This window comes from Saimiri boliviensis, chromosome 16 (assembly GCF_048565385.1).
Source record: "Saimiri boliviensis isolate mSaiBol1 chromosome 16, mSaiBol1.pri, whole genome shotgun sequence".
In the NCBI taxonomy this organism is placed as follows: Eukaryota; Metazoa; Chordata; class Mammalia; order Primates; family Cebidae; genus Saimiri; species Saimiri boliviensis.
The window spans coordinates 28,836,875-28,908,963 of record NC_133464.1 but is presented as its reverse complement, the minus strand read 5'-3'; the positions used below and the strand labels follow the sequence as shown (position 1 = coordinate 28,908,963).

The 72,089-nt window shown below is 34.8% G+C and overlaps 1 protein-coding gene across 2 annotated transcripts; it reads right to left on the bottom strand.

The window, feature by feature from the left end:
• Nucleotides 1–24,143: 24,143 nt before the first annotated feature.
• SLITRK1 (SLIT and NTRK like family member 1) lies at nt 24,144–44,189 on the bottom strand. Of its 2 annotated transcripts, none has more exons than XR_012514318.1 (2): nt 43,673–44,189; nt 24,144–38,724 (listed from the first exon to the last, which is right to left on the bottom strand). XR_012514318.1 is itself a non-coding variant. In XM_074387549.1 (2 exons), the coding sequence occupies exon 2, from the start codon at nt 43,171–43,173 to the stop codon at nt 41,083–41,085; it is 2,091 nt and encodes a 696-aa protein (XP_074243650.1). In that variant the 5' UTR covers nt 43,174–43,226; nt 43,673–44,189; the 3' UTR covers nt 38,867–41,082. The 2 variants fall into 2 exon arrangements, 1 of the variants encoding a protein (XP_074243650.1); XM_074387549.1 differs by lacking the exon at nt 24,144–38,724 and adding an exon at nt 38,867–43,226.
• Nucleotides 44,190–72,089: the final 27,900 nt, after the last annotated feature.

The window sequence follows — 72,089 nt, the reverse complement described above, 5'->3', positions numbered from 1 at the left end:
AACTTAAATCTGTAAAGACTTGGGGAAATTATAGGCTTATATAAATACACACATACAAATTAGTATAGCCATTATGAACAAAAGTATGGAGGTTCCTACAAAATGAAAAATAGAATTCCCATATGATTCAATGATCCCACTACTGGGCAAATATCCAAAGGAAAGGAAATCAGTATGTTGAAGAGCTATCTGCATTCCAATGTTTATTACAGCACTATTCAAAACAGCCAGGAAGGAAGTCAACCTAAGTATCTGTCAAAAAAAGAATAGCTAAAGAAAACGTGGTATAATATACACTTTGGAATACTATTCAGCCACAAAAAAAATGAAATGTTATCATTTGTGGCAACATGGGTGAGCTTGGAGGACACTGTGAAGTGAAATCAGCCTGGGAACAGACAAATACTGCATGACCTCATTTAGAGGTGGAAGCTAAAACAGTTGATCTTTTAGAAGCAGAGAGTAGAAGACTGGTTACTGGAGACCAGGAAAAGTAGGAGGGAAGGGGGCTAGCTAGAGGTTCGTTATCATTTACAGAAGTACAGCCACATAAAAGGAATAAATTCTAATGTTTTATGTTAGTATAGGGTAACTATATTTAACAATTGATTGTATATTCTCAGATAGCTAGAAGAACAGATTTCTGAATGCTTCCAAGGCAAAAAAATAAGTGTTTGAAGTGCTGAATATGCTAATTACTCTGATTTGATAACATTGTACACATGTATTGAAATATCACACTGTTCCCCATAACATGTACAATTATTTTGTGCCAATTAAAATAATAACAAAACCAAAAAATAAAAAAGAGAACTTGTATTTTAGTAATGTGATTTAAAACATAAAAATGAGGTCTAAGGTCATAGAGATAATGAGGAGAATTGGTTTTTGTTCTGGCGTTTCTGTTGTTTTTCTTCATTTTTTAACACAATTTTTAGCACAACTTATTTACAAGTTTTTGAACAAATTTAGAGAAATTGTGAAACTGATTTAGGAGAGGCTCACAGGAACCCTCATTCATAGTGAATTGGGGCATAATGTAAATATTTTAAAGCTATGCATCCAAAACTTAGATGTTTATTATTATTATGCTATAAATTCTGTGAGTACAGAGATCTTGTGTTTTTTTTTTTATATTCACCCCTTTCCCTTCCTTGTTGAAAAACAAATAAGATATATAAACATTAAAAGATGCATATATTTAATAATTATTAAATCCGGACTACATGCCCACCACTTTAGATACACCAATGAACAAAGCAGGAAAAAAAATTCCTTCAAAAAGTTTATATTAATCTGGTAGAAATATTTTATTAAAAACAAATACATAAAACATAAAATGTTCAGACGGTGATAAATGCCATGGCTTAAAATTAATTAAGGGAGTGAATGAGCTAGGGTATGTGGGAGTTGGACACTACAATTTTAGATGGAGAAGTCATTGCAGACATCCCTAAAAAGATGTAATTTTTGCAAAGACTTTGAAGACGTGAAAGAGAAAGCCATGTAGGTATATAATGATAGATAATTCTAAGACGGGAATAAAGAAAGTGCAGAAGTCTGATGGCAAAATCAGGTATACATACCTAACACTTCTGAGAAATAGCAGGAAGGCCAGCATCACAGTAACTGAGGGAGATACAGATTTGGAAGTGGGAAATGAAGTTAGAGAGGGTTAGGGTACAGATTATGTAACGTCTTGTGAGCCTTTGTCTTTTTTCAATGTGTGATAGGCAACAATTAACAGTTTCAACCAGAGTTGTGGCATGATCTAAATTGTACCCCAAAAGATGTCCCAGGCTGCTGGATATATGTATGGAGGCTAGAGAAACAGGAGTGGTGAGATAGAGAAGAAGGATAGAAACTTTTGGGAGGGCACAAAACCATTCATGAGGGACCCTCATTCAAGATCCAAACACCTCACATTAGGCCCCACCTCCAAAAGTGGGATCACATTTCAACATGAGATCTGGAGTGGACAATCATCCAAATTATATCATTTGCTAAGGTATTCAACCTGAATTGTGAGAGAAAGAAAGGAATGGGAAATGATATAAATGACTTCAGCTTGAGTAACTCAAATTGTCAATTTCTATGATGCTGAAAGCTGTAAGAAAAGTAGATTTGACAAGTACCAAGAAGTCAGTTTTGTACATGGTACATTGGGATGTCTACTAGCTATCTAAGTGTAAATGTCAAGTCTACAGATAAATGTATGAGTCTCGTGTTCAGGAAAAAGGTCCAGGCTGCATAAATAAATTTTAGTCATCGCTGTATAGATAGCACTTAGTTTCATGAGCCCAGTTGAAAATATCAACATAGCGAGTATAGACAGAAAAGAGAAGAAGGACAAGAAGTAAGCCCTGGGGCTTAGACAGAGAGGGAGTAGTCAGTGGGGCAGGAAGGAAACTAGAAGAAATTGTAGTTTTGGAAGACAAGTCAAACAAATATTTGAAAAAGACAAAAATGATTATTGGTTTCAAATACTAAATTCAAGTAAGATAGGTCTGAGAAATAGCAAGTAAATTTTACAATGTGTTGGATATAGGCAACTTTTAAAAGAGCAGTTTCAGAGGAGCGGTAAAGACAAAAGCCTGATAAAGGAGTTTAGAGAGAAAATGAAGAGAAATAGAAGACAGTAGGTGACAAAACCCACAAAGAGTGTTATTTTCAAGGGAAACAGAGAAAAAGAGTAAAATTAAGGATACGGGGTCAAGAAAGAGATGGGTTTGTACTATTTTTAAAGTAATATGGAGGAAATTGCAAAAACGATTATCTCCTGTTTTTTAGATCTGCATGCATTGTATATGTAAGTTCTTAAATAGAAATAACCCAGTCAAGATATACATTAAAAAATAATATTTTTTTCAGGGTAATGCGAATGTTCTCTTGAGCAAAATTAATCACCTTACTAACAGTGTATAAAACTAGTAAAACTTATATATATTTATCTTAGGAAGTATTTTTAAATATTGTTCGATAAACAATTATTAATCAAAAAATAAACCATAGTCCAGATATCTAGATTGGCAATGAATTTGCTAGAAAATCTAAAATATGATTTTTAGGCTATATGATGATAATTCAATATTAAGCCACCAGGATGTAAAATTGAGTGTGTTATACTGATACATGTCAAAGTGTTACAGTCTCTCACATTCTGATAAAATACTAATTTTAATCACAAAGAAAAGTACTTAAAATTTGCAAAAAATAAATTCTAATAGGAAAATTTATAGTATTTTGTTTATGTTGTAGTTGATCAGTTAACACAAAAAAATCACACTTAAAATAATTTGTAATTGTTTTTAAGTAAATCTTTTAATGCAGAAAATAAAATTATATAGAGTTTATTTCATTATCTGTAAAAGTCAGTCATCATTTTAGTAGTAAAAACTAAGATTTGGGGGAAAATACTTATCTTTTTAAATACTGGTTCTAGAATACTAGATTGGAGGCTTTATGAGTTGATAAGCCTTACTGCACACATCAAACTTATTAATATTCAGTTACTCTGTCACTTGTAAAAATTAAATAGGGTAAAGAAAGAGAAATATTGATACCACCTCTATACATTAAATATAAATCAACCGCTTATTGATAAAGCAAAAAGGAATGACTACATAAGAATGAAACCTTACAATTCTGTATGAGTTCCTCTCACCAATGTGGTCTATCCTCCACCTTAAGTCTTGGAAGAAGTGCTGTTATGAAGATGTTGAGAGAGAAGCTAATGCTATTTTTTCAGATGATCTCATCAAATGGGGCCCTGAAGGAAAAATTCAAGCTAAAAGACTCCATTAGATAGTCCCTTGAAAAATAATATAGTTATTCTTGAAATGCTGCAAAGGAAATAACTATGGTAAATCTGATTTAGAGAGGAAAATTAAGTTAGAATTATTCAGTTCCAAAACGTGGCTAAGAAAATACAGCCTATAAATGTAAAAGCTTGTTACCAACAAATCACTCCTTTATATCACAGCTGTATGACCTAGAAACTTACAGCTTAGTAAACTTAGGAACCTATGTATTTACTGCTATTTCTTACTTAACTCTGTGATTGAGATTGAGCACCAGAGGAATCTGCCAAGAAAAGGATATATGTCAAATTACTATACAGATTAAACTAGTCAACTTACAGGAAGCATAAAATAAGAATTATGCAATTCTATTAACTGAATGAATAATGAAACCTTAGGAAATATTTTAAGTAAATTGCCACATCATATTTATTCTAAGTGCTGGGAGAAATACGCCTTAAACATTTATTGGCTTGTAATAATGTATCACACATATTCTTTATGAAATTAACTGGTTTGCACTTAGATTTCTGTTTGATAACTTCAAACCTTAAACATGCATTTCTTTGCAGTTGTGCAGTAATATATCTAAATTTATTGAGGACATTTCTAATGTCAATAATGATATTATATTGCCATCCTAGTGAGAACTAAACTATATGTTTTGGATTTTTATTTGGAAAACATTTCCACCATATTACTAGATTCCTTCATTATAGACAGTAGAATTGAAGTGGTTATTTTGAGTCTGGTTTTGGTGACTGATGTCTGTATTCCTAACACTTTGGGAGGCCGAGGTGGGAGTATCTCCTGAGCCTAGAGGGTCAAGACTGCAGTGAGCCTTGATTGTGCCACTGCACTCCAGCCTGGGCTACAGAGTAAGACCCTATTTCAATAAATAAATAAAGTAGTTATTTTAGGATAAAGATTCTTAGCTATATATGAAACTAAAAAAAAGAGAAAGAGAGAGTCAGATTAGTCTGTATAGACAGAATATCTAAGAGATTTGATTTTTTAAACAAAAGCCATTAACATTTCAATAAACACAACTGTATACAGTCACCTTTCCATATCAACAGGTTTTGCATCCGTGAATTGCAAAATTCACGGACACAAAACTGCAGAGCAAAAGGATTAAAAAAAAATAGATGGTTGCATCTATACTAAATCAGTATAGAATTTTATCCTTTTTTTTTTTTTCCATTATTCCTTAAACAATCCAGTGTAACAACTATTTACTTGGCATTTATATTGTATTAGATATTATAAGTGATCAAGATGTTTGCATTAAATACTCCACCATTTAATATAAGGGACTTTAGTATCTGTGTGTTTTGTTGTTCCTGGGGGTCCTGAAATCAACCTTCCACAGATACCAAGGGAGGACTGTACTTCTTGGGGATTTGATTCTCCACAATGTTAAGCAAATACAGAATTCATTTATTTCCAAAATCAATTCAAATATTAGTACTCTTTAAAGCATGAGTATATACTTCAGAGACAAATTCACCTCAGTTTCTGCACTGAAAGTCCCAGGTTTCTGGAAACACCTAGGTCAAGGACAAATTGGAGATCTTGGTATGATTGGTGACCTCAAAAGAAAACTTTTCATTTAATTAGTGGTTCCAAAGTAGGATTAAAATTGAGAATCACAAGATTCAAAACAATAAAAACAAGCATGATATATCCATTGACATAATAAATGGTAGATCAAAAACATTGAATCACATGGGTAAAATACAGTAAGGCCACGTTCAGAAATGCTTATTAATTTAATATTCTTTCCTAGATATATTCTTTTATTTTTTGCTAAAGTCCCAGTAGAAATATAGTTCAAAAGTAAGTCACTTTTAGAATTTTTACAACAGCTTTCTTACTTTGCTCCTTTTTCTATTCATTCCATTAGGTATTTTCAAAAATTTTTACTTCATTATGTATTCTACTTATGCAAACAATATAGTGATCATGTGTTACCACCCAACAAAGTTTGTAATACCTTCTAAGACTTTATTGCCTTTTGCCCAATTTGCATCAACTCCAGTTGTGCTACAAAGAGCACTATGACTAGCGATGTCTAGGTAACCACTAGTCAAGCCTACTTTTTCCACTTACCCTCATTAAATTACTCATTATTATTTTTTACCAGCATTATTATAATAATGTTTTTTCTATGGCCTGAAATCAATACCTTCAACATATTATATTATCTGACTCAAACGCTTCAACGTTCAAGACTCGTATTAAGATTCCCTACACTATCCATAACCATCCTCCCATAAGTGTCAGCACATCATTTACCTATCATTTTAAAATAACAAAGGATTTTTTAAAAAAAAGTTATTTTAAAAATTTTCTGAAACTTTGTGATAATTTGGAAGATGTAGATAATGAATAAAACAATGATAATAAGGTGGAAATAATGGTAAAATATGTCAATAAGAAAAGACTAATGGGTATCCTGATGATAAAATTGTCTCTCCAACCTGGAAGTTTTATCTAATACATATTCAAGATATGATTTGCCAAACTGGCTACTCACTGAAATATCTTTACAAGTCTATAGTAAATTACAAAAACTCTGATTTCTAAACAATTGAATTTTTGGATATACGTTGTGCTTAACCCAACATATGTGTATTTTTCTCTTCAGTAGTGACACTGAAACAAAGTCTAATACCTTACTGGAATATGAAAACTCATTTCTTACTTTTCTTTTTATTTGAAATATATAAAATATTCTTATTTCTCTGTTTGGTGTGTTTTAGGTCTAATGCTGAATAATTATTTAGAACCATAATATCATAAAATACTAACAAGTTTCCATAACCATAAAATCTAAACTCATTTTATATACCTGAGTTCTTTTAAAAAAATCACATGCAAAAATAATTTGACTTTAACGAAGTTACGTTTTTAAATGATTAAATATACCCTCACAAACACTAATAAACACTGATATAAAAGTAATATCTTTCTTATTTATGAAACATTTTGGTGACTATACCACAGAAAGAGGGACTTATATATTTGAAAATTTTGAAGAAAATATACATAGAATTATGTAATAGTCAATACCAAATAAAAATTAGCTACAATTGCTGTGACATATACATACTTATGTATGCATGCATATTTCTTGGAAACAAAGGGAATCTTACAAGAAATGCTTGAAAATAGCATCAAAATATTCTATACATAATAATTACATTGGAAAATATATTGTTATTAAGGAAATATGTATGACTGAAGCTTATGTTTTAGAAACTGGTTTCATCTACCATCATAGCTATTATTTATAAGAGACAACTGAATACACTATTTGTTTTCTAGTTAAATGCAGCAAACAATTGTTATATCATGAAGACTGGAAGATACCTGTGAGACTAGAACCTCATATTATGATACATATGTCCTTATTTAGGAAGGTATATTATAAGATATATTGATATTTAGAATATCCACTTTGGTTTCCAGTTTTTCGTTAGCGATCTCAAAATTCACTGTTGTGTACAATAATTTGGGCTGTTCATATGTTAATTTGGAAAATAAGTAACAATGGAATTTTTTAAACATTTGTTTATGTGGGTCTGAGATAAAGGGCAACAATTTCATAAAATGCAGAATCAGCAAAGTAATTTTTTCCAGGTAGGGACAGTTCTGACAATTTCCAATACTAGTGGCAAATTTTCTGAATGCCGTAATTCTTCTATCACTCCTCCACCTAAGATATTCCAGGAAAAGTGAAAGTAGGTCACGTGATTTTACAATATATGAACTCCATTATATCTTCTCTGTGGTAACCTTATCTAGGTATTTGGTCTTTGTGACTATAACAAACTATTACTGTATAGGTCATTTTGGTTTTTAAGTCCAATATAATTATACGACTAGCTGATTTGTATGTAAAATAGGTGCTAATTTAACATGATTAGCAAATAAATTAAACTGAAGTTTTCAAATTTTCCTCTTGACAGATTTAGAGAAAATACAAACGTAGTTTGTAATAGTAAAAATAAATTTTATAATATTCACATTTGCTAACATTTTGCCATCACATAATATGTGTCACTGAGAAGTGTTTAAAAAGTTACTATCTGTAAAATCATGCATAGCACCATTGAAAATATATTTGATTATATTTTGTTACTATAAGGGCAATAATTAATTTAATAAAATAATTGGAGGACAAATGCAAATTAATCTCAGAACACCAGAAATTAACCTAAAACACTATTTTTTAAAAGGGAGCACCACCAAGAAGAAAATCAAGCAGTGTTGACTGTTTAAAAGTAATTTAATTGCTCTATGAAAGAGAACAGAGAAATGTAAGAGGCAGATACTGGTTTTTAAAAAAGGAGACACCTTGCTAACATACGTTATTAGGGAAAAAGTCCTCAAAAAAGAGAGCTAAACCTTCCCACCCATGACACAGATTATCAGTTTAGAATAAATATTTAAGTTTGGTATCTAAAGAAAAAATACAGGGAAAGATATCTGGCTGTCTTTGAAGTAAAAATTTATTAATCAACCATTATCTTGAGTATTTACAAATCTACCATTATTTCTTGCAAATAATATAATTACTACTAAAAATATAAATATTTTTATTTATAAAATTATATTTACTAGAAAATACAAAGGGTGTTTAGAAAGAGTAAATTCCGTCAAGTAGACAAAAATATAACATGCTGGTCTAGAGTAATCCTAGAAGAGAGTGGTGACAGGCAGCTGCTCGTATGTGCTTGTCCAGGTATGGAATGATTTCAGTTCTGAAAACCTGTTATTTTACTTTCTATAGAAAATATCATTTATTTTTCCCCTATTCTGTTAACTTGAAGACAGGAACTATCTGATAATTTCATGTTTTCAAGGAGATAATTCCATATAAACTTACACACAGATATGTCTTAGGCCAATCATACATTAGACTTTCAGTAAATATTTGATGATTTAATGAAACTCCAAAAACACTCCAATTAATATCACTATAAAAACAAAGTCACACCACCATCCCTACTACCCTCTCCAACTTTAACCCAGTTACAGATGAGAAAATTAACTGATTGGCTCGGGAAAATATATTTAGTAATTATACAATTATGCACAATGATTTCTGCATATATACAATTATACGTCATGAACAACGGAGAAAATGCAAATGAGATAATTTACTGATCTGTAAGTGCCTCTACCTTAGGACCACATATTTCCAGTTCCTAGAATAGTCTTTGCTGAATAAATAAATGAATTTTAAAACTCTGACTTGTATATATCATTAAAAAAAAAAAAACCTACTTATAAATCCGTATTGTTCAGTACACAGGGCACATTTTCCCAGAGTCTGAAATGTTTATAAATGATAGGGATTTAGGACCTTTCATAAAATTTCTCAAAAACCCTTTATATAATTTGTCTACAGGTCTGTACAAGTGATTCACTAGTCACTTATCGACATGTATAGTTCTATATAAGTTCCATGTGTCTTTATATTTTATCATTAATGTGTCTTGCCTGTTGTCTAAAGTGGTATGATACCTTAAAATCATTGGCACACTTGAAGTATAACAAATCAATTATTACTGGGAAAATTAAATCAGATTGTAACATTTCAAATGAATGTTAACAAATGTTTTTGCTACTTGAGTAAGATTGGGGTTTCTCTACTCTTGACTTTTTCCACCTGCCACACAATGAACTCACAGATTCTCTGCTTATAAATCACAAATATTGAATCCAAGGTCCTGCAGAATGTGGAACAGAAGGTGAAAATAAAGACTGTAAGCTAGAGGAGCAAAAGGCCATGTAAACCATGGCCATCTGCCAATGCAACACTCTTCTCCCAATAATTGAAACCATAATTTCTGTCACCCACCCTTTTCCTTCCATCTGAGAAAACTGAGAGTAATTGTGCCTACTATATCTTCCATTTTCAATACCAATTAAATATAACTGAATCTTCTCTTTATTCTACTAGTAAGAAAAATGTCACCTCACAACCTTGTTAGCCACACGTGAATTGCACAGAAAGTATTTTTAGCTAAACTGATGAATTAACCGAACTGTAAATAACAACTTGGAAACAGACAGACATTGAACATTCTCCTTTGTTTATTTCTCTACCCCCAAACTTATTATTTTTTTAGTCATATTTCAGAGAGCCAGGCTCTGGCAATAAGAGAATTTCAAACTAGAAGGTATGAAAGAATCAAGTGTTTTGAGAATTTACAACTTCTCAGTTTAACATCTAAAAATTAGAAAGTTGATTTGAACCAATCTCTAAGGTATCTTATAAATCTATAAATATAATCAAAACTTACAAAACAATAGAATGATTATTAGACAAATTTCTGTTTGGTGTAATTTGTGGTCTGCAAGGAAATACAAATACCACAAATATAAATACCACAAAATGCTGAACAACTTGAAGAAAAACCCAAGTTAATTTAGAAATATAATTGTTATTAAAGAGAAAAATGAAAACTAGTTTGATCTTGTTATATTTTTCAGTGTTGAAACACTATCCTTGAAAAATAATCTAAAAGTCTATAAGAGGATATAAATATACATATTATTTTCTTGTTTAGATGTTTATTCTTTATAAAACATTCAGATTTAAAATTATGACCATATTTTTAATATATGATTGGCAGCCAAATCTTCAGGCAATGGTCTACTTGGTATATTTATTGTTTTGGCTTTTTAAGGATTATTAATCCTTTAGGATTAATAATTTACTTCCATTCATATGCTTTGGGAAGATTTCTGGAATCTGCTTTTATGATATGCATTTCTTGTTCAGAATTATAATAAATTAGGCTGTCTTCCTCTTGATATGAATACAGGTGTTTTTTAAATGTGTAAACAATATACTAAATCTTTGGAGAACTATTTTGAGAAATGCTATCAATGTACTTATTATCTTTAGTGTAGAAACAACTTATTTGAAAACAGTTTTTAAAAATCATGTTTTTTCTTTGTTCTGGGGATTTCTCAATTGCTGTTGAGGAACTGTACATAATTTCTCTCAAATTTTTTTCAGATTTTAGTTAACGAGAAACTTCAGATCATTACAACCTCTAAGTAAAACCAGTGTCAAAATCTACAACTACATCTGTGTATCTTAGTGATTTTCACTTGGTCTGCATACCAAGCCATGGAAACAGAATGAAGCCATGAGGAAATCTGTTTTTATTTATCTACAATCGGGCAGGAAAGAACAGCAGTAGATTTCTTTCTTCTCTTGCTGTGTATAACATGCTTTCTAAATAGCCACAGCTTTCTCTAAGAAAATATATTTTTTTCATTAATCATTAAATAAATCTTTAAAAGATAAACTCTGTTATTTTGATTATACCGTTTGGTAATTAAAATTGAGAAACATTAGGTGACCCTTCAGTAATTAACAATCAAATAATTGAAAGAAACAGAGGATACATTTGAACTCTCAGGCCTATCTGTGTGATGTGCATAGTGTTTTCTATAAAGTAATGGAACATCTCCAGAAAACAACTAACAAAGTACATTTGAGGTGCCTGGAGAACATAATACCTAAGTCCTTCACCTTTATTTCAGTTTAAGCAGCCACTTCTATTACCAGTGAATACTTCAGGTCAGTAATCTAAATCACAGTATCCCTCACTTTAACTACAACCTCCTTTTCTGTCAAGTTTTTCAAAAGCTCATTTCTGTCAAATCTATTCTTCAAATTCTTAAAGACCACGTCTGTTTGAAATATCCTTTCTCCCTTTCTTCTCTAGTTTGGACTCAATTATTTATTCAGTGAATAATTCTTTAATAAGATCTTTTCTTTCTTTCCCTCCTGCCTTCTCCTCTCCCTTCCCTTCCCCTCCTCTCCCTGCCCCTCTCCTCCCCTCCCCTTCCGGGACAGAGTCTTACTCTGCAACCCAGGCTGGATGGAGTGTAATGGCACAATCTTGGCTCACTGCAACCTCCACCTCCAGGATTCCAGCGATTCTCCTACCTCAGCTTCCAGAGTAGCTGGGATTACAGATGCCTGCCACTACGCCCAGCTAATTTTTGTATTTTTAGGAGAGACAGGGTTTCATCATGCTGGCCAGGCTGGTCTTGAACTCCCGACCTCAGGCGATCCACCCACCTGGGCCTCCCAACAGTGCTGGGATTACAGTCGTGAGCCACCACACCCGGTCACTAAGATCATGTAAAGTACTCATATCACTATATGCTTCTACCACATAGATTTAGCAAACTCATATCTGGGTCATTAATCATGTGTCTTTTCATCCAACTACCGAAGCACAGCTTAAGATACACACACACTTAGACACATACACAGCCCTCTGCTGTTTGGCATCATTGCAAAATTATTGTCTCCTCTTTCAGCTGGAGCCTCAGATCTGTCTGTGAATTCTTTCCATTTGCACTATCCACTTTTATTCACCGAAAACAAGTTAATTATGAACATTGTATTAGTGAAGAATAACAATTAGTGAAGAAAAATTCCTGTCCCCAAAACTAAAGCTTACACACATTCAAAACAGCCGTAACCTCTCTTTCTTTAAAAAAGCAATCCATTTTCCTATAGCTTTAATTCCCTCTTCTTCAGACCTTGGTCAATTAGTCATCATATCCAACTTAGGTATCTTCAAAGTCTTTCTCCAGTATTTCTTTTTCTAATTCAATAATACGCTCTTATTTCTCCAAAACAATGAATAATTTTTCTTTGACTTCACTTTACTCTCCAGCTATGTTTAATAACTTCTTATCCAATTTTCACAAAACTTATATTTACAGTAATCACATATATCCATTTCCACACCTTCCATTCACTCAACATACAGGCATCTGGCTTCTTCATTAGAACTGCTTTCACTGAGTTGGCATATTGCTAATTAACAAGCACAGTGGACATTTATCTTACAGCACATATGCTCCACTAATAAACTTTCTTCAACTCTCATCTGTTTATCTTAATGATGAGTATTTTACCTTTTTGATAAACTCCTGAATAACTACCTTTGCCAGTGTTCTGTCTTACTGTCACTGCTTTTTGTAATTGACAATTGCTTTTGGGTACTCTGGATAATTTCTTCTATAACAATAGTTTTATTCACAATATTCTATAATTCCTAAATCTATATTTTTAATTCAAGCCTCTCCCCTGCCTTCAGTCTTGATACCAAAATGTCGATATATTCCAAGGAGATTTATCTCTTAGCATGCATAAAAATGAATGCATCTTCACCCACAAACCAGTGATCCATTTGATATTTTGGTCCAAATTGTTGGCATCTCAATCTGTCAAATGAATCAAACTTGAAATCTTGGAGTAAGTCTTTAATTTTCTCTCTCCCTTATTCTAGAATTTAGTTATCAAGTGCAGGCAGTTTGACAACCTCAATAGTTTATGAAGACATCCCTTCTCTATAAACTTAACGGCTGACTCTCTTCCTAAACAATATCAAATAACTTCCAATATCAAAGACTTCCCTAAACAAATTGGTGGCTTAGAGGCTATACACAACTCTTTTGTTTTCAAATAATGGTAATATTAATCATGCATAGTAATAGATAGATGATGTAGATATATAAATAGATAAACACTTAACCCTGCATATATGGTTGATATACAGAATGAATTGATAAATGATAATGCAGAAAGCTTCTGGTGCCCCAATATCTAGTCTGCATTGTATCCATAATAATAAAATGTTTGTTGAGCAATGGAAGCCTGGAATGCAAAATCCATTTTATAGCCTTCCTTGAATCTTGGCATATAGATGTAGAGAAGAATCCTATGGCAATGTCCAGTAACCTTATCTAAATGACAGTACTATATTCCCCATTGTTTTGATCAGCTCCTCTACTGCCTGGACACCTTCAGCTAGGATGATGTGTTACAGCCTAGGGTTGTTGAAGAAGTGAGCTAGACAGAATCTGGCTTCCTACAGTTTTGGTGGAACAGAGCTGACATTCCAGCCTAGGACTGCATTCTTCCATACTAATTTGTGAGCAATAAACAATCTCATTCTTGCTTAAACACTATTATTTTAGAATATACTATTATTTGCAGCTGAACCTAATTCTAATGAATACACCAGATTTTGAGGCATTTTTGAAAGACTGGACAATCTGGCAATTCCATGCCACACTTTCCCATGGCAAGGACTGGCTGGCACAGAGTAGCATCAGTATTAAAAATACTGCATTGTCTTAGTCTCTGGACTTGTTTTTAAATAATTAATGTTATTTGCATTTGGATACGAAACACCAGATACTATCCAATTTCCTTAACATAACATTCAAGGATCTTGATAACTTTATGCCTAATCATCTTCTATATACTCCTTTTTTATATGTTTTTGTTATCTACCTAAACAAATTCCTTGTATTTCTCTATATATACCAGTCTCTTTCATATATATATATATATATATATATATATATATTATTGCACTTTAGGTTCTGGGGTACATGTGCAGATCATGCAGGATTGTTGCATAGGTACATACATAGCAATGTGGTTTGCTGCCTCCATCCCCCCATCACCTATATCCGGCATTTCTCCCCATGTTATCCCTCCCCACATACCAGTCTCTTTCTAACTTCCTTTCTTGTTTTACGTATTTGCTGCTACCTAGTAAACCCCTATAATGTTCTTCATTCCAAACAGCACATGAGCCATTAGGTAGCCTTCTGTCAGTGTCAGCTTTAGATATTTCTTCTTAAAGGAGGCCTTTCACCCCTTCAGGTTGTGTTACAAGTCCTTTCTCCACACTTGTAATTCCCTGAGCATCTCTATTACCACACTATTTTTAGAATAATTACTCAGCAATATTCTGAGTAAACTTTAGAATGCCTAAGGAATATGCAGGGTGGTATTTTTTAAATGCCCACTGCCAGAAATTTGGAAAGTCAATCAGTAAATTTAAGACATTGTCCAAGAATATGTACTTTAATCATCCCTGATGATTCTCTTTCCTTCTTTTCTTTTTTCCTTCCTCCCACCCTCCCTCCCTCTCCTTCCTTTTCTTCCTCCCTCCCTCCCCTTCCTCCCTCCCTCCCTCCCTCTTTCTTCTTTCCTTCTTTCTTTTTTTCTTTCTTTTCTTTTCTTTCTTTTCTCTTTCTCTCTCTTTCTTTTTCTTTCTTTCCCTTCCCTTCCTTCCTCCTTCCCTCCTTCCCTTCCTTCCTTTCTTCCTTCCTTCCTTCTCTTTTGCCCAGCCTGAAGTGCAGCAGTAAAATCATAGCTCAATGCAGGCTCAAACTCCTGGGCTCAAATAATCCGCTTGCCTCACCAGAATAGATGAGACTACAGGCAGGTGTAACTGTGCCTGGCTACCCACTGATTATTTCAATACAGGTGATCCACCAATGGTATTCTGACAGGAAATGTCTTAGAATGTGAGTTTCTTGAGAGACTTGAGAGGGTCTGGATTGTCTTATTTATCATATTCTAACACCTAGCACATTGCCTTTTGCTCAATAAATGCTTGTTAACCGAAGTATCTTTCAGCATAGAGAGAAGCAGAAATCATTTCAAGTCACAAGGTCAATTTAATAAAACATAGCTAAAGTATACAGTGTTGTAAGGCATCATCTCTATAGGTTGGCTCAGTCTGGTAAACTGTCAGTACAGAGGTTAGCTAGGATTGTAAGCAAACGTGAGTGTTTAGTGGTTTATCTATGTTTCTAACTATTCATAAAGCTTATCTAACACAGCAGTACAAATGTGCTTATTCATTCAAAGGTAGTATTTGTGTGCTAATAATTATTTAAAGACCAATATGTACGGTATTTCATTGATATTCACAGATATTCATAGATATCAACATCTATGAATGACAACACTGTCGTCCCATTGCATTGATCAATTCCTCTACTGCCTAGACACCTTGAGCCAGGATGATTTGTTACAGCCCAGGGATGCTGATGAGTGAGATAGAGAGACAGACAGACAGACAGATAGATAGATAGATAGATAGATAGATAGATAGATAGATAGATAGATAGATGATATAGATGTACAGATATATCTATGAATGTCAATAAAAGATTGTACATATTGACCACTAAGAAATTCTATTGACCAACCCTATATATTATTTACAAAATTAATTTTATTTTATGTTGTGATCCAAAATGTAAAACTCTTGTGTTTTCCAGCTTAGTAACAGAACATATTCTGAGTTGACAGCTATTTAAATTGACTGAGAAAATGGTAAATGGCTATTTTAACATCCATATTTTATATTCCCTAATACCCTAGATAATCATCTCATTGGTCTAATTCGGTAACTATCACATGAAAAATGTGTTTAAGTTTACAATCCAAAAGTCTAGGAGTTGATAATTTTTTAAAGTAATTTAAATATATGTAAGTCCATATAATTGTTGTCTATGGAAATGCCTTTAATGAAATAAAATGTAAAAATAAATTGATATGTATTAGTGGTATTTTCTGCTCAGAAGATGCTCAGCTTTTCTATTCTTGACATATAGCTAATTTATAGAAATCTACCAAACATTAATAATTTGTTTCTAATTTATCAGCTTGGGCTAAAAGACACATATGAAAGAGACATATGTCATTCTGAGGAAGAATCGTTCTTTAACCTGAGGTAAAGCTGCTCTTTGGGTCATCCTTGGCTATTTTCTGTCCCTCTTATAGCACTTGACTTTTGTAAGACCTCTTTGTAACTTTTTCTAGTACTTTCGTTCATAACACTTTGTCCGTTCCCTTGCCAAACTCTGCTATACATTCTAAACCACATATGCATATGAATTTTCGTTTTCCTTCTTAATAGACCTTGAAATTCCTGTCTTAATGCCAACAGTTAGTCAAACTGAGGGTTTCCATTAACTGTGCAGGTTCCCTGACTAATGTTTCAAGGTAATAATATATTTTAACCCTGGGTGCAGTTTTAGAGTACTGTAATAAGTGTCTTCAGTTTGACATTGCCTCCCTTTAAGCAATAACTTCTTCATTCTCTCAGCTAGCCTTCAATATAAGCTAGAATATGGACATATTGGGTCTTTTTTTTTTAACCTCTTTACACAAGTTTAAAGAGCACAGTCATAGGGTTCACTTAAAAGAGAAATTGTATTTAATTACGTAATAAGAATCTATATTCTAAAACAATCTTCTAGGTCTCAGGTTTATTGTAAATAAGTATGAGGAACATAAGAGACATTAAATATAAAAATTTGTAACAAAAATTTAAAACAAAACTAAATTGTGGTTAATATAAGTGAAACACAGCTCAAACATACATCTCATTGTTTAAACTAAACCAATGGAAAAAATAATCTTTGCCACAGTTGCACTTTAATTAGTATTAAAAAAATCTAATGATTAAATATTTGCATCATAATGTTAGGCTACTGAAATAATGTGATTCATAATCATCTGTAGTCTCATAGAATCAAATAGTTAAATTTATAAAATATCTTGTATTGAAATAACAGAGATTCATTTCTTCTCTCCATAATCCTTTGTCCATTGGGCCAAAAGAATGATACTCTCATGTTATTTTTGCCCTGCTCTCAGAGAATACATTTGGAATGAAAGAAATGATATCTGCAGTAGCATTTAAGTTGCACAGCCAGGGTCAGAATTACAGTTAAGTGTGTCTCCAAGTGGTGTCAGCCATATTGTAACAGAGTACTGGAAAGATTCAAGCTCTGTTTCCAACACAAAGGCAATGGAGATCCCTATTTATTTTTATAAATTCCTTTAATCCCTACAGCACACATTGGAGAATTCTCCACCTATTCTCCAGAGCCCCAGTGAGTAACTAATGGTAGATTCATCCCTCAAATTTGAGGGCTTTTTTTGTTTTCCCCAAAGCATTCATGAATTAAGTAGGAGCACTCCAGTAGAGAATCTAAATATTTTTGGTGTCTCTAAACACAGATTGATAATCTTAGCAAAATGAATTAAACATTCTTATTGTATGCCTGCTTTAGTTTTTAAGAAAACAGTGAATGAACCATAAAACTTTATTTTTCTCTCAAAGAAGAAAAACCCCCCACACAGTCATCATGAAAACTAAACACAACCTTAATGTTAATGCCACTGTGACTCTATCAAAATGTTTTAATGCAATAAAATAAAATAAAGTAAAACAAGATTTCATGAAGAATTCATAAGAATTTAAGATTTTGGTATAATGTTACTAAATGTTATAATACAGTTACCACTGTTCTAAAATTTACAGACACAATCACTGGTTTTATAATCCCAAATTTTAAAAAATGCAATTCAAAGATACAAGCAAATTGATTTACAAAAATAGGAAAAGTTATATGTCCTTCTCTAAATACTGATTTTTTAAAAAACAACTGTGTGAGAGAATGCTGGGAAGATGGCCGCCTAAGAATAGCTCAGGACTTCAGCTCCCAGTGAAAGTGCAGAGGGTGAGTGGACGCCGCATTTCCAGACGAACTCTTATTGCCCACAGACCAGGAGATACCCAGGCAGAGGGGTCGCCAGCGTCGCAGTCCCAGCCTGTGCGGCTGTTTTGGCCCCCGCAGGGCTGATTCCGCCCGCGCGGCTGCTGTGACCACACCCTGTTGCTGCGGTTCTCCTTACAAAAGCCACTGGTCTGGGAGCCCTCTTAGCTGGCGAGCAGAGCCCTGAGACGGCAGAGTTGCCCATTCATCTGAAATAGCGAGCCAGGCCAGGAGATTCCTAGGCAAAAAATCCACCAGGAGCTGGCGCCGCAGTTCGAGCCGACTCCGTGAGTCGCAGCACGGGAGATCCCGGCGCCTTTTCAACAAGCGACAGGAACGCGGGTCATTCAACTTAAAAGAAAAGACTCTGAGTCAGGGAGCCAGGTGATCAGGCTCGGTTGGTCCCACCCCTCCACCCCCAACAACAAGGAAAACAAAAACAGTAATTGGAAACCCTCTGGGTTGAGCCCTTCAAACCAAGCACAGCTGAACCGGGATGGTCGGGCTCGGCGGGGGAGGGGCTTCCGCCATTACTGAGACTCTCACCGCTACAGAGGCAGGCCCCCATTGCCGAGGCAACCCACTGTTGCCGAGGCAACCTGCCACAACAGAGAGAGTCCGCCATAACAGAGGCGGGGCCACGGTTGCAGAGACAGTTCTAACTATGCCCATATAAACAGGACTGCAGGAAAGAGCTCAGGGCAGCTGGGCGGAGCCCACAGCAGCTCAGCAAAGCCCCTGCGGGCAAGCAGTGGCTAGGCGTGCTGCTAGCTGGGCGGGTCAGACCTGAAAGAAAAATCAAAAAAGGCAGTAGAGCAACGGAAACTCATAAAGCTCCAACTCCCTAGGACAGAGCACCTGGGAACAAACAGTGCTTTATGAGTTCAGCTGCAGCAGACTTAAACATACCTGCCCAGCAGCTCTGAACGAACAATGGAGCTCACAACTCAGGACTTAAGCCCCAGTAAAAGAAAGACTGTCTCCTCAAGTAGCTCCCTGACCCCCAGAGATCCAAAGACGCACCTCATAAAGGAGAGAACGGACTGACAGTAGGCGAGCATCCTTCTGGGACAAAGATAGCAAAAGAGGAAACTGGCAGCAACCCTTACTGTTCTGCAGCTGCTGCAGGTGACTTTCCAGGCAAGCAGGGCCTGGAAAGGACCTCAGCAGTCCTACAGCAGAGGGGCCAGACTGTTAGAAGGAAAGCTTAAAAAAAAAAAAAAGAAGTAACTTCAGCATCCACGAACTAGAAGCTCACTCAGAGACCCAATCTGAAAGACAGTAATTACAAAGACAACAGGTGGATAAACCCACAAAAATGGGAAGAAACCAGCGCATAAAGGATGAAAACTCCCGAAACCAGAACACCTCTCCTCCTAAAAGGGATCACAACTCCTCACCAGCAAGGGAACCAGACTGGATGGAGAAAGAGGGTGATGAAATGACAGAATCAGACTTCAGAAGGTGGGTAGTAAGAAACTACAGTGAGCTCAAAGAACATGTTCTAACCCAACGTAAAGAAAATAGGAACCTTGAAAAAAGATTGGACGAACTGCTAACGAGAATGGACAGCATAGAGAGGAGTATAAGTGAATTGATGGAGCTGAAAAACACAACACGAGAACTTTGTGAAGCATGCACAAGCTTCAACAGCCGAATTGACCAAGCAGAAGAAAGGATATCAGAGGTCGAAGATCAACTCAATGAAATAAAAAGAGAAGGCAAGAACAGAGAAAAAAGTGCAAAAAGGAATGAACAAAATCTTCAAGAAATGTGGGACTATGTGAAAAGACCCAATCTACGTCTGATAGGTGTACCTGAATGTGATGAAGAGAATGAATCCAAGCTGGAAAATACTCTTCAGGATATTATCCAGGAAAACTTCCCCAACCTAGCAAGGCAGACCAATATTCAAATCCAGGAAATACAGAGAACATCACAAAGATATTCCTCAAGAAGAGCAACCCCAAGGCACATAATTGTCAGATTCACCAGGGTTGAAATGAAAGAGAAAATGCTAAGGGCAGCCAGAGAGAAAGGTCGGGTTACCCACAAAGGGAAGCCCATTAGACTCACAGCAGATCTCTCAGCAGAAACCCTACAAGCCAGAAGAGATTGGGGGCCAATATTCAACATCCTAAAAGAAAAGAACTTTCAACCCAGAATCTCCTATCCAGCCAAACTAAGCTTCATTAAGTGATGGAAAAATAAAATCCTTTGTGAACAAGCAAGCACTCAGAGATTTCATCACCACCAAACCTGCTCTAAAAGAACTCCTGAAAGAGGCTCTACACATATAAAGGAACAACCAGTACCAGCCACTCCAAAAACACACCAAATGGTAAAAAAGCAGCAACACAATCAAGAAGCTGCATCAATTAACCAACAAAACAGCCAGGTAGCATCAAAATGACAGTATCAAATTCACACATAACAATACTATCCCTAAATGTCAATGGACTAAATGCCCCAATCAAAAGACACAGACTGGCAAATTGGATAAAAAGCCAAAACCCATCAGTGTGCTGTATCCAGGAAACCCATCTTACATGCAAGGATACACAAAGGTTCAAAATAAAGGGATGGAGGAAGATCTACCAAGCAAATGGAGAGCAAAAAAAAAGCAGGAGTTGCAATTCTCATCTCTGATAAAATAGACTTTAAAGCAACAAAGAGACAAAGAAGGACATTACATAATGGTAAAAGGATCACTGCAACAAGAAGAGCTAACGATCCTAAATATATATGCACCCAATACAGGAGCACCCAGATACATAAGGCAAGTTCTTAATGACTTACAAAGAGACTTAGACTCCCACACAATAATAGTGGGAGACTTTAACACCCCATTGTCAATATTAGACAGATCAACCAGACAGAAAATCAACAAGGATATCCAGGACCTGAACTCAGACCTGGAACAAGCAAACCTAATAGACATTTACAGAACTCTCCACCCTAAATCCACAGAATATACATTCTTCTCAGCACCACATCACACCTACTCTAAAATTGACCACATAATTGGCAATAAATCACTCCTCAGCAAATGCAAAAGAATGGAAATCATAACAAACAGTCTCTCAGACCACAGTGCAATCGAGTTAGAACTCAAAATGCAGAAACTAACTCAGAACCGCACAGCTTCATGGAAACTGAACAACTTGCTCTTGAATGTTGACTGGATAAACAATGAAATGAAGGCAGAAATAAAGATGTTCTTCGAAATCAATGAGAACGAAGACACAACATACCAGAATCTCTGGGACACATTTAAAGCAGTCTCTAGAGGAAAATATATAGCAATGAGTGCCCACATGAGAAGAAAGGAGAGATTTAAAATTGACACCGTATCATCAAAATTGAAAGAGCTAGAGGAACAAGATCAAAAAAACTCAAAACCTAGCAGAAGACAGGAAATAACTAAGATCAGAGCAGAACTGAAGGAAATAGAGACACAAAAAACTCTCCAAAAAAAATCAATAAATCCAGGAGCTGGTTTTTTGAAAAGATCCACAAAATAGACAGACCATTAGCCAGATTAATAAAAAAGAAAAGAGAGAATAACCAAATTGATGCAATAAAAAACGATAAAGGGGATATCACCACAGATTCCACAGAAATCCAAACCATCATCAGAGATTATTACAAACAACTCTATGCACATAAACTAGTAAACCTGGAAGAAATGGATAAATTCCTGGACACCTGCATCCTCCCAAACCTAAACCTGGAAGAAGCCAAAACCCTGAATAGACCAATAACATGGTCTGAAGTCGAGGCAGCAATAAAGAGCCTACCACCCAAAAAAAGCCCAGGTCCAGATGGGTTCACAGTTGAATTCTACCAAACATACAGAGAGGAGCTGATACCATTCCTTCTGAAACTATTCCAGACAATCCAAAAAGAGGGAATCCTTCCCAAATCATTTTATGAGACAAACATCATCCTGATACCAAAACCCGGCAGAGACTCAACAAGAAAAGAAAATTTCAGGCCAATATCCATGATGAACATAGGTGCAAAAATCTTCAATAAAATACTGGCAAACCGATTGCAACAGCATATCAAAAAGCTCATCCACCATGATCAAGTAGGATTCATCCCGGGGATGCAAGGCTGGTTCAACATACGCAAGTCCATAAACGTAATTCACCACATAAACAGAACCAAAGACAAAAACCACATGATTATCTCAATTGATGCAGAGAAGGCTTTTGACAAAATTCAACAACCCTTTATGCTAAAAACCCTCAATAAACTAGGTATTGACAGAACGTACCTGAAAACAATAAAAGCTATTTACGACAAACCAACAGCCAATATCATACTGAATGGGCAAAAACTGGAAGCATTCCCTTTGAAATCTGGCACTAGACAAGGGTGCCCTCTCTCAACACTCCTATTCAATATAGTACTGGGAGTTCTAGCCAAAGCAATCAGGCAAGAAAAAGAAATAAAGGGTATCCAAATTGGAAAGGAGGAAATCAAATTGTCTCTATTTGCAGATGACATGATTGTATATCTGGAAGACCCCATCACCTCAGCCCAAAGTCTCCTGAAACTGATAAACAACTTCAGCAAAGTCTCAGGATACAAAATCAACGTGCAAAAATCACAAGCATTCCTATACACCAGTAATAGACTTCAAGAGAGCCAAATCAAGAACGAACTGCCATTCACAATTGCTACAAAGAGAATAAAATACCCAGGAATACAACTAACAAGGAACGTAAAGGACCTCTTCAAGGAGAACTACAAGCCATTGCTCAACGAAATAAGAGAGGATACAAACAGATGGAGAAACATTCCATGTTCATGGTTAGGAAGAATCAACATCGTGAAAATGGCCATACTGCCCAAAGTAACTTACAGATTCAACACTATTCCCATCAAGCTACCAATGACCTTCTTCACAGAACTGGAAAAAAACACCTTAAACTTCATATGGAACCAAAAGAGAGCCCGCATAGCCAAGTCAATTCTAAGCAAAAAGAACAAAGCGGGAGGCATCACACTACCGGACTTCAAACTATACTACAAGGCTACAGTAATCAAAACAGCATGGAACTGGTACCAAAACAGAGATATAGACCAATGGAACAGAACAGAGGCCTCACAGGAAATACAACATACCCACAACCATCTGATCTTCGACAAACCTGACAAAAACAAGCAATGGGGAAAGGACTCCCTGTTTAATAAATGGTGTTGGGAAAACTGGCTAGCCATGTGCAGAAAGCAGAAACAGGACCCCTTCCTGACACCTTACACCAAAATTAACTCCAGATGGATTAAAGACTTAAACATCAGACCTAATACCATAAAAACCCTAGAAGAAAATCTAGGCAAAACCATTCAGGACATAGGTGTAGGCAAGGACTTCATGACCAAAACGCCAAAAGCAATGGCAACAAAAGCCAAAATAGACAAATGGGACCTAATCAAACTCCACAGCTTCTGCACGGCAAAAGAAACAGTCAGTAGAGTGAATCGGCAACCAACAGAATGGGAAAAAATTTTTGCAGTCTACCCATCTGACAAGGGGCTGATATCCAGAATTTACAAAGAACTAAAGCAGATCTACAAGAAAACAACAGACAAGCCCATTCAAAAATGGGCAAAGGATATGAACAGATACTTTACAAAAGAAGACATACAGGAGGCCAACAAACATATGAAAAAATGCTCATCATCACTGGTCATCAGAGAAATGCAAATCAAAACCACATTGAGATACCATCTCACACCAATTAGAATGGCGATCATTAAAAAATCTGGAAACAACAGATGCTGGAGAGGATGTGGAGAAATAGGAACACTTTTACACTGTTGGTGGGACTGTAAATTAATTCAACCATTATGGAAGACAGTGTGGCGATTCCTCAAGGACCTAAAAATAGAAATCCCATTTGACCCAGCAATCCCATTACTGGGTATATATCCAAAGGATTATAAATCATTCTACTATAAGGACACATGCACACGAATGTTCACTGCAGCACTGTTTACAATAGCAAAGACCTGGAACCAACCCAAATGCCCAACGATGATAGACTGGATAGGGAAAATATGGTACATATACACCATGGAATATTACGCAGCCATCAAAAACGATGAGTTCATGTCCTTTGTAGGGACATGGATGAACCTGGAAACCATCACTCTCAGCAAACTGACACAAGAGCAGAAAATCAAACACCATATATTCTCACTCATAGGCCGGTGTTGAACAATGAGAACACATGGACACAGGGAGGGGAACACTACACACTGGGGTCCGTTGGGGGGAAATGGGGGAGGGACAGGGGGGTGGGGAGGTGGGAAGAGATAGCATGGGGAGAAATGACAGATACAGGTGAGGGGACGGAAGACAGCAAACCACACTTCCATGTGTGTACCTATGCAACAATCTTGCATGTTCTTCACATGTACCCCCAAACCTAAAATGCAATAAAAAAAAAAACTGTGTGATACCTTAAAGATGATAATTAATAATTGCCTATGAATAAGATTTTGGTTATTTTTAAATATAAAAGATGTTACAAAAACTATAACATACTATTAAGAAGAGCCAGTCAATGTTAAATAACTAATATTCCTTGATGTACTGTAATTTGGAAAAAAATCTGATTGCATTTAATAGAGACTAATAATTCCCAGTAACTATTGTTAAGAAAGCTTAAGATTCAAAATTATGTAGGAAACTCAAGCTTTATTTACAAACATATTTGATCCTTATTTCAGCCCTATATGAGGCAAAATTTGGCAATTTTTAAATGGGTAAAACATTTGTACCAGTCCTAAATCTTAACAGGTAGTTTTAATAAATCTATAAAACGGTCTTATTTTCATTTGTTCAACAAACTATGTAAACACACAATTTGTATTCTCATAATTTTATGAGACTTGCAAACTAAAAGACACAGATGGTATTTCCCTATTTTTCAACATAGACCTCTAGTGGTGCTCTGTCCTATTTCATCCTTCATGAGTCTGTATCCCAGAGGTTGTGGTGTACTACTGCCCTTATTCTTAGACTATGGGGTATGTGGGGATATGGCTGGAGAAAAGTTTTCCAGAAACATTTCTGTAGAATATTTTAAAAATCTCTTTGTAGCCACATCTTTGGTGAATTATAGCACTGTGACTCATTTGCTTTTAATGTGTCATTTAGTGTATATCTAACTTTATATAAATCTATTTCTATCTCTACCTATCAAATATATTTGATTAGTTTATCAAAAGATGAAGTTATATGTCCTCTTTGAAATCTAACTGCCTTTATCTTCATAATAGACCTAGTAATGGAAATATTTACTCACAAATATTATACTTTGTGGTCCATAGTAGATTGGATTTGGGAAGAGTGTGGTCTCAATATTCGCTGAAAATAAGGATTTTGCCTTGTCACTCTGCTACCATACTTCAAAGCTTAAAGATAAATATCTTTATATATGTTAATTTAATCCATTAACATTAATTATCTATTATTCTCCAAATATCAGGGAGAATAAAAAATACATAAGACATGAAACCTGTTCAGGGAGAACATAAAACATCAATTGACCCCAAAGCATTTGGATATTCTAATGTTCAAAACACCTATTTATTATTCTGAATACCTATTTATTATTCTGAACATAGGTATAAATTATTTTAAAAGTAGGTAGGAAGTAAATTCTTTAACACATAGCATTTGCTTAGGGATCTAACAAAACAGTGGCAAATAAGAATAAACTGACATTTTGTTTCATTAACTATAGTCCTAAGTGATAAGTTCAGGTGGAAAGTCAGTTAGCTTTTTAACACACTAAATGAGAGGAAATAAACTTGCTTATAAAGCTCAGTAAGAAAGCCAACCAGTTACAGATTTATGAACTTCCATATTTATCAACTATAGGCTATCAGTTTACTATTTATAGTATTTTGTTAGTCTTATGAAATCTATGTATGGAAAAGGCAAATTCATTAAACACAAGGGGAACTTTGAATTGTGCAGTTTTAAAATATACACTATCGTGACCAATTAATCTGATTTCCTTGAAACTGCTAAACTGATCAATCTTCCAGAACTGGATTAGTACAGAAAGTTTGTCGGTGGTATGTCCTCTATTTCTTAGGAGGGGGAAAAAGCTATTTTGAACCACTGGGTCATAAAGTAATGATGTGATTATGTGCTTCAACAGATGGCACAATTGAAGAAAGGCCAAGCTGTTTATGGTAAATGGCACACAACTGGACATAGAAATGCCTGAAAGCCACAGAAAATAAATGCAGTGACTTCCCTTTTTGTTTTGTTGTTATTGTTAACTGGATTATTAGTTTTCTTTCAGAAGTAATCGCCTGCTAGCCTATTGTTTTAGACCACTATGAATACACTTTTCTAAGGTTTGAGTCTGTTTTCTTGTCTTTTTCCCCTCCTAGAGTACTTTTTCTGGGCTACAATTCTAATAAGTGTTCTGGAAAAAAAAAATAGGTGATAAGAATGACAGGAAAGTAATGAGTTGTGAGGCCAATAAGTGTGGGAAATATATCATATGTTTCTCATAGAAACAGAATATTGTATTGGATTTTGTGAATACATACTCTTAGAATCTGAAATCTTCTAAGAACTATTACTTAAGTTATTTAATGCAGTATTTCTCTAAATTTTAAAATCAAAAAATCAATTTTGGAGGTTGCAGATTTTGAAATTACTTGGACCTTTGGAATCATGGACCACAGTTCTATAAATTGCAGAGTCAAAATAGATTACATAGAAGTCATGAGAGGGAAGCATGTTTTTCACCCTAAGCAAGCATATTTTGACATCTTAGCTCACTTCACATTTAGTACTGGAAGGCAAAATGAATTGCTGATAGCATGGACGATTAGTATTATTTTAGAAATAACATAATAGGTACTTCTATTAGTAGATGTTGTGACAAGCGAAACAGACCAAAGACCCTTGAAGACAACTAATACAGAGTTTTCAAAATCAAATACAATAGTTGCTCCAATTCTATAATTGATTTGGTGGGGGAAGAATTTTTTTGAACAACCAAGAGTCAGAATACTATAGGACAACTGAAAAGTGGTAAAAATACAAAATCGTCTAGTCTCATTTGCTGAGGAAATGGAGAATAGTAGATCTTACATGTTCTCATCACATACACAAAAAAGATAAGTATGTGAGGGAATGACTATGTTAATTAGCTTGCTTCAATCTTTCAACAATGTATACATATATCAAAACATCCCATTATATACCATAAATATATATAATACTATTTGTGAGATAGATAAATAAAATATTTTAAAAGATAAAGATTGAAAAGGACAAATTAAAAAATCTGATTTTTTTTTAAAAAAGGTGATTTGGCTCCTTAGCATATTTTATTTATATGTAATATGAAGCACTAGAAAGCATTCTTTCTGCCAAACAATCCCATTGAAACGAGAGCATGAAACATGCACTTGTTTAAGCTACCACACTGCTATTAAATTGTTTAACACATCACACCTCTGGCAAAAAAATTTTTTATTAAACCATTTCATCACATCCTAGTGCTATGTAGTTTGTGGTGTTTTTGTTTCCTTCTATAGACTAGCTAAAATCAGCTACCATAAAGAAATTTAGATGAAGCTTAGTTGGTAGATGCACAGAAGGAAGATAAATAACATTTTACAGTATCAGCTACTGCCCAATAAGTAGAACAAATGAGGGAGGATGTGAGTTTAATTGTATTAAATTCTAAAATGCATGTATTTACTTCATGGTAGATATAGAATGGTGAAATATAATTATAAGATAGCATATGTCGGGTGCAGTGGCTTACATCTGTAATCCCAGCACTTTGGGAGGCCGAGGCGGGCGGATCACGAGGTCAGGAGTTTGAGACCAGCATGGTCAACATGGCGAAACCCGGTCTCTACTAAAAATACACAAAGTAGCCGGGTGTGGTGGCGGGCGCCTGTATTCGCAGCTACTCAGGAGGCTGAGGCAGGAGAATTGCTTGAACCCAGGAGGTGGAGAGTGCAGTGAGCCGAGATGGTGCCATTGCACTCTAGCCTGGGCAACACAGCGAGACTCCGACTCAAAAAAAAAAAAAAAGAAAAAATAGCATACACCTATCATCCCAGGGAAAACAACAAGCATGTGGATGTAAGAAAAGTGTCACAAGGCCGGGCGCGGTGGCTCAAGCCTGTAATCCTAGCACTTTGGGCTTTGGGAGGCCGAGGCGGGTGGATCACGAGGTCAAGAAATCGAGACCATCCTGGTCAACATGGTGAAACCCCGTCTCTACTAAAAAAATACTAAAAATTAGCTGGGCATGGTGGCGTGTGCCTGTAATCCCAGCTACTCATGAGGCTGAGGCAGGAGAATTGCCTGAACCCAGGAGGCGGAGGTTGCGGTGAGCCGAGATTGCACCATTGCACTCCAGCCTGGGCAACAAGAGCGAAACTCCGTCTCAAAAAAAAAAAAAAAAAAAAAAAGAAAAGTGTCATAGAAGATTTAGATAGACAGACATTGACAATCTTTCATCAAGTTAAAAATGCATCTAAATACCTTAGACCTGGATTTGAATTTTGGCCCTGACACTTAGCAGTGTACTCTCAGGCAAGTTTTTTTCATCTTCTGATTCTTTATTTATAAAATGGTGATTTAAAAAATTGCCTACCTGATAGGATTATTTTGAGAAATTTAAAAAACAATAAAATTATCTACTATTAATAAATAGCTAATACTTTCTGAAACTTCATAATGTCTCAACACCTCTTTTAAGGATTACTATATTCTTATTCATGACATTTTCACATTCATATTGACATTAATATATTCACTATATTACATGAGGTAGGTACTATTGTCATTCATGTATTACAGGTAAGAAAATCAAAATCCTATAACTAACGTTAGTAACTGGGTTAAGTTCACTGTTGATAGTTCCTAAAGCTATTTTAGAAATGATATGGTTACATGTTATGGTAGGTAGCTAGTCAGACAGGAGCAGGGCAGGAGAGAGACCTGCCCCTCCCAACCCTACTGCCAGGAATGTCAGGTGACCATCATGTGATGGTCAGGCAGTTGTTAGCTGTCTCTTTAAAATAATTGGTTGCAGCTGGCCACAGGGACAAGCAGTCTCCCAATAGAAAAACTTGAAGCTGGTAATCAGCAGCTTCCAAATAATTAGACCTAAGGAGTCTGGTGAGTGGGCTCAAGCATATGCACTAAGGGGCGAAATGGTGGAGTTTAACTGATGTAGGACCTCTAGGAACACTCAATTGATCAAATATGATGAACTTACTATCAATCCTCTTCAACTATGGTTCTAGTCCAGGCCTATTTTTATACTACCTTTATAACAACATTTTGATGAATTCACTGGCATAATTTTTTAAATATATAAATTGAGTGGAAAATATAAATATTCTATATATTTTTGAAAATTGTATACAATTTTCATAAAGTAAAATATTTTGAAAACATTTTAATGAATATATATAATAAAAATCCAATTTGAGTTTTATTAGGGTACCTTAAAGTTAGTTCACTCTAGGGATTGGTAAATTTCCAGATCAGTTCTGATACTAGACCTGATTTTATGCTCCCTGTGAGCAAAGAATGCCTTTTATATTTTTAAGTACTTGAAAAAATTTAAAAAATAATATTTAATGACACATAAAATTTATATAAAATCCAAATTTTTGTGCCCATAAATAAAGTTTAAATTTTGCAAATAAAAATGTTCGGGAATTAGTTTTCTCTCTTATTTTATACACAATAGCTACATTATATACTTCGGTATATAATAACTACATGATATCCTAGATTTTGCATATTAGTCCATAACACCCAAAATACTTATTATCTTACCTCTTACAAAAATTGTCTTCTGACAGTTTGATTCTAGTTCAACAGTCTCACTGTCTCACTGTAAATATGAAAATTGAGGTTTATTAAAATTAAGAGACTTGCCTAACAGAACTGGTTAGAGGAGAATATAATCCAGAATCAAGACCCTCTGCCCGTAGGTTCATTTTTGTGGTCCCCTAAATAATTCCAAGGGCTTTGAATTCCGTAGTACCATGAGGTTTTATTATGAAAACCTAACCAGAGCTTTCATCCAGCTTTTAACTTTCTTTTTAAAAATAAGCAGGGTACTTACAACATGGTATCAAATCTCTACAGAAATAACTAAAGCTACTCAGAGCCTTATGAAGAGGAAAAACTGTTCTTATGTAATATCCAAAACTATTATTTGAATTACAGCAGTACTAAAAAATTTTTTTAAAGTAATCACAATTTACTTAGAAGATTAAGTTCAATAATACTTAAGTTGTTAGGGATTAGAGACAGTTAATGACAGTGAACTGAATGGTATGTGCACATAAATGGTTTTATAAAGAAAACATTATTTTTTAACAAAAATTGTGCTGCCTATTCAAAGGTTGGACTCAATACCAAATGTTGTGCATGATTCTTTTAAGAGCTTGTCAAACCACAGAGTTGCATACAAGCAAAGGTAAAATAAAACCTTCAGAGACCAACATTCAACTACCTACCAAATAAATATAATCTGATTCTCATTCTTGTATTTATTACTAAAGGTAACCTGACTTTGGCGGAAATCTTTCTTCTTAGAAAATAAAAGTCTAAGGCCGGGCGCGGTGGCTCAAGCCTGTAATCCCAGCACTTTGGGAGGCCGAGGCGGGTGAATCACAAGGTCGAAAGATCGAGACCAACCTGGTCAACATGATGAAACCCTGTCTCTACTAAAAATACAAAAAATTAGCTGGGCATGGTGGCGCGTGCCTATAATCCCAGCTACTCAGGAGGCTGAGGCAGGAGAATTGCCTGAACCCAGGAGGCGGAGGTTGCGGTGAGCCGAGATCGCGCCATTGCACTCCAGCCTGGGTAACAAGAGCGAAACTCCATCTCAAAAGAAAAAAAAAAAAGAAAAGAAAAGTCTAAGTCTTTAGTCAGTGGTAGTGGATGTAGCAATGTATAAGGTTAGTCACTTCAATCTCATTCCGAAATAGGCCTGTTAAAGCAGAACTCTGCATTTCAACTTAAGGTTTACATTGTACCTTTATGTCATAATCTGTTTTTCTTCTTTTGCACACCATTTTAGCTTTTTTTACTCGATTTTCAGAAAATAATAGCTTACTAATTTCTGGTTTGGGGAAAAATATGCAGATATTACAGATATCATACATGTTTCATATCTTTTCTATATTAGTTGTGTCTAAAAACCAGTTTACATTTTAATTTTCAATAAATCTGCCCTGAAGATAAAGTACACCAGTTAAATGCAACCAAAGGTTTAGTTTTTAATCTGTAAAATGTAACATCAATAAAAGAGTAATGCTAAATTCTAAGTCCATATTTTACTTCCTAAATACTCGAGTTCCATATTTCCATTAGCAGCCTACCCAGAATATATAAATAAACAATCTCAAATGCAAATACTAAAGTTAACTCTACAACCTAAAACCTGCTTCCTCCAGCCTTTTTCTCTCAACAAAAGGCATAGTCAAGACAGCCGATTAAAACACACACACACAAAATTATTTTCTTTACCTTAGACCCCACACCAACAATATTCCCCTAGCTTTGCATTTCTGTTCATCTCCACTGCTATCACTATTGTTCAAGATACTGTCATCTCCTACCCAAACTCTGCAACAGTATCTGTTTGCCTTGTCCTTTGACCTCGTAATTCATTCTACTTTTTAAAAAGCCTAAGTGGGCTGGGCCCAGTGGCTCATGCCTATAATCCTAGCACTTTGGGAGGCCAAGGTGGGCAGATTACCTGAGGTCGGGAGTTCGAGACTGGCATGGCCCAACATGGCAAAACCCCATTTCTACTAAATAAATAAATAAATAAATAAAAATAAAAATAAAAATAAAAATAAAAATTAGTCTGGTGTGGTAGCAGGCACCTGTAAAAAAATAAAAATAAAAATAAAAATAATTAGCCTGGCATGGTGGCAGGTGCCTGTAATTCCAGCTACTGCAGAGGCTGAGGCAGGAGAATCACTTGAACCTGGGTGGCAGAGGTTGCAGTGATTGCACCACTACATTCCAGCCTGGAGACAAGAGTGAAACTCCACCAAAAAAAAAAAAAAAAGAAAAAGAAAAAAAGAAGAAATCTAAGTGGTTATCTAAATATACCACTTTGATCATTCTGCTTGTGAGTTTAAAACTTGAAATAAAATCTAAATTCTTTGCCATAACCTATAAATCCTTTTCTGGCTTATCTCTGCCTCTCTATGTTTGTCTGCCTATGGGGCCAGACTCTAGCCATTTTTTCTTTTTAATTTTCAAACATTTTAAAATTACAATATATTGTACTTGGTGATTTATTTTCCAAAATCTCTGTTGCTCCATATCTTAAAATGCTTGTTTCTTTCTTATCATTTTTCACACAATTCCAGTTTTATCTCCTCAGAGAAGAATTCTCTGATGACCCTAAAATCAGAGAAGATCATTTTATTTCATTCACAGCTCTTTAGTATTCAAATTTATGTTATCTATTACTTATTGTTTTGTTCTTCCGTAATCCTCTATAGAATGTAAACTCAGATAAACAGAAGTATAGTCTGTTCTGTGTTTTAGAACCTCGGCATAAGTGTCCAGCATATAGTAAATGATAAATAAATATATGTAGATTCAATTTTGGCTATTGTAAATACTGCAGATGGGAAAGCAGATATCTCTTTGATATACTGATTTCCTTTTTTCTGGGTATATACCTAGCAGTGGGATTTTTGGATCATATATGGTAGGTTCCAACAATCAAAGTAAAATTGCTACCATCCCACTTGTTTTCCTGTTCCTTTTCAGATTTTGAATTTGGTATAATTAAGACGTAGTGCCCTGACACAAGGCTATCTTGCCTTCTCGAATCACTTTGGGCTATATGATACATTTACTACTGAGACTTATATTCTGAAGAACTCACTTTATTTTAAAAGCTGTAGTGAAAATATTTCTCATTCATGGTTTAAAAGACAACATAAATACAGATTGAAATTTCTCTTCTGGTACTATGTTGTACTAGTTTTACATATTATGAACTAAAAGTCCTGAATTTATAAAAGAGAATAATCCTGTTTCCAGTCTATGTGAGGACTAAAGTCAGAATTTTTTTATCTTGCCCAAATTTCCACCTAAGGGAGTTGTGTGCTACAAACTATAAATTCTCATCAGATGGGTTTATTTGACCCTATATATTGTGATTTACTTTTCAGTCTGACTCTGGCGTAATATTACAAGACAAGAAAAAAATATTTAATCCCAAAACATATTTCCTGGCCATCCCTTGAAATTGCCTGCAAAATCTCTTGTGGGAAAAATCCACATCCTATAGAGAATCCCCTTTGTTTTCCTTCCTCTTTTTCCAGATCCAAGAGATAATCAACTAAGAGCCAGGCATCATTTTAGGTCTTACAAGAAACATTTTACAACCTGCTCTCTCTCTGAAGTCTTCTGAGATCCCTCTGCACAATAAAACTTGGTCTCCACAATCCTTTATCTTAACCTGAACATTTCTTTCCATTGATCCCAGGTCTTCAGATAAACTCAACCAACTGTCAACCAGAAAGTGTTTAAATTTACCTGTACCTTGGAAGCCTCAGCTTTGAGTTGGCCCGCCTTTCTGAGCCCAACCAATGTATTTCTTAAATGTATCTGATTGATGTCTCATGCCTCCCTAAAATATATAAAACCAAGCTGTACCCCAACTACTTTGGGCACATGTTCTCAGGACCTCCTGAGGGCTGTGTAACAGGCCGTGGGCACTCGTATTTGGCTCAGAATAAATGTCTTAAAATATTTTACAGAGTTTGACTCTTTTCATCAACATATGCATAAAATATTTTACAGAGTTTGACTCTTTTCATCAACATATGCATTTAATTACCCTTCAGGTATGTAAATTGGGCTTGCATGAATGGAAATTTAAAAGGCAAAATACTAGCTATCCATGTAAAAATACTGAAAAAATGTTCTATTTTGTAAAATATTGTAGCATAAATATCTTTCAAATGGCTATTAATAATGTCATGCTCATGCAAATAATATTCCAATGTGCTCTCATCTTAATTTCTTCTTAATTTGATGTTATAAATTTTGAGTTAAAATAGTAACATGACATTCCATGTAATTCAACTCTTGGAGATTACTGCTAGTAACAGGAAATTTGATTGTTGGAGAGATGACTAGTATGCTGAAAAATACAAATATCATCCAATTAAACATTTGCTAAAAAATACAAAAATAACATTTTCTGATCCAGAAAAAAATTAAGGGTTCTCTCTCTCATTAAAGGATGTGCTGAGATTTAGGAAAACATTTAGTCATTCAGGGAACAGAGGGATTAACAGCATTAAAATATTTACTTAAGTAATTTAGTCATTCCAATCTCTTCATATTCATTTGATAACTAGTTAAGCCAATTTACATCCATGATTTAGAAACATTGAGTTCACTGATGTTAATACCAACTTAGTTATGGAAATGCCATATCCAACCATTTACTGTATAAGCTACCAAAAAACACACTGATGGTGAATATGCCCAATGAAGTAAAGTTAACTGGATACACAACTGAATCAGATTTGCTATAAAATTTATCTAATTGGACATAAATTAGCACATAATTTTTGTATGATACCATTTCATATTTAACAGAACAAAATATTTCAGATATAATAATTTAGTCATGTAGGATTATTTTAATTATATGACAGGTTTTTAAATAAATAATAGTACCTGGACTAAAATGTATGGATTCTACAACAGTATAGAGGCGATGCATAATTTCAAATTCCTATTTTATAATCCTATTATTTTATGGAAGAGGCAGTAAATTCTATATAAGCACAGAATATTATCCAAATTCTATTGCTATGATGATAATGCGCATTTCTTTTTCTTTCATATGCAGCTTGGAAATGTTAAACAAGATATTGATTTAAAATGGAAAAGTGCACAATCAATGTCACAGAATCTGGTAACAGCCATTATTGTTTATGGCGCTAGTGATCCTTTTCCACTTATCCTCCTTTCCTGGGAAGCAAAAGACTGCTTCTTTGATAATGCTGTGGAGTGGCCATTTATCATCTATATTTTAGGCACTTTCATTTTTCACTATATATTGACTTTTTCTATCGATATGCTACAGCTGAGCATGTTTTCTTCCTGTATTCTTCTGCCAAGAAAAGAAATGGAGTTGGAAGCAAAGAGAATAAGACATATAAGTGAGTAAATGCATGCCTCAGCTTACTCCTTTCTGCTTGTTAAACTCTTGGACTTGTACATCTGGACATTACTACTAAGTAATTGAATAAGTTTTCCTAAACGAAAAATAGCAAGGAGATTATTAGCTTTACAGTAAAATTGTAAAATTATATACAATATTAAAGTTTCTATAATCTGAATCTAATATATATATATAAAACACAAATCAAACCTAAGTGCCCAGATACTATTTCTAAACTTCTTATAATATAAAAGATTCTATTTAATTTTTCAGTGTCATGTTTGATTTCTCAGATAACTAAAATTGAAAAATTATCAGTCATTCACTTGTCCTGAGAAAAACTGGTTTGATTACTTCTTTTTAGAATGATTATTAAAAAACTCTTTATGAAGTTATAAAATAGCAGGAATTATTCCCATTTCACAGAAAAAGAAATGAAAATAAGACTACTGAAGTAATTAAATTACTTCTTTAATTTAAAACATTGTTTTGAGATTTTCAAGTATTTACACCAGCTAATAAAACTGATGTAACGATTACACTTTTTCAAATGACCCAGAACCTAAATTACTTGAAAGAAACGCAAAATGTTCTAGCAGCATTCTTCAAACACTGCCAGACATGCGCTATGCTATAATTCCAATGATGTATGTATCTCACCTTTGTAGGACATAAACTACTTGAGGTTTGAATTAGCTTATTTTATTTTCCCAGCAGAGCTTCTATAATATTTTTCATGTGGCAAGTGCCCAATTAATGTTGCCAATTCAATATTTATGTCTAACACATTCAGAAGTCTTCAAACAATTAGGTAATTCTCCAATAAACTTTGTGCAAAGTTCAAGTATAAAATATAATTATATTTCAAGTGTGTAACATAGTATATATTATTGGGTAAATGAGAAAAGAGTAATTAGTTGGCTATTGGGGTCTAAGCCAATAAAGTGAAATTGCTAGTCAATTGAGGGAAAAGTGTTATACTGGGCTTAATCATCAAAGACGATTTCTTCAGTCATTTATTTCATTTGGTAAACAATTTTTAAACATTTAATGTTATCTTAACTATTCAAATTTTTTTCTGAAATCTGATCAAATTTTAATAGAATATGAAAAATTGTGATAGGTCACAACAAATTGAGCTCACATTTCAAAATTTGTTTTTAATGGATGGCTTCATGAAACCACTCAGATTTCTTTTCAATGTCAAGAAGAAAGTCTTGTATGTCTTCATGTTAGTTCTTATAATAGCATCTTGGTAACACTATAGATGAAAGAAAATGACAGGGGATTATAAGAAAAGTATTTAATTTAGACCTCTTTATGGTTCAAGGCCACATTAAAGCAAATAATATAATTTAAAAATCTTGAATATGCATGTATTATGTCTGTTGATATCATGCAGAGTTCATCTTTTGGATTAAATTAATAGATTTCAATAATAGAGAAAATGAATCAAAAGTTAATACATGCTAAAATTAAATATTTAGCATATTTTATATTTCTATTTTTCTTTAAGTATACAAATAAAAACAGGATTTATAAATTAGTTGGCGGAACTATTGAATTAGAAACCACTATTTTCAATGTTACACTAACACATTATAAACAGAACTTCCATGTTCACCCTTGCAAATTCATCCACCTCACTCTGTCTACTAAATAACATTATTAGAAATCTGAAAAAGCTAAATTAACAAACTGTCTTTATAACCACCAATATAACTGCAACATATTAAAATTCCTGACAATTCTACATACATCTAATATAAATATTAAGAAAAAAATCTTGTTGTGTTCATGTTATATTAGCTATTTCAGTCTCCTCTTGGGTAAGCATGTAAAAATGGTTAAACAATAAATTTCTATGGCAACAACTTAAATTCTAGGATATTCTTAGTTACAGCAGCAGCCACAGAAGCTACTACTTTCTCTTAGGCAATGCAACTAAACAAGCTCGTTCTTTCCTCCTTTTCCATTGAGCACAACTAAAATCTCTTTTACTTTGATAAACTACAGAATGATTTAACTAGAAACAAGGTATCTCAACTAATGCACATAGCAACTACAGTTATATGAACATTTTATGTAAAGACAACAAAGAGAAGATGCTAAGTACTTTAAAATTAAAGTTACATGATGAGACCAAATGTATTATGTATCCTATAAACCAAACTAATATATATGTGTATAAAACCAATGTAATATTAATTACATAATTGTTACAGAGACATTTTATCAAAATGAATAAAACATTGCCAGTTTAAATAATAAATATTCTTATACATGAAATTATTGGATATCTTATGTGCATAGATTTTTAACATATATTATTAAAATATTCTGATAGTCCTAAAATTTTAGAATATATAGATGACTTAGTTTCAATCATTTGAATATCTATAATTTATGAACTCATTTAGCACACTCATTTTTTTTCTTTTGTGCTATGTCTTCTTATATACTACTCTTGAAGAACACACTGAAGTTATTTCCACTGAATGAAGGGCAAATTTCTGTTGCTGCAAGAAATATTGGAAATATAAAGAGCGACCAATACACACTTGGCTATGAACATACAACCTGAGTCCCTGATTTGTTAAATAGTATTTTCCTAAATGCGTATTTTTTAAAGATTGCGTTAAGAACTTGATCAGATAAATGTATATGATTACACATTCAAAATATAAGGTCTTTGAATACAAGGAAAATTGAATTTAAATTTTACTCCACTGCTTATGTATGACCAGAGTTACTGCTGACTTTTCTGAAGCCTCAATTTTCTCATCTGTATAATGGAAATAGTATCTTACTAAACTGCCTTGTGGTTAAGAGATTAATTTAAGTAATTATGTAAACCACTTAGCACATGCATGGCACACAATTACTACTCCAAAACCATTGAAGCTACTATTTAAAAATATTTTTACTCCTTTAACCTTGGTTTCTATATTGTAATTTCTTTTTAATTAAAATGAAGAAAAGTTCTTGCCTCTATGCACACCTCCTATGCAAAGTTCTAGTTTCCTGACCTAGATTAGTCACGTATCAGTTTCAAAATTACTAACATACCTCACTACATATCTGCCATTAAATGTCACCTTCCACCAGAGATGTTGTTTCTACATCTGTCATTTTTTTCTTCTCTTTCTAAAGGTCACAACATTGTCAAATGTATGCCTCTTCTCCCCCAATTTTTCCATCACAAATCTGTCAATTGCTCATCAAGAACCCAGATGTACTTTCTGTAAAAAAAAAAAAAAAATCCATCCTGTGAGAAATTTACCAATAATAACAGAGCAGATTAGGTTGCAGGTTTACTGTCATGAAATGCAGTCCACAAACAAAAGAATCAAGAGAGAAAATGATGAATGGCCTTAGGAATAGTCATGGTTTATAATAAAGATTTTATTTAAAAAGTGTTAAAATAAATAATACATATTCTAGAACATCACTGTTCTGGGAAATCACTTCCCTTTAGAATATGAGTTCTAGATGGTAAATCTACTTACAACTGCTCTGGGATCTTTCATTAGCTGATTTACACTCCTATATTAAAAACAAAATCTATGGTCTGCAGTCTTTTGACATATTTCTCAAGGGTGGATATGTGGTGGAATGCAGACTCCATCAATATATGTGGTTTTGTTTGCTTTTTGTAGCTTTACTACTGTTTAGAAATCCCAGAGGAATATGATTGAGGCCAGAGTTACATTGGTTCATAAAATTCGAACAGTTCAATGCTGTTTTTGTTAATTGCTGGGCCACAACCAGAAATCCGGATGATGGGAGAGAAACACTTCTTTAGGATAATGATTAATTTACATAAAGATGAGTGATTTAACAAATTTTAATATGCAGTTGCTGGGGCGGGGAAGGTGGGTGGGCACTAATTAGTTTTACCGTTTTCAGCAGATGTTGAATTCAAAATTCTAGCAGCATCTCAAATGCCAGTCATTAGGTCTGTCTCTCATTGAAGAGTGCTGACCAATGAAATCTCCACTCTGTTTAATGAGACCGATCTAGGCAGAGTCAATTAAATCAAATCTCTCCTAACATCCTTAATATATCTGCAGTGTGGGCAGCACCAACAAAAGCAGCAGAGAGGGATTTCCAGTATTAATAAAGGGATTCACTGCCACATTTGGAGAGGGGAAAAAACGAAGGGGTGTGTTAGGGCAAGACCTTTATGGACTGGGCAAAGCCTGTAAAATTTGAGTCAAGGTGGGGGTGGGGTTAGGGGTGGAAGCGGGGGAAGAGGAGCTACTTAAAGGGTAAAAAGCTAAGTAAGGCGATTAGAGAAAGAGCCTTAATGTAGCTCAGGAAGGGATCTACCCCCAACCGTTTCCCTCCCCTGTCTCTTCCACCGCAAATCCAATTTACCAGTTGCAAATATGAAGCTGGAAAAATGTAAGGACCCAGAGTTGAAAACATTTTCACTTTAATACTGAAAAAATATGCCATTATAAAATCCTCAAATAGAATTAGTAAGTTTCACGTGCTTCCTCCGTTCTTTTTTCCTACTTTATAAGTAAGATTTATACCAGCACAGAATTGCTACCATAGGATTGCAGCCTAAGCACTAGAGTGACATTAATTGGTCATGCTTAACTGCCTCAAAATCATTTTTTAAATAATTACACTGATACTATAATAGAAATCATGGGTACTTATTTTACATTCAGATGGAAGGCATTATTGGATATGTATTTTAAAAAGTCCCCCTCAAAAAATAAAATAAAATAAAACATCACCATCAAAATAAAAGAACCCAAAACAACCCCTAAAAACTTCCCTCAACAAAATACATTGTTAACTCATAAAATGGACTGATGACTAGCCATGCAAATGTCTTAAATAAAACCTTTACATTTTTTTTCACAGTAAACGTATGCTCTGAACTGCCTACCGATCACAAATAATGGCGAAATGGCACTTTCTGATTATACTGTATTTTGTTTATAGAAAGTTTGATACGATGGAACTTATCAGGTAAGAGGGTGGGTGCTGTGAAGGAGATGTCTCCAGTCGCGGGGGCGGGCAGAGTCCCTGGAGCGCGTGGATTCCATGCGAGCCATGCAGCACTTTTTGTTTTTTTTTTTTTGTCAGAAGTCAGAGTTACTTATTTACAATACATTCATGCCTTCGTGCAACTGCCTATCCCTGCGTAGCCAACAGGGAGCCATCACGGGGCTAATCCACAGGGGAAAAATAGATATCTATCTCTCTATATAGATGTGGATATATGTATATATGTATAGAACCGCGGTATTCAACCCCACAGGCCTCGGGGCCGAGGGCGAGGGCACTGTCAGTTCTTCCAGCAGGGTCCGTGCTGGGCTTTCTGTCAAAAGGGGCTCTCAGCAAACAGGAGCTGGCTGCGCTCTCCCAGCTCGCCACAGTCAGCTCTTTGTTTCCAGGAGGGAGCTAAGGAAGGGGTCAGCCCCTCTCGGTTGTGTGAGAGCTCACAGTTATTTATCTACTTATGCCTATCCAGGCTGAGGCGCGGGAATTTGGGTACACGCCCCTCCAGTCCCCGGGGTGCCTGCAGCAGGGGAGGATGTATCGCCTTCCCTCTGCTCTCCCCTATCGGGGCTGGGGTCTTAGTCTGAGAGCGAGTGAGAGCCACAGTCATACACTCTGTGGGCCCCATCTGCGTTGTAAGGCCCATTGTGCCAGTAGGAAGAGTCACAGACTGTCTGTAGGGAATTAATCTCGGACGCGGAGGAGTTGGCATCTCGTCTCTTGGACCGCTTTCGGTTCCTCAGGATAAACACGAGCATGCCCACCACGGTGAAGGCGGAGGTGACAAACACCAGCAGCAGTCCCGGGACCAACACCGAGATGGACACCCTGCTGGTGTCTAGGTAGGAGTTGGAGTGCGTCCCGGTCTCCGCCAACCCAGTGCTGTTTTTACTGTGCGAAGTTAACGTGGGCGAGATCCTAGCGTACAGCTGGGGGCAGATCTCGTCATTGGAGAGAAGCATGAAATCCTTTCTAAAGAAGTTCACTGGCGTCTCACACTTGAGGTCGCTCATCAGCACTTCGGAACCCAGGCGTTCTGCCCATTGCTTGAAAGGCACAATGGTGCAGGAGCACTCCCAGGGGTTTCCGTGGAGGTCTATCTGGATGATGGAGGTTAACTGGTCCAGTACCCCTGCCACCGGGAGGTACATGAAATAGTTGTTGTGCAGGCTGAGTTTAGAGAGCGAGACCCCAGCGAACACGTCCACGGGCAGGGACCTCAGCAGGTTGTTGTTGAGAATGAGGATCCTCAGTTTGGGCATGGCATTGAAAGTGCCCGGGAGGATGAGCTGGATCGCGTTGTACTCCACGTTCAGGTACTCTAGGTTCTGTAGCCCCGCGAATTTCTCCCGGGACAGCGTGTCCAGGTAATTGCTATCCATGTACAGCCACCTGAGGTCCAAAAGGTTCTTGAAAGTGTTGTTCTCTACTGTAGCGATGTTATTGTTGCCCAGATCCAACAGAATGAGGTTCTTGTAATCCACAAAGTGCGATTTTCGGATGCTGTGGATCTTGTTATCTCGTAGGAAAAGCTCCTGCACGTTGGAGAGCTTGGGCTTCAAATCAGCCAAACTGCTCACGTTCCGGTTGTTGCAGTTCATCTTTAAACCTGACCCTGGAATGTGGTCGCAGCTGCAGCCCCCAGGGCAGGGCAAACTGTTAGCTAAGGGTTTGTTTCTAGCGCTACCCGTCGCTATCGCTGCTGTGGGTCTGATTTTGATCTGCCAGTTGCCTGGGATCTTTGTACCTCCGTTTGGAGCAGACCCTGGAGTGGCATGATCCTCTTGCCCATTTGTCTTGAAAGGAGTTGGCAAGGGGCCAGGAGCAAAGGTCTCTTCTTGGGCAGGGGGCGCAGGGAGACTAGAATCCACTCGGTTTTTCAAAGGACATAAGTCCTGTTCGGTGGTTTCATTGAGGTCTTTACCCTGCAGTCTGGTGGGGGCTTCGCAGACCACTCGACCGATCAGAGCATTCTTGGGAATGTTTTCCAGCCATTCTTTCAGGGAGAGCAGATCACAGGTGCAGTCCCAAGGGTTATCCTCTAACAGGATCTCCGCAATACCAGGGATTTGCTCCAAGACTTCCTCATAGGGCAGTGTTTTGAGCCTGTTACCCCGGAGGTCGAGGTGGGTGATGGGCACATACTGGAACACGTTGGCAGGTAGGGTGCTGATAAGATTGTCATTTAAAATGAGTACCTCCAGCTTGTTCAAGTCCTGGAAGGCCCCCGGGTCTATATCTCGTAATAAATTAAAATCAGCCTGGAGGTATTCCAGATCGTCCAGCCCCAGAAAAGTCTGCTTTCGAAAAGACTTGATCTTGTTGTTGTTGATGTGCAGCCTTTTCACCAGCTGCAGCCCCAGAAAAGCCCCCGGAACAATTTCATGCAAGCCATTGTTTTCCATGTGCAAACTAACCGCATTATAAAAGTTCGCGAACTCATTAGGGAAAAGTCGAGTGAGGGAATTGCCATGCAGAAATAAATGGTAAAACTGGGAAGTCGGGGCAGTGAAACGCTGCAGACTTGTGAAGCCCTTTTTTTCACAGTCTACGTGTAGGTCCCCTTCTATCTCATTGCAGGAACAGATCTTCTCTTTGCAAACGTCCCCTGTAACGTTTCCAGCGGCAAAACAAAGAGACGTCTCCAGCAACAGAATCCAAAGCAGCATTTTTAAAGCGAGCAATTCATCCCCGATCTCATCACAAAGTAACAGCGACCATCCTGCTCGCCACAGACACAATTCAAGTTCATTTAGTGCTCCAATGTCCGAACCCAGGAAAGGAGAAGAAAAGGGTTTGGGGGGGTGGGGGTGGATTCCTTCCTCCCTAACCCCCCCGCACTGCAATAGCCCAGACGCCAGTCAATAATTATATCCACAAACTATCCAGGCACGTAGTGCAAGGCAAGCAAAAAAAAAAAAAAAAAAAAAAAAAAAGTAGGAAAAAAAACCCACTCCCCCACAACCCTTTAAAAATAACAGAAAAAGAAGTTAAATATATACATATAAATTAAAAGTACACCCTTACAGAATCTCATCTAGTTATCCTCACTGATCAGAAATGAAACAATGCTAGTAATTAGAAGCAAGTGCATGTTAGAGAAACAAGCAGAGGGTTTGCAGCGTAGTACGGGCGCACCGCCTGTGCATGGCTGTGCGTCGGACTGACCTTGCCTCTCTGATACAAAGCAGGGATTTCCGCGGCGTCTGCTGTTGAGGCTGCTGGTGTTCTTGCTGTGGTTTCGGGTTGCCCAGAAGTCCCCCCCGAGGTGCTGTCCAGTCCCCCCGGTGCTGAAATCACGCCCGACCGAAGGACTCACGCTGCCCAGCCAATGGCGCTGGAAATTTTCCGCAATCGCTGCGTTTTGTGGTTGTCCATCCTTTTCCTTTCCTCCCCTTCGGTCCTCTTAAGCCTTTTTTTTTTTTTTTTTTTTTTTTTTTTTTCCTGTGCTTTCGCTCTCGCTTACTAGCTCTTCTTTTCCTGTTCTCCTTCTCTTTCTTCTGCTCTTTCGGAATTACGTGGAGGGGGGCGGAGGGCGGGGGGCGAGTTGTCTGAGGGAGGAAGAGAGCGCGAGAATGAGGGGAGGGGGGCGGAGAAAAGAGTTGCTAAGAAGCTCTGCTCGTTCCAGCCTGGTGCACTCTGAAAGATCTGACACCCTCTGCTGATCTGCAGTAGCAAAAATCCATCTGGCTAGAGAATGCTGAAAGAAAAAAAAAATCAATCCACGTACAGGGCAAGCGTTAAAAATGTGGGCACAAAAGGCTGACGATCTACATAGACGCTTATTTTAAATGGATTATTTGATTCTTTTTGCGTGCTGGAAACTTTACCCTTTCCTTTCCTTAACGAGCTCACAGCCCCCACTAGCTCCAGCATTCGGAAAGGAGTGCTTTTAAAACATTTATTTCCCAATGGCTTGAATAAAATTAGTGTCAGGGTGTCAAGCGAACAGCAATTTGAGGTAATTATACTGCACGCCATTTTCGTCGGTGCTTTAAATGCATTTCTTCCTTCTCTGCGGCACAGTGTTTTATGCTATTTGATGTATCTGAAACCTTCTTTTTTTGGTATGTTAAAAGTGGCTTTTGGAACATATATATTACATAATATCATAAATGAGTGTGAATTTTTTGTTGTAAGGTATATAAATTAGGCATATACTTTTTAAAACTTGCAGAAATGTAGTCAATTTGATCTTTGAGAGTTAGGTTCTTTGATGATATTTCTTGAATATTATTTAACTCTGCAGGGTGAAAACACAATGCATGCTTAAGTCTTTGATTCCAGTCCCAAAGCTTTAACTGAGAACCGGAAAAGAAGGGAGGGGGCAGGGAAAAATCCCAAGATGATTTGTGAGTGCTGTTAAAAACCCACTGGCAGGCAGGCGCGCGCACACTATATGCACGCACGCACATACACGCGCGCGCACACACACACACACCACTGACAAAGTTTCCACATCAGTTTGGACTAATTTAAATGTTTACAAGTAAATAACCAGTTGCATTTTGAAAGGAAGAGATAGAAATCTCTGGTCTCTAAAGCTCAGCGCGAACGCTATCTGCAGGTAGCCAGCAGATCCTCTTCGGGCAGATGCTTGTTGGGTCTCTGATGCTGGGGAAACACGAAGCTCAGGCTTTTTCCAGTGAAGGAAACACCAGATTCCAAACTTGGAGCTTATAAAAATCCAGTAATATCACCTTCTGGGAGGGAAGAAAACGTGAATATACTGCTTCTGTGAAGTCTGTTTTGCTGACTTTTCCTTTCAGAGTCGACACTTTTTCCATCAATACGTTTCAAAATATTTATAGATCATTTTAGGATTTGAAATTTTTAGGTCTTTTAAATAGAATGACTGTTTGGTCCTTTCCGCACTCAAAGCAGAGAGGATATGTTTACACCACTTGCCTTTTTAATTAGATCTTTTGTAAGCTGGACAGCTGCTACAAGCCTAATAATTTTGTGCAAAAGAGCAAATGTTCAAGGAAGTGTGCATTTTGAGAAGGATGGTGGGTAAAAATTTGGGGGAAAGGACTGGGGTTGGGAAAATTTCCAAGGTTAGGGAAGGTGTAGAGATGTTTACAAGATTTTTTTTTTTTTTTTCTGAATCAGTAGCTAATTTCTAGGTGGGTGGGGAAATTTCCTATCTACATATAATGTTTTCCTATGACAAAATATTTTTGTTGTAGTCCTCTGGTGAAATTCAGTGGAGGGAGGTGCGGATGAAGACAGCTCAGTTTGTGTGTGTATGTGCATGCATGTGTGTGTTCGTGTGTGTGCATGTGTGCACACTAGAAAGATCATTTTTAGACTCCTGGTACACTTCTGAAATAACTCCGTTCTTACTTAATTTGACCCATTACAGTATTTAGAGTGAAAAAAAGACTTTAATCAATTTGAAACCATTATACTAAAGAAATGCTATGCAGTTTTGAACTGCAGATGTGGAGGAGTTGAACTGAAAGAAATAATTTTTCTGTTTCTTCTTAAATAGGACTCAGGTCTAAAACATCTTGTTCCAAGAAACTATCCTGAGAAAGGAAGTCAGCCTTATAGTGTTTGTGATTGATAGGGGTAAGCAAGACTCTGAAGGAAAACAGAAAAATGCTGGCTGTTTAGAAAGAAAGAATAATCTAAATTCTGCACTTTTAACCTTAAAAGGTTACCTGTTTTTTTTTCAACTTACAGAATATTATCTTTATGAGGAGACTCCAATAACGTATTTAAGTTGATTTAAATGAATTTAAACTACAGTTTATATTCATATTTCATTCTCCTCTTTACCCTTTAAACTCGTATCTTTCTCTCATCCCCTATTTTTTCTTTCCTCTTACTACACCAATCACAATAGAAAATTTACAGTCAGGATACTCCTATTCAGATATCTTACAAAATTTTTCTAATTCTATCATTTTCAAATAATTTTTTTTATCTCTGCACTCTAAGAAAAAAGTGTGGTAGTCCCCAGATGAGCAACTAAACCTGAGAGAAAAAGATTAAGATTATACCTCCCATATGAAGACTTCCAATACAAACTTCCAAGCAAAATATAGAGGTACACATGTAAGTCTATTGAAATGTACCCTCTATAATAGCTATCATAATTTAAAACTATTTTCATAATAAATATATTTTAGAGACATAAAATGGTCTAGAAAACCATACAAACTTCAAAGCTTAATTATTCCAGTTCAACAGTAAATTTGTTGGTGAAGAATAAAAATATATGGGATTTATATGTTATCTGAACATTTCTAATACCTTAGGTGAATATTTCTTAGGCATTAATTCTTCTCAGAAGGGCTCTACACTATCTATTTGAGCTCAAGTGAACTCCTTCAGTTGCTTTGCCTCTCTTAACAGATAATCTCAGTAGCTAAAGATAAAGGACATTCCAGATGATGATGATGATGATGATTGATAATATTTGCTCAGAGCTGTAGTTTAATTTCCTGGCTGTGCCCAGAAAGATTTCAATTGTGTCATTAAATGTTCACACGTTTTTGTTCTTCATCAAACAAGTTCTGCTCTCAAACACGAAAAGGTGTATGTTTGCTGTTCAGTAAAGAATTTTTCAGATTAAGATGAAAGTTGTCAGTTAATTATCTTTTTTTTCCCAAATGGCATCAGATTTCCAGATATTTCCATATGTGCACTACATTTTAAAAATGAAATAGAATTAATAACATTTTTTATTAATTTTATTTAATCCTCACAATAACTTTAAAAATTACTGTTCTAATTTTTAACTGTAAAAGTAATACTTTCATTTAACAAATACAAAATTATATATAGGTAGTCTATGTTTACTCTTCCCTTATCCACAATACTTTTTATTCCAGAAGTAACTATAGATAACTGGTTGGTAATAGTGAATTTGATCCTATTTTATAGATGTGAAAACTGAGACTGAATGACATTGAGAAATTTACCAAGATTAAACATCATCTGTTGATTTTGTTATGATAACAAAGCTACAGACTCTTGAGCTAAGCTTTTAATTTACTAAGTCTCTCTTTGTTCTTAGTATAACGCCATTTATGACCCTAGTTAAGCTTTCTGTGGATCAGTTTCCTTACTAGTATATATTAGAGTTTGTAATTTTTTTGGTCCCTTCACGTTCTTTTTTTTTGAATTCAAAACACTTTAAAAATAATTTTACAACAGACCTAGTATCTCTTGCCTCCCTTAGACTTCACATTTGGACTCAGGATAATTGTTACCATTTTTAATATTTACTATAATTTGAAACAAATAGTGAATAGTACAACTACTATAGAAGAGAATTCACTGGGCCGGGCGCGGTGGCTCAAGCCTGTAATTCCAGCACTTTGGGAGGCCGAGGCGGGTGGATCACGAGGTCGAAAGATCGAGACCATCCTGGTCAACATGGTGAAACCCCGTCTCTACTAAAAATACAAAAAACTAGCTGGGCGTGGTGGTGCATGCCTGTAATCCCAGCTACTTAGGAGGCTGAGGCAGGAGAATTGCCTGAGCCCAGGAGGCGGAGGTTGCGGTGAGCTGAGATCGCGCCATTGCACTCCAGCCTGGGTAACAAGAGTGAAACTCCGTCTCAAAAAAAAAAAAAAAAAAAAAAAAAAAAAAAAAAAAAAAGAGAATTCACTGGTCCTGAGTTTAATCTACTACTGTTCTTTCCTACATTTTACAAGATAAAGGGGTTATTGAGATTTTTTTCTTCTTGAGATAATAATTGTAAACTATAAGACAGGGATATAATACAATTGTACCTATAAACAAATATGCTTAGAATGTAAGACTCTCTCAAAAATTTTCCTATCTTGTTTTTGTATATTATAAATAATATTCTAGGAATTAGGTGCTAAGATAATTATCGTATTACATAATGTCTAAAGGCAAATCAAATACAATATTTTTACATTTCTTTTACAGTATATTGCTTTTTAAAACTTAGCAACTTTTATTTCTCATCAAAGAAATGGCAACCTCAATAGAACACATCAAAATACATGTACAGTTTTACCTTGTAGCTTAAAGTATCACTGTCCTATGTTTATAACATTTTTTGTTACTTTGGGCCATAGGTTTGGCTATTTGGAGTAAAACTGAGTTTCTCATATAGTCTAATCTTTGTAACGAATCTCATATTGGACTTATTGGAAAGAATATTGATCAAAATATAATTTTATATGTTTAGAAATTCTAATTTGTTATTTTTGTTATTTAACATGAAAAAGGAAACCAAAGTTTTGCCAGTAAGGGTAATAACCTTAGCTATATATCACGCTAATACTACATATACTACAGGTATATGAGAAGGATATATATTTGCTTATTATATTAATTGGTGCTTAAGTATATACTTGTTGAGCACTTGTTCTATGCCTTTCTATATGTTCACAAGACCTTGCAGATAATGAAACACAGAAGAAAAAGTCTGTGTTTGGATTATATTGTGTGGATAAAAAGTATGGATTATATTGTAAGATAATGAAATACATATTACTTCTCTAGGTTTTAGAGCACACAGAAAACAACAAAGAAGAACATTGAAATCACAGATATTACTACTATAAAAAATATATAATTTTTTTTTTTTTTTTTTTTTTTGAGACGGAGTTTTGCTCGTTACCCAGGCTGGAGTGCAATGGCACGATCTCGGCTCACCGCAACCTCCGCCTCCTGGGTTCAGGCAATTCTCCTGCCTCAGCCTCCTGAGTAGCTGGGATTACAGGCACGAGCCACCATGCCCAGCTAACGTTTTGTATTTTTAGTACAGACGGGGTTTCACCATGTTGACCAGGATGGCCTCGATCTCTCGACCTCGTGATCCACCAGCCTCGGCCTCCCAAAGTGCTGGGATTACAGGCTTGAGCCACCGCGCCCGGCCCCCAAAAATATATACTTTTTAACATGTTTTTTGTACTTAAGATTTATTTGTGAAAAATTTTAATGTTACTAAACATCTACTATTTGAGACTTAATTCCTTGTATGACACAAAATAATTCATGGAACTTATTTTACCACTGGATATTCAGTTCTTTCTATAATTTTTACTCTCATAAATAATTAAGCAGAGAACCACCTTAAACAGAAATAACTGTTAACATAATTATTCATTTTCTTATTTTAGGTTCCTGGAATTAGAATTCTTAGTCCGTTTTGTATTGTATATAATAGAATACCTAAAACCGAGTAATATATAAATAAAATAAATTTATTTCCTACTGTTATGGAGGCTGAGGAGTTCATGGTCAAGGGGGATGCATCTTGTGAGGGCCTTCTTGCTGGCAGGAACTGTGAAGACTTCTGAGGCAATGTAGGTATACCATGTCCAGGGAACTGATGTGCTAGCTCAAGTCACCTTCTTATTAAGCCACTAGTCCCATTCCTGAGATAATCCATTAATCCATGAATGGATTAACTCATTCATGAGGGCAGAGACCTCATGACCCAGTCATCTCTTAAAGGCCCCACCTTTCAGTACTGCCTCACTGCAGATAAAATTTCAACATGACTTTTGGAGGGGACAAATATCCACAGTAAATTACTATGTCAAAGTCTACAAAAAATATTAACGCATTTTATATAAATTGACAAATTGCCTTCCCAAAATTTTTGGCAATTTACACTCCATCTGCAATAAATGAGATTTGTCATTTCCCTAAACCTCTGCCAATGTTAGTATTACTTAAAATATTTTCTGGTTTTGTTTTGTTTGTTTGTTTCTTGAGATGGAGTCTTGCCCTGTCATCCTGGCTGGAGAACAATGGTGTGATCTCCACTCACTAAAACCTCCACCTCCTGGGCACCTCTCTTGTTTAAGTGATTCTGCTGCCTCAGCCTCCTGAGTAGCTGGGATTACAGGCATCCACCATTGTAGCCAGTTAAATTTTGTATTTTTGTGCAGATGGGGTTTTACCACATTGGCCAGTCTGGTCCTGACCTCAGGTGATCGGCCCTCCTTGGTCTCCCAAAGTGCTGGAATTACAGGCATGCCACCAAACCCTGCTAATATATTTTCAAGTCTGTTCAGTACCATTAAGGTGAAGCCAATGCTTATCCATTTACTTAAGCAAACACAGTTCAATTTCTCATTATTTATTGAGTACATTATTTTTATCTTTCCTCAATTTTTAAGACATGTTTTTGTTTAATATCATTTCTGTGGATCATTTCCAGAAAAAGTCACCTATGCATCTCACTGCATTTCACCTTAAGGTATTCAACAGAAAAACTACTAAATTTCATGTTTTTTTTTGTTTGTTTAAAAAATAACTTATTTGATTTTGCATAACATTCTTGATGAGAGGGATAAAGCATAACATTCTTGATAAGAGGGATCAGATTTTTGTCTTTTAATGTCTAACACCTAGCAGAGTACCAGGCACAAAATATGATATGATGTACACTCCAGTAGTCAAATAAGGTAATATGTGAGCTAGTGATAAACTTTGTGGAACAGATCACAAGGGTAAAAAGGCTTGGAGGCAAAGTAAATTCACAAACCAGAGGTTTGGGAAAGTGATACGATCTATGAATTATATAGGTAGATTTTAGGTTTCATGGGTTCTATGCATAATATGCACTTCATATATTTTATCATTTATTATCATGCATATATTTATAATTTTTAATCTAGGAAAATGAGATACACGTTTTATATATCCCAAAGAGTTACTACAGTACAATGCACCTGGTCAACAACTAATAATTTATAATGATACTAATGATAGGAATGTATTCTTGTTTTTGCAAAAGGAAGTGGATTATAAAATTAACTGTTGTGAATATAAGTAATTAAAAATCATGACTCTAAAGACCCAGTCAGGTTAACTATAGGTTACTGATTGGATTTATAAAATGTATAAACATAAAAATATTATTTGTTATTCTGTTAATACTTTCAGAGCTGTGACACAATTTTAAAGGGGCTAAATTGTCTTATTTTTCTTCCATTAAAGACTTTTCTCTATTTCTCATTCTATCCCATTGATTACATTATTATATTTGTTGTATTTATTACTGCATCTTTCTTGGGACTTATTTCAAGCCAAAATTTGATGTGTTTCTTTGAGAGGGTTCATGTGATAGAGATGATCAGTGATTAATTTAAAAATATATTATACCCATATTCTGTTTCATCACTTTCCAAGAAAGAAATATGTTAAAAATCATTTATTTATTTATTTATTTATTACACAGACACAGGCACACACATGTGGACAAGATACACTCATATACAACACAAGCATTATATATCATATAATGCCTACTGTGTGCAAAAATGTAAAATGCAAAACTAGAATAAACCTCTAAAGGTAGAATTGCATGCACTATTGCAGACCAGGTCGAGACATATATTTAAGAGAGGTGGATACCTTTTAGTTATGGCCATTAAATCATATCATGTAAGTGACATGTATGTAATTAGCTAATAAAAAGGGTCAACATCATCATTTTAAAGATTTCTGTAAAAGCACTGTATACTACTAATTAATTTTTATATTAATATCATGAAAAATGGGAATCTTGGGAACATTTTGAATTCTTCAAGTACAAAGGATAATGTGATTAGGGTGACTGCATGCCTGTTTCCCCAGAAAAGTTTTAGTTTATGCTGGCTACTGTGACAGTAAATACTGATAACACACAATTTTACTTTGTAAAGTTTCCACATTCATTCAAAAAATTATTTGTATTGTATAATTACTAAGTATTATTTATTAAAGTAGAAAATATGTATTTCCTAATTAGTTGAAAATTAGCAGTTCTTACATTTATGGCAATTATTAGGTTGTGAAAAAGCATTATCACACATGAGCAGTTTCCTGGAACAGTGAAAATACAATAGGCTTTGGTGTGAAACTCAGGAAATCATAGTTTGATGTACACTTTTCATATGAAGCAACATTACCTCATTCCTAATATTGATCAATTTCTCATCTTTTAAGACTCCTTTGAAGCTAAACCGTATATACTATTATAAAAGATTAAAATATTTGTCATTTTTCCAGATCCCATGGTGGCTAGGGCAAATCAAATGTCTTGGCTTGGCCAACTGAACTCACATATTTGAATTTTGAAATGAGAACTGGTGACAGTAGGGATGAGGAATAGAAGGACACCTCAAGTTGAGGTAGCAATGGGAGGAATGTGGAGTTTCCAGCATAGTAGTGGCAATGATTTTCAGTATACTTGCTCTCAGGGTCCAGGACCGACCGGGCGATGTTGCAATCTGGTTTCCCACAGGTTAAAGCATTAGCAGCATCATTTTCAGCAGATAGATGCTATGGCATAATTTCAGCCAATTCTGATTGAAGTGCCATTTTTGTTTCCTGTCCATCTACCGCAGCATCATTTTCAGCAGATAGATGCTATGGCATAATTTCAGCCAATTCTGATTGAAGTGCCATTTTTGTTTCCTGTCCATCTACCCAACTTAGTTTTCTCTGGTCCTTTCAGGGATTCTGTGAGCTATCCAGTTTCCTTTTACAAAATGTCTTTTCTGATTGACTACATCAGAAAATCTGGCTGACTTAAAATGTGAGTAGGTGGGTGGGCATGGTGGCTCATGCCTGTAATCCCAACACCTTGGGAGGCTGACGTGGGCAGATCATGAGGTCAGGAGTTCGAGACCAGCCTGACCAACATAGTGAAACCCTGTCTCTACTAAAAATACAAAAATTAGCCAGGTGTGGTGGCATATGCCTGTAATCCCAACTACTTTGGAGGCAGAGGTTGCAGTGAGCAGAGATCATGCCACTGCACTTCAGCCTGGGCAACACAGTGAGACTCCAGCTCAAAAAAACAAAAACAAAACAAAACAAAATGTGAATAGGGTGACCATGCATGCCTGTTTTCCCAGAAAAATTCTGTTTTATGCTGGTTGTTGCAGTAGTAAGTATTGATAACACACAATTTTACTTTATGAAGTTTCCACATTCATACAATAAATTAATTACATTGTATACCTAACAATGAGGACATCTCTCTCTTTTGTAACATGTAAATGAAGATGATATAAATAGTGTACTAGCTGGTATATTCTAGGTAATTTTTAAAATAGGATTAAAAAACCTAAATTTTAAATTCACAGATTCTGATCATGCCTGTTTCTATAACATATTTGGACTTGAATCATTCATGTTTGAAGCTATATAATTAACAGATTTCTTGCCTCAAAGTAGGTATATGTTGGGAGGCATTTATGTCTATGATTAGAATTAAAGAGCACAGTATATTTAACCTCTATTTGTGGTTGTTGTTAAAATAAGTGTTTATAACCTGCAATTAATATTAGACATGTAATTAATTCATTCACATTTTAAGGAGAACTGCTGGAAGTCAAGAAATGAAAAGAGAAGGGGAAAATTCAGACATATTTATGTATATATTCAGTTAAGGACTAGTTTTACAATAGGTTGTAAGAGATTTAAGAATGTATGAAAACCTAATGTACTTTAAATAGCATAATATTCAATGACTTTTTATTAAACAATGTATAACTCCTATTGCTGAAGTCTGTACATATTCTGAGAACTTATTTTCTATCCTCTCCATCAGAATGTAAGATGACCCAAACTAACCTTTTATAAATGGAAATTTCTTAAATTGAGTTTTATCTTAGACTGAATTTTAGAGTTAGGAATTATTCTGCTCAGAACAATTCATAATTCAACATCTCTCTCATCACAGGGTTTATTCCGGAAGTTGAACTCACAATTCAAGAGGTAATTCCATATGGGACACTCTGAAGGAAAGTATTGATAACTAACGTACCCACAAGAACCTCTTCTCACTTAAAAATTGCCACTGTCCCCACCAAATTCCATCCATCTTTTTTCAAATGCCAGCTTATTAAAGATATACAAAAAAGTAGGTAACTAGAGTTAAATCTGAGACCATGATGTTCCAGAGTTTTAGAATATTGTGAATACACAGCAGAAAACAAATTTAAATTTTGTAATTATATTTGAAAACTCAGAGCATCACTTTGAAGGTAGCATTGAGATTTATGGCTAGAAGTCAAGTTCAGTTTTAATTTTAATGCCATTCAGTCCGTATCTGTGTCCCTGCAGCTAGGCTAGCAGGCTAGGTTCCTGTTCTTCTTGGACACTCATCTCTATTACAGTCATTTATTTCTATTTTTAAATAGAGCTTGGTACATGGGTTTATCTGAAAAGTACAACACATACTCAGTTGCCAACTATTTCAAGCTGAAGTTCATAACTAAATCACAGTAAGGTATACTTTTCCTAGAATATTTTGCATTGCCCAAAGCCTTTCCCTTTAACATAGCTACAATGAAGCCTAGGATGAGCTTCTGCCTACTAGCTGATTTGTATAATATAAGTATGCACACATACATGTATGTAAATGCACATATGTGTGTGTGTTCTGAAATCTGGTTTTCTGTTTCAATGTGTTTGTTTCCTATTAGAATGATTACTTAAGCCGGGCGCGGTGGCTCACACCTGTAATCCCAGCACTTTGGGAGGCCGAGGTGGGTGGATCACGGAGTCGAGAGATTGAGACCGTCCTGGTCAACATGGTGAAACCCCATCTCTACTAAAAATACAAAAAATTAGCTGGGCATGGTGGCACATGCCTGTAATTCCAGCTACTCAGGAGGCTGAGGCAGGAGAATTGCCTGAACCCAGGAGGCAGAGGGTGCGGTGAGCCAAGATCGCACCACTGTACTCCAGCCTGGGTAACAAGAGCAAAACTCTGTCTCAAAAAAAAAAAAAAAAAAAAAAAAAAAAAAGAATGATTACTTAAAATTGACTAAATCTTCTTTAGATTCATTTGTTTTTTCAATAAAATTGACATAGTAACTCATTTTTGAGAAAATAAGCTTCTGTGTATAATGTATGATTTCTATTCTTTGTCATTTTCTATGTAACATTCTCTGCCTATCCTATTTTTTGTGGCATAACTTGAAATTCTCACTCTAAAAAAAATGCATTCACTAGCATGGAAAATATATCAGCATATAAATTTCAAATACAATGAAAACATGAATCATATCTTTAAAGTAAATTTACTAGTTGAATCGCTATGTTAAAAATAAATTGTGAAAACAGGTACCAGATTTGCATTCTAAAACTCATAGAGTAACTTACTGTTTTCTTACATAAAGTTTTTGATATAATAGATTTTGACTGAAGAGGACAAATTTAGCAAAGTCTTATTTTAATTACAGTAGGTTTCTAAAAGAAATTTGGGGTAATTGTGCATAACCATTGATTTTACATATCATTAGATTGACCTCATATTATTTTAATCTAGTTGCATTTAGTTAAATTGGTTATTTGTAATGTTTGTGACTTTTGCTTCTTAAATTGCTTATTAGCATATAACCTGCATAAAAATAATTGTTATTGAAGAATATCACTACCAGAAATTGCAAATATTGTCACTTTGATTTAAAAATTAAGTATAAAACAATAATAAAAGAAACACAAAATAAATGTGTTTATTTGAAGAAATGTTTTAATATACTCTTCACTTTTTTTACTAAGTTAAATTTAAAATATTTTGATGATAATTCCCTCATGTTTTACTCCTGAAACTGAAAATGAATACATTAATGAAACCATTAAAAACCTGTAACTTTGCTCATTTTTTTATCATTTATTTACTCTGACCAAAGTAATATAAAAATAACAGTGATAATTATATGTTTAATTTTTTTTGTTGTTGTTGAGGTGGAGTCTTGCTCTGTCACCCAGGCTGGAGTGCAGTGCTGTGATCTTGGCCCACTACAACCTCCACCTTCCAGGTCCTGGTGACTCTCCTACTTAAGTCTCCCAAGAAGCTGGGATTATAGGTGCCCACCACCACACCGGCTAATTTTGTATTATTAATAGAGATAGGCTTTCGCCATGTTTGCCAGGCTGGTCTCAAACTCCTGACCTCAGGTTATCCACCCACCTCAGCCTCCCAAACTGCTGGGATTAGAGGTATGAGCCTCCTTGCCTGGCCAAAAGTTTTTAAACTATAATTGTTTTCAGTTTTTGTTTTTTAATGTTAAAACATCACTAGGAAACTAGAAGAAAATTATTTACAGCCACATTAGGATTACTATTTCATTTGCAAATTTACCAATTCAGCCAAGTTTTGACTTTTACTCGATCTGTTAATTCTAAGTAAACAAAGTATATGGCCTCAAACCTTAAATGAATGGGTTTCATACTATTATTTCTCAAAAACTTTTTTCTATTTTCATTCCTTCGCCCCTGGAACCCTTTTAGCAATTTTTTTCCCTAACATCCCATGGGAAACTTTCACACCAGAGATACACTGTTTATGTACTATATGGTGCTTTGGAGGACCACACACCATTGTAATAACCAAGATGCCGCCACTCAAATTATTCTCTCTTGTGGGTAATATAATTCCTATTGAGAATGTATGGTTTATTCCTACAGATGTTACCACCGTTTAGTCAGTTACTTACTATTCATGGTACTGCTGAAGGAAGACTTTCTAAAATAGTACCAGCCATAAAATATGTCAATAACATTAGGAGATGTTGAATGGTGCTTTGTCTCTGAGATGGTCTTGAATACTCAAAATCAAATGTCTTATCTCAATGGGATTGCCTTAAAGAAAAATCAACCAGGTACAAGATTTTGTTTCTATAGATTATATGAGCTCATAGGACGTAAACATTGCAAAAATGTCAACCAAAAGATGTTGAAACAGCTTCCCTAATGTTTGTCAAATGGAGACTTTTCTTTCGTTTTTTTCTTAATTCCAATTTGGCCTTATTACAACTAACATCAGCACACAAACCCCTGGCAAATAGTATGCTGCACTGCAATCTCCTCTGGTTTCTTCTTAAATTCTTTGTTAATATGCTGCTTGGTGAAAGTCTTCTTAGGGCAAGACAGCATTATTGCATTCTTGGCAAAATAACAGCAGAACTGTGTTAATAACATCATTTTGAAGAAACAAATAAATTTAAAGTATCTATAATTGTTATTATTTGCCCATTGATTGGAGATAATTTTATGTGGATTATCCAACATCTGACATAAATTGACTGTTAAAATGTGAGTTGGTAGTGGCAAATATTCATTTTAATGGTATTATTTTTTGAGAAATACTTTAAAATGTTTTCCCGGGATAAATATAGTATATTAAATGATGAGTTTCACTTGATAATTTAAAAAAGAGAAAATAACTCTGTATGAATAGCACTGTTATAAATAATACCAACATATATATATATATATATATATATATGTATGTATATATATATATATACATACACACCATTTTAGGTCTATTTGTAATTAGTGCTATTATACATAGTGTATGTTTATTGTATAACATCATTTAATCAAGAAAAACAAAGTGGAGACTCAATGTCAGAGAAAAAAGAGTGAGTGCAAAAAATGGTACCTGACTTTACCACTGTTACTTTGAAATCTGAATCTTCATGGGGGGGGAACCCCCAAAACATTTCAGATATAAAAAATCCAATACAGTATCTGTTATTTAAATCAGAAGACTTTATTTTATTTAATATAAAAATAATTTACAAATTTATATAAATAATACTTAAATGAGAAGGAAACTGTAAAATATTAAAGTAATTTCAGTTAACTTTCATTCATATTGACTGTGAAATAATACATTGATTTTTTTCATAACTGCACTCATAAGCCTTAACTAACATGTTGCATTTATGATGTTATATACTTGATTTAGATTGCGTAGATACCTATTAAACTTCACTACTACAAAGGAATGCTTAGAAAGCCTATGCATTTTTTACTTTCTAATTTACTTTAAATTTTAAAATCAGAGATTATTAGATATGTTAGCATACTTAAAGAATGGCAAATTATCATGCTACCTTTTTTTCTGTTAGCAATGCATTTTCAACTCATTTTTATTTTAAAATTAACACTAGGAATTTTAATAAATCATTGTTTGTCTATATTTATGTTTGACATGTTTTTTAAGATTAGCAGCAACCCATAATGAATATTCCTAATTGATTTATTATGATTATTGGTATAACAGAAACACATTTAGACTGGGACCCTAATCACCTTTCCATTATTTCTACACTTTTTAAAAAAAATTTCTGAACCTATATATTAGTCCATGGTTTCTGTGGAAAGAAAGGGATTGCTCCTTTTAAGAATCTGTTTTAACTATTTGGGGTGCCTCTTGAGCAATGCTTCATAATAGAAGGATTTCAAAAACAGACCCAGTGTTACGAATGTAATATAAGGCTTCAGAATTTTTGTGCTGTTTGGACATTCTTGACTTCACAGAGTCTCAAAAGTCTGTGAGATCTCTGGCTATTGCTAGGTATGTCTCACACCCAGTAGAAAAGGCTCACCACCCAGTGGGGAAAAATCACGAGCAGATTTCATATCCGCCAGACCAGCTGAATTCCATGTCATCCTCAACCTAATATTTCTCTTCCCTGCCAATCTGTGAAATTATGCAAACAAGCAAGTTACATTCTTATGTGGAAATCTGGTGTCACTACATCCTCTATTACTACTACAAATCCACCTCCCCTAGCTTCTGCTCACTTGTTCATTCTGTCCTTGAGTGCAGTCCTTCTGTGTTTCTGCATAGCATGTGGTGTCTTCCTTCTACGGGATATGTGTGTATGTGACTAATAAACTGCTGTCAATGTTATCTTTCCCGTTAGGGAGTCATGTGTTTGGCCATCCCTGGAAGCTGAGAACAGGATTCCCTCCTTCAACAATGAGGCAAAAAGGAGTGAAGCAAAAACAGTGGTAGAGTAAATAGCTTTGTTTTAAAATAAAATTTCAAATTAAAACCAAATAAACCACAAACCATAGAGAGCACTCAGATACACAGTCGTAGCTTCTATTTTGTATAAGAATAGAAACAATTATTTAATCATATATATCTATATATGCATATGTCTCTCTCACTATTATTTTGTAAGTGGACATTAAATTATTTTGCTTTTGGTATTTATAATTTAAGTTCTTAAAGATTCAACAATATGAACTCATTGAGAGTTTTCTTAATATGGTATCAAGTTTTACTCTGATCATTGCCTCTAGGTTTTTGGCATTCTATTTCACATGAGGTCATGCCACTTCCTTCTCAAAGTTATGCAGAACTAGTGCCCAACTTGCATTATATATATACATAGCAGAGTCTCAGATTTTGATAATGATGGATGCATTTTGCTTCATGAAATGAAAAGCCCATGACACAGTAGAGGCAAAGAAAAACCAACATCAACAAAATTTTAGTTATTGTCACAGAATCTATTCAGATTTGAGTTTTCACACATTAGCCAATCTTCCCATTGTATCTATTTTTGAAAAAAAAAATTGTTTCAGTTCAGTGCCTAGAAAGAGTAAACATAGTCCTAAAGCACTTTTTAAATTTCCCATATGTGTATATCAAATATGATAATGTGGAAGAATTTGCTATATTCCAAAGTGTCACCAAAATGGGAGCTACATTGGCTCAATTTTCAACTTGAAAAAAGGGATTATGTCATGTTTATCTTTGTATTTCCAGCATCTGGCAGAGGGCATGGCACAGTGCAGCTGCACAGAATTAGGCAATTAATTAATAGCATGTCTGGTTCCACAAAGGATTCAAGGTAGTTTATAGGAAAAATATACAATAAGATAACAAACTATAAGAATAGTCTAAACACATTCTTAGGAAAACTGCAAATTGGAAAAGGTTGTACCACCCAACCTGCAGACCATAAGGTCCTTAGAGCTATTTTAATGTGGTTACACATTTACACCTAAGTAGTATGGTATCTAAAGCAAAAATGGGAAAAACACTTTTGCACTTTTGCTAGTTTAAAAGGGCATGCTTATATGCAAGTTGTAGTCCACATTTCTACTCACAAGACGCCAAATTCATAGAATTCTGATATTTTCTTTTTTCACACTCTGCCAGTAAGGGCAGCATAATTTTTAAAAAGTGCTTATAAGTCCTTAATCACCCCAGCTCATCCTCCCTCCTTTTAACGAAACACATTTTACCTTTGAAAATTGTGCATCTATAATTTACAAAATGTACATTGGGTGCAGGAAGGTGGCCAAATTCTGAAAATAAAATACTACATTAGGAGTTACTCCATAATATAGGGACGAAACTTGTGGTTTTCTTAGAAAAACAAAATGTTTTTCAAAGGCACTGAATTTAAAAGATATCTTCAGTGTAGGATTTCATATGAAAGACACTGAGATATTTCAATATTATGGAAGCTATATTATCTCCATACAGCAAACACAGGAATGAGTTTTTAAGACTTGTTTATGTAGTATTTTTTTAGTCGATTAGCACCACTGTTCTCAAAGAATTTATAGGGTGTAAGATCCAATAATCTGCATAGAGCTCTTTAATTACATAATGTAATCAATGTTCACAATGTTAATTGTCCAGAAACATAAATGGACCCAACATGCTTCAATTTCTTCAAATGATATTATTACATATGTATTAATCTATTTTGTTAAAATAAAAGGTTAAGAAGCTTAATAATGCTCATAATTGTACCATGAATGGTGGTAAATTTAAACTATTTCAAACATAGGGCAAGGTGAAATACATGTCTATGCCTTCAGAAATAATACTCCAGAGGAAATATTTATATTCTACTCAAAACTGTTCAGATTGGGCCCTTGTTATTTCTTTAAAAATATATATATGTATATATTTATACATAAATATATATAATAAAAATATAAACAAAAACAAAAAATATATATTAAATATATTTATATATATTATATAATATATATATTATATATAAAATATATATATTATATATATATTTGTTTTGTTTTGTTTTTTTGGAGACAGGGTCTCATTCTGTCATCCAGACTGGAGTGTAGTGGTGCCATCTCGGCTCACTACAACCTCTGCCTCCCGGGTTCAAGTGATTCTCCTGCCTCAGCCTCCCAAGTAGCTGGGATTAAGAGGCGTGTGCCATCATGCCCAGCTAATTTTTGTACTTTTTAGTAGAGATGGGATTTCACCATGTTGGCCAGGCCTTCTTATTTATTTATTACTAATTGGGGGAATGAAGCTTGAGATGTTAGTCAAAGGACACAACATTTCAGTTAGATAGGAAAAGTAAGTACAAAAGATACATTGCACAGCATGGTGATTATAGTTCATAACAATGTATTGTATTCTTAAATATTGTTAGCAGAGTAGATTTTAAGTTTTCTCATCCTCTCTCCAAAAATAGTAAGTACATGAAGTGATTCATTTGTCAATTAGCTACATTTAAACATTTTACAATGTGTGTATATATATGTATTTATATATATATATATAAATATATATATTAAAATAACATTCATATTATACACAATAAATACATATATTTTTATTTCTCAAAATAAATTTTAAAATAAAAACAGAGAGAATGATATGAAGAAAAGAGGGAAAGAGCAGGTTTCAATGTTAGCCAACTATTGAGCTATAAAATTTAAAAATTATAAAAATTAAATTTAACAATGCTAAAAACTTAGTAAAAACTTGAGGTAGAAAACATGTCAAACACAATTGAAAGAGACGGAGGAATATTTAGATTCTAAAGGATCCTAATTAATGCTTAAAAATAAATTTAATCACTCCTTGCAGCTCAAAAAATTAAAAATGCACAACTCACTTTAATCCTGGCTACCTACTTCCTGTGCATGCTATGAGGAGTAAGAAAATTGATGTACATAATGGAGCTTTATCGACTATAAATCACTGAATCTAATCTTAGCTGTCTAAGTGCTTCATTATTTTACTTGCTTTTGGTTGTTTATAACATAATTTCAAAGGAAAAACTATAGGAAGTTGGCTTAGCAAAACCCAAAAGCATACCTAGAACCTTCATCAGAGTCTCCAAACAGTATTTTTTATCAAAGGGTCTGATACTTTTTGAGATTATGATGAAAATATGTTACAGGAGTGTAAAAGCAAAACATTAGACCCACAGGAAATTCTGCAAAATGATAGTTCTTTTTTTTTTAAATGCGTATTCTCTAATGAACCTAAGTGTAAACTTAATAGAATTCATATGGTGTATTTCCATACCAGCACTAACAATAATACTATTGTTGGCACAATGGTATGGGTGACAACAAGAAGGTTTATTTACTGACTATACATTACAAATCATACTTTCAAAGTAGTACATGATATATCACCTTATATAGGTGCTACTCACACTAAATATTACCTCTTGGGTAAATAAAACTGATACCATTTGAGCAGTATCACAGCTGAAAACTTAAAAACAAGAGAAAAGCATTAGTAATGGAGCAAAAAATAAGGAAAATCACAGAAACAAAGGTTGTCTAATAACTTTAAGGAGAAGAGTAAAGCCTTGGAAAGTGTATCTACTTAAGTTCTTTAATTCTCATTTTATTCACATCAATTCACCTTCTAACCACTATATATCTTCCCCAGACACTGCCTACAAGGAATGAGAATAAATAACTTAAACAAAGCAGATAACCAAAATAAATGTTCAAATAAGGCCAAGCACAGTGTTTCATGCCTGTAATCCCAGCACTTTGGGAGGCCGAGGCAGGTGGATCACCTGAGGTCAAGAGAGTTTGAGACCAGCCTGGCCAACTTGGTGAAAGCCTGTCTCTACCACAAATACAAAAATTAGCTGGGCGTGGTGGCAGGCACCTGAAGTCCCAGCTACTGGGGAGGCTGAGACAGGGAAATCACTCGAACCCAGGAGGTGGAGGTTGCAGTGAGCCAAGATCGCGCCACTGCACTCCAGCCTCAAGACAGAGCGAGACTCCATCTCCAAAATACTATATAAATAAACAAATAAATAAATGTTCAAATTAATGGATGACAGAACATGAAATTACCTTCTCTGAACTTCTTTTTTTTGTTTTATGTCTTAACTTCCCATTTGTCTACAATTTATAAATTCCAAAATGCCTAACATTTCACCATATATTTTTCTTAATTTATAACATATCACTACCTGATGTTCTTGCCTAGGCTGTGTGTATTTTAAAATTGAATTATGTTTTATACTCACTTATAATACGTTCACAGCATATATTTATTCTTTTAGTCTTATCACCAATATTAAATTTGTAATTCTATGTGTCAAATAAGATATGACATCATGAATTCCTTTTTCCTTTAGTGGCTCAGACAGTTGGACTAATTTTTAATTTCTGAGCTTTATCAACCAGAAGTACATGCAGTTGTCCGTCCATATTTGTGTCTGAAGATACCAAAATACACATGTGCTCAAGTCCCTCATATAAAATGGCATAGTATTTGCATATAACCTATGCACATCCTCCCATATTCTTTAAATCTTCTCTTAATTTCTTTTAATAAATAATACAATGGAAATAGTCTCTATACTTTATGTATATATTTTTGTTATTCCTTATTGTTGTATTATTTTTATTTTTACTTTTAAAAATATTTTTCCACTCAAAGTTGGTTGAACTGATATGGGATCCACGGAGCTGACTTATTTATATTCAAAATTATGGTATCACTTAAACATATATGAAAATCATTTCTTAAAACATTAAATAGGAAGATATCAAGAGACAGGCTCTGAGCCTATTGAAATATTTTCACTGGTGGCAGTGCTTTCCATGAATTGATTATACTATTGATGTAACTATAAACATAGAGCATATTACTAAAAAGACTGAAATGTTCATTTTTCGTTTCTGATTTCTAGAGACATTTAAATTTTGTCATAGTGGAAACTCCAGTAATGCAAGTTTGAGCTTAAGTTTCTTCATGCATTCTCTGTCACTTCACCTGCCCTTTCTCCATTGTTACTGATTCTCTTCTTTTAAACTTCCTTTACAGTTAAAGTGTACAATTAAAAAACAATCTACTCATGTACACAGTAAATTCCGTAAAAACCCTAGAATCAATAAAATAACATGTCTTCCAGATTTCCAAATAATCTTTTACAATTTTTTTTTTTACAGTGCACAAGAGAGTGTTGGGTAAATATTTGTTAAAATAATGCAGTATCTGCTCAATAAATGTTATTAATTCAGCTACTAAAATATTTATAGTTCATCAAAAATATTTTATTAAGTTTTAGTACATGGAAAATTTAAAAACATCTAAATCATTTTATAGACTCTTTGTCAAATTATTTACTGGAACATGATATTATATTTATCCATTGAATACACCTCAAAATGTATTTGAAGGTGTCTAGGACTTGAAGCATATCATTGCAATCAAAAGCAGACTTGAAAGCATGCATGTAGCATATGAATAACTACATCTTCCAGAACTACTAGGAGTGTAGATTCCTCCTAGATCTCAACTACAAATATGTTTACATCTTTTGAGTTTATATTAGGCAATTCCTAAGGTTTCTGGCAGGTGTGTAACTGTGATATATTAATACTGGTGAAGAATGAATGAAGAATTCAAGAATACAGCTACTCTAATTTAGAAAACAATAAATATATAGTGATTGTTCTGATATAAAATACAGTTGTTTTTCTGGGGATACTTTATTTTGGACTAAAGAGCTACAATTCATATTTTCTAATAGCTTATAGTTTGCATGGAAGAGTATCTGCCTTTTAAAATCAGAATTTAATTAGTTTCTCAAAAACTAAAAGTAAAACTGCCATATGATCCAGTGATCACACTTCTGGGTATATATACAAAGAAATTTAAGTCAGTATGTTGAAGAGACACCTGCACTTTCTTATTCACTGAAGCATTATTTACATTGGCAAAATTTTGAATTGACTAGAGCATCTATAAACAGCTGAATGAACAAAGAAAATCTGGAATATATACACAATGGAATACTACTCAGCCTTAAAAAAGGAGGATTCTGTCATTTGTGACAAGATTAATGAGCCTTTAGGACATTATTCTAAGTGAAAGAAGCCAGGTACACAAAAAGAAATATTGCATGATCTCACTTGTATATAGAATCTAAAAAATGTTGATTTCATAGAAGTAGAAATTAGAGTGATGGTTACCAAAAACTAGGGAGGAATAGGGGAGATTAAATGTGGAGTTGATGATAAAAGGGTACAAAGATTCACGTAGATAGGAGAAATAAGTGTTTGAGATCTGTAACAGTATGTGACTATTGCTAAAAATAATGTACTGTATATTTCAAAACTGCTTAGTACATTTGAAATATTCTCACCACAAAAAAATGATAAGTATATGAAGTGATTAACATGTAGCTTGGTTTAATTATTCCACAATGTATACACATATCAAAACACCACACTGTATTCTATATATACAATTACTGTCAATTTTAAAACAAATTTTAAAAAATTCAAATCAAATCAGGCTGAATATTTTGCTGCCCTCACCAGGGCACCACAGTATATGCAATTCTTAATTGCATTGAGAAAAATTTCAAATATTTATCTAGAAATATGCATATCCTTTAATACATGTGAATATATATTTAAACTTGAAACCTTGTTACACATCTAATATACAATAATGCATGTATCTAACTTTTTTGATTTTCTTATTTTTTTTTGAGAGGGGCATATCAGTATGTTGCTCAGACTGGTCTTGTTCTCCTGGACTTAGAGCAATCCTTGCACCTCAGCCTTCCAAGCAGCTGGGATTACAGGTGTGTGACCACTACACGCAGATTTTAAGTTTAAAACTAAAGTACCAGCAATGTCAAACAAAGCCGAGTGAAAAATTAGCAGAAATTACTAGTAATAAAACATACTCAGAAAGGAAATCTATGTTTTATAGTATTTTTCTGATTATAAGGATTAAAAAAAGACTATTTTGTGCAGCCTAATACAATAACATATCATGTAAAATTTAATTATAGAATAATATAGGATATACATTTATTTCAGCACCAGTGTGATAAAAATATATCTGTAGTTTGCATAAAAGAAAACATATACAGGCAAAAATGCAGGAAAAGAATCCTCTTGTTAGGTGGAAAAATACTCATTTCTTGGTGGGAAAAATATTAATTTAGCTGTGAAAGTAGGTTTATCATCAAAGCTAGAGAGAACAGTTAAAATAATCACAAGAATCTATAGGTTACTTCACCCCTGTATAGTCTTTTAAAAATGTAACGGGAAATACAGATTATCCTTGACTTACAATCGGGTCATGTCCCAGTAAGTGCATTTTAAGTTGAAATATCCTTAAGTCAAATGTGTTTAATACACCTAATCTACCAAACAACATAGCTTAGCCTAGTTGACTTTAAGTATTCTCAGCACACTTACATTAGCCTACATTTGAGCAAAATCATCTAACGAAAGCCTATTTTATAAGAGTGTTGAATATCTCATGCAATTTACTAAATGCGCTAATGAAAATGAAAAACAGAATGTTTGTATGGATGCTCAAAGTATTCATATGAATGCACATGACTTTCAATCCATGGAAAAGTCTGAAAAATTTTAAGTCAAACCATCCTAAGTCAGGGACCACCAGGACGTTATTACCTACATGCTCTTCCTCAAAAAGGCCCATTTCCATCTTGCTTTGTTTTGTTGTCTTTCAAATTAATGATCCCTGATATACCTTTTGGCATTGCACTTATTTTTTATGTTAAAATGACACTCTTTCTGACCTATGTAATATATAGGTTAGTCAAATTATTACAAAAAGATTTGTATTTTTGAGTTGTCATTAGTTGTAGAATTATTTAAGAAAAAAAGCTTCTGATATTTACATCGATAAGAAATGGATGGTAGCTGTTATCCAATCCCTTGCATGTATACTTGTGATAAGTCCAGATCAGTGAAATCAGAGATATTCCCTGATTTCCCTGCATAGAGCTTCAGATAATATATAATTTCACATTGCTCAGATATTAAATGGTGAATAATAAAATCATTAGTCCTTTACTAAAAAGTATGTTATAAACAAATATATATATATTCACATAATATAAAGATATACACATATACATTATAGCCACATGTTGTAAGTGAATAATGAATTAGTGAAACTAATTAGCACAAATGCAGATTCTGAAATTAGGTCATCTATAAAAGAAAAATAGAAAAAAATGGAATTCGACAAACACTGAAAGTTTAAGTACAAATGAATACTGAATTTTTAAAAGAATCTGATTTTGTGTGTATCAGATATAACACTGTGACTGGTAAGTATGGAAAGTTTAATTTATATTTTTGAACTGTATCATTATTGTATCATTTGAAATGTCATTTTAATATCACTAATCTCTTGCATTGTGAAAACACATACACAATGTATATGTGTATTGTATAGAATGTATATTCTATAGGCATATATTTATATATAAGTGAAGGTAGATGGCCATACTGTCATACTGTCATGTAGCATGTAGTTTATATGGTAACATAGATATATAAAAGTTAGCTTATATTTCTTGGCAGTTGAAACCACTAAGCTCTACTTGTAACTGTAATCAAATTGTAGTTTATTTTAGAAATCAATAGAAATTACTCTCTGCTCAAAAATGTTGTTCTGTTGGGCAGCAATAAAAGAAATTTGAGATCATGAACAGCTTTAAGTCAGAAATTTGAAAAATTATATAAAGTTAAAACATTAACTGCAAATATGTAAACTATTAAAACAGATTCCAGAATATGACATTTCATAAACTCTCTGTAATGGCGTAATTGCCCACTGGGTTTACCTTGCCTGCCACCTAGACAGAGCTGATTTATCAAGACGGTGGAATTGCAATGGAGAAAAAGTAATACACACAGCGCTGGCCAATTGTGTGGGAGACTGGAGTTTTATTACTACTCATATCAGTCTCCCAGAGCGCTCACGGAGCAGTTTTTAAAGACAACTTAATGGGTAGGGGGAGGCCAGTGAGCTGGGAGTGCTAATTGGTCAGGTCAGAGACAAAATCACAGAAAGTCAAAGTTGTCTTCTTGGGCTGAGTCAGTTTCTGGGTAGGCGCCACAAGATTAGCTGAGCCAGTTTATTGACTTGGGTGGTGTCAGCTGAACCATCAAGTGCAAGGTCTGCAAAATATCTTTGCAGGCTCCCAAAGCATTTCCCTTCACGTTGTAAGGTCTACCCAGGAGCGACAAGGGATTTTGACCACATTTTTTAATTCATGAGGATTCTATAGGGTTTCTAGATTCAGTGTCACCCTGATTGATAGGAAGAGTGCAAGACGAACAACTGGAGGTTGCATAGTCATTTCTGTCCTGGAAACCTCATCATTGTTTCTATAAAACATTTGGCTCTGTTTGTTTATGCTAATATTTTAGTATGAAAACAACAGCAAGCATAGTATTTTATTTTTATGCTTTTTTGGAACTGCCTCAGGTCATGATCTCTAAACATTGCAGCTTATCTCCAGGGATGAATCCTGCCCCAGTATACATAGATATACTCCAACAAAATGAGATTTTCTTATCCTTTTATTTCCTGAATTTATTCAGATGAGCTAAAGATGAATTTCATTTTCTATTACTATAAATTAGTATCAAGGGTGAGTAATATATTAATCAGGTTTCTGTATAATAGCTCAATGAACTAATATCAAGTGCAGAGACCTGATTTCCAGTCACGGCATACATTGTCACTGGGTCACTCAGTATCCAGTCTTTCGCTCTAAGGCTTATCTTTATCTTAGCATCCAATATAACACAATGCTTGTTTGGCTCAATTCACCAGCTATCATCTGGATTTTCCTACTATAAAGCAATCTAAAGGGATTGCCGTAAATGAAGCCAATTAAGTCAACCACTCAAGCAAGGAACACATAGTGTTGTCACACTCTGTTCAGTCAGTAATTATGCTCAGTTATCATGTTTTTATTTCTACAGCTATTGAAGGAATTTCTAAATACATGTATCACTTATGTTTAAGATTTTTTTCCTGAATATTGTAGCTATGTAAATATAATGGATTACTGTAATTTTTATATTTTAAGTAGTAATAATAATATGTTGCTTACACTGAGCCATGCAACAAATTAACATGGTACTCTTGGCATTGTTAACACTTCATTTGAGTTTTAATGAAGAGGGGAGATAACTAATGTAATTTTGGCACTTAACACTAATATGAGAATGAAGTGAAAGTTTTTAACATGAGAAGAACCATTTTTTTTTTCATAATTCTTTGTTTTATGTGCTTTGTGTGCCTTAAAAACTCAGTTTTCATCTTTCTAAATAAGATTGATGTGGATAAATCAATAAAAGATAAACATTTTCCAATGTGTTTTCTTTGTAACTGATTGTTTTCTCAGTTTTATTTTTTTTTTAATCATTGAGTATGTGTTAAATGCTTTGGATTGCAATTCAAATTCATTCTTCAGGGGTTCAACACATTGATTTCTTTTAAAAATAAAAATAGAAACAATATAAGTGAAAATTAAATCACCAACAGATGAAGCTTTTTTTTCTACCCATTATATTGACAGTTTAATCAGTGCCACTTACACGCCATAGAAAATAAAATACCCCACTTTTATTGAGATGACTACTTCCATAATGTCAAATATTTAGAGTATTTAAATACATGAAAACAATAAACTTAAGCCATTTAATCATTTTTTAAAAGTATACAGTTTCCTTAAAGAAAATTCCTTCAGGCTGCCTTTCAGAGCTTGTGCATGTTAATTTTACATCATTTAGACAAGATGTTTTTAGTTGCTACTAAAATTCACAAATTAGAATTCCCTCTGTGCATGTGTACTTGTGTGTATATGGTTATGAGTGTCTCAAAAGTAAGATGTATTGAAGCATTGTCAAGGGCAGAAGAAACTGAAGGAGATAATATAGCTAGTGCAAAGGGAACATGACTCACTTCAAAGAAAGTCATAGGAAATGAGATGAGAGCAGTAATGGGGAACCAAGTCATATAAGGCTTTCTAGGCTACTGTAAGAGTCAACAGGGAGCTATCGGAGTGTTTTGAGCTGAGAAATGACATGATCTGACTTAAACTTTAAAATAAACATTCTGGCTTGTCTGCGAACAGACCGCAGCGAGCGTGAAATGTTGAGAGAAAAGTTAGCAGGTGTTAGAGTAAGCCAGATGATATATGATGTTTGTGTGGATCTGAGGGGTAGCATTAAGGGTGATATAGAGTTGGATACAGACAATTTTGAAGTTAGAGCCAAGTGATGCTGGTAATAATGGTCTTGAGTCATTACTTGAAGGTTAAATCGTATTCAGTACTTACTATTTGATAGGAAAGAGAATGTACTATCCATTTTGGAAACATTGCCATGAACATGATAAAAAAACAAATCACATTATGTTTTAAATTTTAAAGGGTAGATTTCTATTCTGGGAGAAATCACTTACATGAATTAGCACAGAAAATGATAATCATAGGAAGAGAATTCACCCCTTCCCTGCAAAAAGCTAATATCCCTAACAACAAGCTCCTGAAACAGCCACTTTCCCTGAATTAAAGACTTATTTTTTATTGTACATTTGGTTCAGTAAATTCTGATAGTGGAACTTCACAGAAACTGCACTGATATGGAATAACCACAAGGGAAATGTCTAGAAAAAAATTTTAAAGCTACCCTGAAGTAGGAGTACAGATCATACAATAAAGGGTCATTATTGGCTGTAGGGTGAAAAAGAAAATTTAGACTCAAGAGGCTGGGCATGTTGCCTCATATCTGTAATCCCAGCACTTTGGGAGGCCAAGGTGGGAGGATCACTTGAGCCTAGGAGTTTGAGACCAGCCTGGCCAACATGGCAAAACCTGTCTCTACTAAAACTACAAAGAATGAGCTGGGTGTGATGTTGTGTCCCTGTAGTCCCATCTATTCTGGAGACTGAGGTGGGAGAATCTCTTGAGCCCGGAAGGTGAAGGTTGCAGTGAGCCAAGAGCTTGCCATTGCACTCCAGCCTGGGCAACAGAGTGAGACCCTGTCTCAAAAAAAAAAAAAAAAAAAAAAAAAAAAAAAAAAAAAAAGACTGAAGAAAGGGATATCTAGTCGAAAAGAAATACAATAATCGTGGGGAATAATGAAGGGATACGTTTTCTAAGCATTGTTAGTATTGATGGTAGCCAAATTTTATTTCACTACAGGATCTAATAAATGCTATTTTCAAAGCCAATGTTGAAACATATTTGATATTATAATATAGTGTGAGTTGTTCTGTTAACCTATATTTCAAAAAGTTGAGTCATACATTTCATAGTCTTAATACTAACAAATTATAAAATTCACAATGCATATTAAAACATATGAGACTATTTATCAAGATACCCAAGAGCTTAAATTACAACAAAATTAGTAGTAAATGATAACTCTATGCCAAGCATTATGCTGAGTCCTATGAGGCAATATACAAAAATTATGAAATGTTACTTTAGCAGAGAGAATTTAGAAATATACACATAAGGTTACATGTCAACACAATGAAGTATTATGACAATAAATATTAAATCTGACTGGAAGATTCCAGGAAATCATTCCAAAGATTTCTAAGGGGACCTTTGCTCGCAAATCACAAAATACACATTACCATTTTAACATGCCTTCTAAACTCCAGCTCTTTATTGCCCGTTCACACTGGCTTTATGCCAACTCCATTATACAAAACACCAATATTCTAAAATGAATTTATTCATTTATCTATAAAGTGCTTCTTTTCTTTTTT

Excerpts from the sequence above, each read along its gene's own strand:
- SLITRK1 (XM_074387549.1), bottom strand. The coding sequence starts at position 43,173 with ATGCTGCTTTGGATTCTGTTGCTGGAGACGTCTCTTTGTTTTGCCGCT.